The 69,673-nt window shown below is 49.2% G+C and overlaps 3 protein-coding genes across 6 annotated transcripts; 2 read left to right on the top strand and 1 right to left on the bottom strand.

Moving 5' to 3' along the window:
* Positions 1 to 9,802: 9,802 nt before the first annotated feature.
* WNT2B (Wnt family member 2B) lies at positions 9,803 to 26,891 on the top strand. The gene is made up of 5 exons (XM_027746257.2): positions 9,803 to 10,001; positions 22,609 to 22,829; positions 24,268 to 24,545; positions 24,935 to 25,199; positions 26,246 to 26,891. Exons 1-5 carry the CDS (start codon positions 9,838 to 9,840, stop codon positions 26,473 to 26,475), a joined length of 1,158 nt encoding a protein of 385 aa, XP_027602058.1. The 5' UTR covers positions 9,803 to 9,837; the 3' UTR covers positions 26,476 to 26,891.
* An 8,196-nt stretch (positions 26,892 to 35,087) lies between these two features.
* On the bottom strand, positions 35,088 to 58,479 carry ST7L (suppression of tumorigenicity 7 like). Of its 4 annotated transcripts, none has more exons than XM_039381924.1 (16): positions 58,354 to 58,479; positions 56,521 to 56,603; positions 55,323 to 55,482; positions 54,684 to 54,738; positions 54,144 to 54,259; positions 52,197 to 52,275; positions 51,236 to 51,420; positions 51,047 to 51,144; positions 50,533 to 50,647; positions 48,744 to 48,816; positions 47,910 to 48,012; positions 44,449 to 44,599; positions 44,225 to 44,317; positions 41,130 to 41,269; positions 35,860 to 35,929; positions 35,088 to 35,623 (listed from the first exon to the last, which is right to left on the bottom strand). In XM_039381924.1, exons 1-15 carry the CDS (start codon positions 58,373 to 58,375, stop codon positions 35,876 to 35,878), a joined length of 1,527 nt encoding a protein of 508 aa, XP_039237858.1. In that variant the 5' UTR covers positions 58,376 to 58,479; the 3' UTR covers positions 35,088 to 35,623; positions 35,860 to 35,875. The 4 variants fall into 4 exon arrangements, with proteins under 4 accessions (XP_039237858.1, XP_027602053.1, XP_027602054.1 ...); XM_027746252.2 differs by lacking the exon at positions 58,354 to 58,479 and adding an exon at positions 57,835 to 58,239; XM_027746253.2 differs by lacking the exon at positions 58,354 to 58,479 and adding an exon at positions 57,835 to 58,234 and having other exon boundaries at positions 51,266 to 51,420.
* Positions 58,480 to 58,587: 108 nt separating this feature from the next.
* On the top strand, positions 58,588 to 69,408 carry CAPZA1 (capping actin protein of muscle Z-line subunit alpha 1). Its single transcript, XM_027746262.2, has 10 exons — positions 58,588 to 58,668; positions 63,224 to 63,287; positions 63,549 to 63,600; positions 64,423 to 64,486; positions 65,750 to 65,956; positions 66,349 to 66,428; positions 66,850 to 66,928; positions 67,420 to 67,491; positions 68,039 to 68,101; positions 68,615 to 69,408. Exons 1-10 carry the CDS (start codon positions 58,630 to 58,632, stop codon positions 68,753 to 68,755), a joined length of 861 nt encoding a protein of 286 aa, XP_027602063.1. The 5' UTR covers positions 58,588 to 58,629; the 3' UTR covers positions 68,756 to 69,408.
* The last annotated feature ends 265 nt before the right edge of the window (positions 69,409 to 69,673 follow it).

Here is a 69,673-nt window from a genome sequence, read left to right as displayed (position 1 = left end):
CCACAGCAGGAGGGTGGTGTTCCCCAAAAGAAGGGGAAATCACAGGAGTGAAGGGAGGATGTGGGCAAAAATAGCATTTCAAGCCAGGCAAATGTGTAGGTAACGAGTAAATTAACTCCCTGGCTGTGAAACCATTGAACAGCACAGCCCCGAAAGCGGACAATGGGATCAAAGCCGGGATTTCCCCGGTCTCAATGGAGCGCCCACCGGGAGCTGGGCTCCGTGCCCACCATAGCGCCCGGGGCACTAAGCTGCTCAGCGAAGTTCAAAGGAGCCCACACAGCCTCGCACAGCTCCCGGGGTGGCACACAATTCCCAGGTTTTCTGGGGGCTTGCTTCCCAAAGGGAGGGGAGCGGGGCTGGCAGCGGGGGCCAGAGACACCCCCGGTGACCCCGGTGCCTGGAGGGGCCGCGGGGCCGCCCCCGCAGCGGGATAATGCTCGCTCCCGCTGGCAGGATTAGCCATATAGCAGGACAGCTGAATCAGACTCTCAGCCCTTAACAGGATTACGCTCCCGGGAGCTCCAATGAAAATACAGACACCCTGCCCATGGAGTGGCCGGGCAGCCCCCCCTGCAGCCCCCCCTCACAGCGGCCCCGGGGTGTGAGAGACACTCGGGGAGGGGGGTTTTAATGTCATAATAAAGCGTGGGGCCGAGCTCCTCATGGAATCACAGGGAATGGGCTCGACTTTCCGCCAGCCACCGGGAATTTTACACGGGCAGACAGTGACAGGACAAGGGGGAATAGTTCTAAACTAAAAGAGATTTAGGTTTGATGTTAGGAATAAATTATTTATTATTATTATTTATAGAGTGCTGAGGCCCTGGCACAGGTTGCCCAGAGAAGTTGTGGCTGCCCCATCCCTGGAAGTGTTCAAGGCCAGGTTGGACGGGGCTTGGAGCAACCTGGGATCGTGGAAGGTGTCCCTGCCCATGGCAAGGGGTGGAATGAGATGATATTAGAGGTTGCTTCCAACCCAAAGCATTTGAGGATTTCTAAGATGCTATAATTTGGGCTCCCCAGGGTCCCCGACAATCCCAGCTTTCCAGCTGCCCCCAGAGCATCTCACCAGGCAGGAGCAGGAGGCTGTGGCACTCTGGCTGTTGGAATGTCTGGATCTGATCCAGAACCCTGTGCCTCCCAGCAGCACACACTGCTGTCACCTTCCCCACAACACCCAGACTCCTGCTGGAACCTCACTGAGACACAGCCAGTGGGTTGCAGCAGGGACAGCACATGGCAGTGCCAGAGGAGCTGGATCCCATCCCAGCAGTGCCAGTGGAGCTGGATCCCATCCCAGCAGTGCCACTGGATCTGGATCCCATCCCAGCAGTGCCAATGGATCTGGATCCCATCCCAGCAGTGCCAGTGGAGCTGGGATCTCATCCTGGCAGTGCCAGTGGAGCTGGGATCCCATCCCAGCAGTGCCAGTGGAGCTGGATCCCATCCCAGCAGTGCCAGTGGAGCTGGATCCCATCCCAGCAGTGCCAGTGGAGCTGGGATCCCATCCCAGCAGTGCCAGTGGAGCTGGGATCCCATCCCAGCAGTGCCAGTGGAGCTGGGATCCCATCCCAGCATCACCAGGAGTGGGTCGGAGCCCACTGGGAGCACAGGGGCTGATCCTCGGGGCACACACACTGCAGGGTACTGGGCAGGGGAGGGGTGTCCCATCACCAGGTACCACAGCCAGAGAGGGCAGGAGAGGAGCTGGCAAGTCTTCTCCACTGCCAGGGCTGATACCCCTGCTACCAAGGCGGGGGTCTTCCAACATTCTCTAGTAACTCTGGATCAAACCCTCCATTTCCATGGAAACACAGACCTTCAGGTGTCCGTCCTCAGGGTTGTCACATTCCTCCAGAGAGGCTGGATGCTTCCTGAGCCACACTCCTCACCCACCAGGATTAACTGGATAACCAGGTCAAAAGCAAAGCCCGAATTCAGCTCAGCGAGAGGCCGCTCTCATTACATCTCTATTTCCTTGAACAGCAGATTTCCACCAGGCCAGACATTTTTGGGGAAGCACCAGGCCAAACAGAGCTGTACATTTTCCAGGTTAACAATGATTTTCACCTGCTCCAGCCCGGAATCTCCACAATAGCTCTCGACAGCAGCACACAGGTTATCAGAGCAAAGGCTGAAAGCACAGCTTGCTGCCCTGACTCCTTGTTGGGTTTCAGAGAGGCTGGCAACTGAAAAGCTGATCCAATTTATCCCCAGTTCATTATCCGACATAGCATGACATTGGGACACTTGCAGACATAATCCAGCTTCCTCCTGCCTTGCAAGATGTATTGACCAAAGGCAAGAAAACAGAGCATTAATAGCTCTCTGCTGTGCAGCTGAATCTGGGCAGCAGCAATGAGATTCTTTGGGCTATTTCTATCCAGTCTCACACAAGAGTAAATCAGAAGCTTCTACAGACTTCCATTAAATTTCTCCCCATTAATACCAATGTAGCAGAGATCACAATTTGTCCTCTTTTTTTTTTCTGCTTTTCTGATATTTTAAAAAATGCTAAAACTCTTCTGCTCCTAGCTGAGCTTAAGATAAAAGTTAACCTCTGAACCACAGCAGCATCTTTCATGTAAGGCACAATACAGAGAGAGCTTTTTACAGCAGGTTTAGCTCAGTAACATGTGTTTCAGACGGTATTTGCCCCCATCCTCACCTGGCTCCAGGAGCCAGGCTACAGCATGGTTGAAACTGCCTAGAGAAGCAGCAGCTGCCCCATCCCTGGAAGTGTCCAAGGCCAGCTTGGATGGGGCTTGGAGCAACCTGGGATAGTGGAAAGTGTCCCTGCCCATGGTAGAGGGTGGAACAAGATGATGTTTAAAGTTCCTTCCAACCCAAATCGCTCCACAATTCTATGACAAACAAGAGGAGAAAGAGGCCCTGTCCTCTACCCCCAGCCCACCTGAATCACACTTGAGAGACCATCTATCGTCCCTCCTCGTGGCCACAGAGTGGCTGCCCTGGGAGATGCCCCGCGGCAGAGTGAGGGCTTTGTAATAACCTGTTATCTGATCTGAGCTCTCTGGCCTTTCCTCCCCGGCAGACAGTCCTTCAAACCCATTCAGGGACGATGAGTCACTGAAGAAGCACTTAAAATTCATCCTGGATGATAAGGTTAGAGCTGTGTGCCGTGCATTTCCTGCCCTAGTTTGGAGTTATGCTTGGGCTCTCCGCACTTCCTCGCTTATTCCACCTACTTTCTCCTTCCAAATTCCCGGCCACACCAAGCTGCAAAACCTCAAGCAGTTCAGTGGAGATTCATCGGGACTCAGTGACCACGCTGGGGCTGCAACAGGGAGCAGGCAGCTGGGGTGGATCCGGTCTGAGGAGTCACAGCATCACCTGCTGCAAAGGGCAGAAGGAAAAAACGTGGGAACTTTGACCAGGAAAGCTGCTGCGAGGATGCCACCAGCCCAGGAGCAGCTCCTCACTCACCCTGGGGCCTGGCAGATGGCTCGGGGGTGGCTCAGTCCCTCAGGGCTGCAGAATGGACTCTCAGCAGAAAAGGAAAGGCAACTCAGAGCTGCTGAGCCAGCTCTGGTCACAGCAAGGGAAGTGGATAGAATAGACTCAGAGAGTCAAAGAGTATCCACAAGGATCGTCCAGTCCAACCCCTGGCCCTGCACAGGACACCCCAAAATCCCACCCTGCCCCTGAGAGCATTGTCCAAACACTCTTCGAGCTCTGGCAGCCTTGGGGCTGTGCCCACTGCCCTGGGGAGCCTGTTCAGTGCCAGCCACCCTCTGGGGGAAGAACCTTTTCCTGAGATCCAACCTAACTGCTCTGGCACAGCTCCAGACTTTCCCTCAGGGTCTGTCACTGATCACCAGAGCAGAGATTGGTGCTGCCCCTCCTGAGGAAGCTGCAGACCCCGATGATGTCTGACCTCAGTCTCCTCTCCTCCAGCTGAACACACCAACTGAGCTCAGCCACCTCTTGTGAGGCTTCTCCTTCACACCCTTCACCGTCTTCACATCCCTCCTTTGGATGCTCCCTAACAGCTTTACAGTTGTCTTATATTGTGGTGTCCAAAACTGCACGCAGGACTCGGGGTGAGGCTGCACAAGCACAGTGGGTCACCCTTGCCCAGGTGGGTCACCTCCACCCAGGAGAAGGTGACCCCGGTGTCCGGGAGCTGAGTGTGGGTTCACGACAACAGCAGTAAATCCTCATCACTGTCAGGCACTTGTCTGACTCACATCTCTGGCTCAGCAGCATCCCCCTCACTATCAGTGGTGTAGGATAAGAAATTTGCCTTACATTAGTGAGGTGATTACTCTGAATGCTCAGACACCCGATCCTATTCCTGAGGAAAAGGAAACATAAATCCTTCCTTGCACTGACAGCGACAACCCGCATCCCTAGATAGGAGAGGGCTAATTAAACCTGGTCATTCCAGCCAAAGCCCAACCAGCGTGTTTGTACAAGCCTTGTGGTCAAAGCATGTGCAGGATTTGGCCCTATTTCCCCATTTTCATTAATCACAGGAAAAATTCTCCACTTAGAAACAATGCAAGAGATATACCTGATAGGGGTTTTTTTTTTCCCCCTTGGCCACTTCCCACTTGGCAGCAGAGATGAAGTTCTGCCTTTGCAAAACATTTTGAAACCTGTTTCTGTTCCAATTCAGAATCACCCACCCCAGAGCTTTCCAGGTTATCTGTAAAAGAAAACGCAGAGAAATGGATGGTTTGAAATGTTTCAACTGATAAACTCGAAATATATTATTTTAACTGTAATTTTGGGTTGCGCCATAAAGGAGAAAGAAAATGTTAAAAAACACAGAACAGAAAGTCATTGGAAATGGGAAAGGTTGTTTTGAAACTGAAGAAACAGAACATTTTTGTGGCCCTCTGGACCACCTTCCCTCTCTCCCAAAGCTTGACAGAGTTTCACAAAACATTTCAAGTTTGATGTGCTGTGTTTTGGAGGGGGGGGGGAGCCGAGCTGTTCTTGCTGGGGAGAGTGAGGAGAAACTCCAGGAGCAAAGAAAACAGCTGGAATCTAGACAAAGGTGCAGTGGGACTGGTCCCTCCAGCCGGGCTTTAGTACCCTGGCACTGGTTTAGGCTTGATTTCGGTGCTCCTGAGCCCCGTTCCAGCTGCTCCAGCGGCGTCCAGCGGAGGCAGAGGTGTCCCCAAAGGCGGCTGCTCCGGGGACGCGGGACATGCCGCTCCACCCCTGTCAAAACCCACCTCAAACCCCTTCCCCAGGTTATAAATAAAGCAGCCGCTGACCTCGCGGAGATTAATCAGTGGGATGGTGTCTCTGCGTGATGTCACCCCGTGTTTTTCCACAGGCCTGTCGAATTTCAGCGCCGTCTGATCCGCCGATGACAGCCGGGAATCGCGCCTGCCAGACAGCCCCGGGACGGCCGCCGTCGGTGGGAGGGAGAGGGAGCAGCCGAGAGAGGAGCCCGGCAGGATTTATGGCCGGTTTCTCCCCGTCCTGCTCTCCCCGCACACACAATACACAGATGCCTCTGGAGGATGACGGAAACCGGGGCTGCTCGGGTATTTTTAGGTGTTATTGCACCACCTCTGGCCTCCGGGGACTTTTCTGACTAGCGCGGCCGAACCTGGGTGATCGGGAACATCGGGGCTGCTCTGGGAGGAGCCCGTCGGGCAGGGAAGGGAGGGATGGAGCCAGGTCCAAGCTGATGCCACGGTGCAGGGTAGGAAACCAGCTCTTTCCAGAGTACTTTCCTCCGGGAAGGCACAAAAACTGCTGGGTGGAAAGCCGGGACTGACATCACAGTTTTAATTTCACTATTTGACCTTTATTTCTGCTCACAGTCAAACCTGCAACATGAACACCTTTCCAAGTTCCTCAGGCAGGAGCTGCTCAACTCCAGCTGGGCACACGAGGAAGGGAAGGATGTCCCCATGCTGTGTGTGCCCACGTATCCACAGAGGTCAAAGGGTTACACACACCACGTGGCTGCAAGGCCAGGCATTGCATGTCCACACAGCAATTCATCAATTAATCTGAGAAGGAACAAAGCAATTAACAGGGGAAGCAGGGGATAGACTAACAAAGCACATGCCTTTGCTCTGCTAACAGGGCTGGCTCGTGCCTGTTTGTTTGGCTCCTGTTTCTATGGTGGTGGGGCCGTAAGGAAGGGTCAATTCATCCTCCTGGTTATTTGTAGCTCTCCAAAATGTATTCTTAGCATCTCAGACCTTGGGGGTATAGCCAGGGGCTAACTGGGGACTGCTTGGCCGTTGGGAGTTGTGTTTTTTGGGGGGATAAAAGGCCTTCCTTTCACAGGCAAGTGCTGGAGTTGCCAGGGCTCACCACTCACCACACCTTTGCTGGACAAGGTGCAGCTTGCAGAGGGCACTGGGCTCCTGTGGCTGTGATGTCTCAGTGCTGTCCCTCAGCAAGGAACCCCTTACCTGCCCCAGAAAGGGTTCCTTTGCCTGTCTCCAGCCAGCTGGAGCTGCTTCTCCTGAGCATCCTTCTTGGCACAGTGGGGAATGTGGGGGTCCAGGGCCAGCTCTGCCGGCAGCTGAGCCCCCAGCACGGAGCAGGACACCCTGCCTCGAGCACAGCTCTCTCCTGGGGCTCTGCTGTGTCACTGTGCTGGGTAGTGACAATGTCCAGCACCGTGTCCCCTGCTGTGCTGTGGCTGGAGAGGAAACAAGCCTGACAGAGGTTGTGCCCCCAAAGGCACACAGCCCCTCTCAGGTCCCTTTTTCACAAGTTCAGGAGCTTGACCAAGCTGCACTACCCATCCCAAAATAAGTTCCCAATCAATATGTTTTAATAGGTCTTTGTTGCCCCAGAAAATGGGTTTCCCGTGAGGTCAGCCAGCCTGGCACTGAGGGTTATCCCAGGACACTGATTTTTCCCCTTGGGGTTCCAGGCAGCTGTGATCATCCAAAGGCTCCAAGTTATTCCTGGGGCTGCCACGTGAAAGGTGAGCTTCCTAGCAGTGCCCAGCACGGGCATTTTGGAGGCATGGCAGCAATCCCTCTGCCACCTCCGCTCGCTCCACGCGCCTGGCACAGCCCCAGCACCTGTGCCTGCACAATCAAAGCAGGAATCCAACGGGAGGGACAGCTGGAGAGGGAGAGTGACCTCCTGCTCACACTGCCAGAGCGAGCTGGGCTCATGGGGCAGAGCACCCTCACCTACAGGGACATGGCAGGGGCAGGTGAGACCACGCTGCCTCCGTGGAAAGATGGGGAGGCTTGTGCAGAGCAGGGGTGGATCTGGTACCCATCCTTGGCTTGCAAACCCTGCCTGGCAGTGCCCTGGGCACGCTGCAGGCTGGATGCCACTTGTGGAGCAGCTTTTTGGGGCAGGGAATGCCATAGATCATCCTCACCTGTGCATTTCCTTACCCTGCTCATCTCCCAAGGGGTAACACCTTGCCACAGCTCTGTGTGTGACACTGACCCTGCAGAGGCTGCCCCAACTTCCCAGCATGACCAGCCACCACCTTCAGCACCCAGAGCGAGTCTGTGGAGCCACCGACCTGCTAAGAAAATAGAGAGCCCGTTCCTTTGAAGTTAATGAGTCGTGAAAGCCTTTGAAAGCAGAGCCTTGTTTATTTACTCACCACAGCTCATGTGGACCAGGCACCCAGACACCCTGAGTGCTGCTAATTTGAATGGAAGATCAAACACCACCAGGCTCTGCCTGGCTGAACCACAGTCAGAGAGGAGCAAGGGCTGCCCTGGCCTCCTCACTGCCCAGCACAGGGAGAGCCTGACACAAACCCAGGGGACACTCCATGAGCTGTCAATTGGGTTTTATGGAGAAGAGCATCAAGATAAGCCACCAGGTTGACAGGGAAATTCAGCACGGTGGGTGCAGAGCTCTGAAACCCGGCCTGAGCACTTCACTTCGACACCAAAACTGAGCTGTGATCCCCCCTGCAGACACCCATCAACCCTGCCTCCTCTCCCAGGGCTGGCACTGCTGCCTCTTGCCCTCATCCTGAGTTTCACCCTGAGCCAGAGGTCTCCTGCCCAGCACCACGTCACAGCCAAGACCTGCACACCCACATGAATGTGGTGCTTGTCAACTCCCCCCTTCCCTCCCCATCAGAGCAAGAAACAGAGAACTCAGGCTCCTCTCTTTGTGTGAAACAACCCATTAACAGAGCAGAGCCCATGAAATGGCCTCAGCAGAGCCCCCAGCACGCTGCCTGCTAGGTTGGGTCTTCTAAACAAATTCACAGCTTTTCACAGTCTATAAATATCAGTCTTTTCAGTGCCACCACTTCAGGGATAAGCTGTAATGCAATATTCCATGTGGGCTCTCGGACAAAAGGACAGCACCCCACCAGCACCAGCTTTCTGTCACTGCAGTTTTCTGAAGTATAATTGGATTATAACCGAGTGTGAGCTTCTAGTCCCCATTTCTCTGAGGCTGGGGAAGTCTCTCTCTGATCTGAAGAACAGGAACGGGAAGGAAAGAGCAGAATGAGGGGAGGGGGCAGCTGAGGGCTCTGGTAATGTGGAAAGGACTCCGGTGGATAATGAGTTTTACAATCCCAGTAAATAATTAGGCATATTGGGAAAGTGCTGGCAATGAGAGGTTACCCAAATGCCTGCTCACCTCCATGGTGTGGAAGGACCAGCTCCACGGGAGCTGGGGAAGAGGCAGCTCCCAGGTAGGGCTGGTCTTCAACAGCTGCCAGCCAACATTTTTAGGGTGATAAAGGAAGGAAAGCTGAGTGTCCAGGGCAGCTCATCCACCTTTTGAAGTCACAGGTGACAGGGGCAGATGGAGGTGGGGAGCACTCGCCAAACTGTCACAAAGGGCTGTGCCTGGGCTTGGACACTGATGCCGGGTGGTGACCCTCACTGGGGCCATCACCGTCCCAGGGAGAGCATGTCCATCGTGTCCCACCCCCCAACCGCTGCCTGCGGGTCCCCGGGCACCTGTGGGGTCTGCACCACCTCCACCCCCTTGCTGAGACCCTCACGGTCACCCCGCACCGGAGCCACCAGCTCTCGGCAAACCGACCCCCGTGCGCTGCCCACTCCCGCCCGCACCAGAGCCGCGGGCACCGCGACGGGCGGGCACAGCCCCCGACGGGGCGCGGAGCCCCGCGGAGCCCCGCAGAGCGCGGCCCACCCTGCGGTTTCCCACCCTGCAGTGACACCTGGCGGGGGGCGAGCGCGGGCGGAGCCGGCCCCGTGCCCCCGCATCCCCGCATCCCGCATCCCTCATCCCGCATCCCGCCGCGCCGCTGCGCCCCTTCCCCCCGGGCGGGGCCCGACGGGGCGGCCGCGACCCGCGGCTCCGCTGCGCGTCCCCCGCGGGTGCGGGCGCGGCGGTGGGAGCGGCCCCCGGTGCGGGGCGGCGGCGGGGGCAGGAGCCCGGAGGGGGCTGTCCGACGTGCCCTCGGGGAGGCGGGGGTCGGTCCGGCCGGAGCGGCGGCTCCGCGCCTCTGACTCTGCCCAATGAGAGCCCGCAGCACGGCGGGCGCCGGCAATATTTGGCCGCGGCCCCCGCGCTCCCATCCCCAGAGCGCCCTCGCCCTCCGCGCAAGGACCTCCATGGCCCGGCCCGGCCCCGCCGCCGCCCGCCCCGCGCCGCTCGGGGGGCTCCGACCCCGCTGAGCGCCCCGCAGCCCCGCGGGGAGCCCCCCCCGCCGCCCCCCCCGGCCCGGCCCGGCCCGGCCCGGCCCCGCCGCCCCCCGCAGCAGCATGAGCCTGGGCGCGGGGGCCCAGCCGGGGCTCGCTCAGCAGCGCGGAGCCGGCGGACGCGCCGCGGGGCCGTGACGGGCAGTGCCCCGAGGGAAGTGCGGGCAGGACCCCCCTCCCCGGTCATTTCTCCGTCTGGACCCCGCCCCGGAGAGATATGCTCAGCCCAAACCGCCTGGAAGCGTCTCCTGGGATTGCCGTGGCCCCCGGGCGTGCGGAGTGCGGAGCCTTCCCTCGGACGGCGGGCGCGGCCCCCCGGCTTTGCCTCCCCCTCGTCCTCCTCCTGCTCGCCCTGACGCCCCGCGCCGACTCCTCGTGGTGGTGAGTGAATCCCCGCGACGGCGCCGCCGCCCCGACGGTCCCGGGGCCGCCGCCCGCGGGAGCTGCGCTGGGCGCGGTCGAGGGACGGGAATGGGGACGGGGATGGAGATGGGGATGGAGATAGGGATAGGGATGAGGAACGGGAACGGGGACAGGATAGGGACGTGGATGGCGATGGAGACGTGGATGGCGATGGGGACGGAGAAGACCGAGCGGCGGTCGGGGCAGCGCCGGCGGGAGCGCAGCGAGCCCCGCCGTGCCGGGGCCGGCGCCCGACGTGCGGCTGTGGGAGCCGGCGGGGACCGGCCGGGGCTGTGCGGGTTCCCCGTCTGTCCCCGCGGCTCCACCTGCGCGGCTCCGGCGGCGTCCCGGGGTGCCGGTGTCCCGGGGTGCCGGTGTCCCGGTGTCCGGTGTCCCGGGGTGCCGGTGTCCCGGTGTCCGAGGTGCCGGTGTCCCGGTGTCCCGGGGTCCGGGGTCCCGGGGCAGCGCGGCGGGGGGAGCGGAGCGGCGGGAGCGGCACCGCGCCGGGGTCGGTGCCGGGTCTTTCCCCGCGGCGCAGCCACCGCAGCGCTTCAGGCACCCCGCACCCCGAAAGCGCCGCCGCCCCTCTCCCGGGGCCGAGACTTGCGGCGGGCACCCTCCGTTCTGTCGGGCGCCGTGACCTCCCTAAAAGCCATCCCTCCCCGGGCACGGCGGGGAGCAGGGTGAGCCCCTCGGTGCGGTTTAGATCGGGGAAGCGGCAGCAGCTCCCAGCTGATCCACCCCGATCCCGCCGGCGTTCCCCCATCCCTACGGGCTGCGGTGTTGCCCCGCACGCTCGTATTACAGCTCTCGGGAAGTGAAGAAGCTGCTGTTCCCCCTCCTTTGGATAAAGTGGGGCTCTGTAACAGATAGAAATGATGCCACAGAAAATACGAGCCTTCTAGAAATTAAACCTCCTCCTGCCCCGGTTCCTGTAACAATGAAAATTCATGTATGCGGAATGAGAGTAATTAGGAAAACAAGGATGGCAAAGTTTTCCAAGAGAGACCTCGCGCTGCTTCAGTAGTTCAGCAACACTGGAGGAAAAAAAATAGTTGGCTGCAGAAAAGTTCTCAGTGTCCCCCACCCTATAAAAGTCCTCTCTAATCTTGTGGAAAACACTGTTTTCCACGCCAATCTCATCATCATTAGCAGATCGCGGTGGATGAGGCAGAACTTAATCAAATTCAACCCATCTGCCACTGCAAGGGAACGGTGGTTTCTGGAATTCCTCAGCTACCGTGGAGCACTCTGTGAGGGCCCGGGAGCACTTCACAGTCACGCCGATAGCACAAGTATTCCCGGTGTTTGAGAGCACGTCTGGGCGTGTGGCAATCGTGGCCGGGCTGGCATCCCCTGGGAGAGCCATTCCAGGGTGAGGAAGGCAGATGGAAAAGCTGTGGGGCTGGGAGGGAGCGGGTTGCTCAGGGGACGTGCCGCTCAGGCAGCCGGTGGCAACCAGGCACAAAAGGTGGATGGCGTGAGGAGCAGCTTCTTCCAGAGAGCAGGACAGGCTTTGGGGGGCACATACTGAGCAAAGGAGCAAGAGCCGTGCCATTCCCAACCATGCCCAGAGGAGATCTCCTGCAGCCAGATCAGCCGCGGGGCACTGGAACCACCGGGAGAGAAAATGAGTCACTGTTGGGGAGTCTCAGGTTGATACAAGCACTGGCCTGGCTTCCAGAGCCAGCTCTGGCCCCCCCCAGCAGGGCAGGTGAAGGCAGGACGGTTTCTGCGGGCAAGGTGAGGTTGCTAAAATCCTAAAAGCTGAGGAAGGAAGGAAGGGACAGTGGAGAAGTTGGATTATTACCATTCTCGAGGAGGCAGGAGAAGGGGAGGCTCATTAGAGCTGAGGAGTGGGTACCTGGGGTAATGTGGCCGGAAAAAGAGGAGGTATGGAGTAGTCACAGCATCATCCGAGCTGGGCAGTTCTGGTAACACACGTGGACGCTGCCTGAGGGGTGAGGATTCTTTCTTTAGGAGGAGTGTAAATACCACCCATTTCCCTTGCTGTCGAACCCCACTTCGCCGCGGTCTGCCCTCATTCCGAGCACATGTTGCTTCCCAGCAAGCGGGAGGAAAACCAGCCACGTTTTAAGCCTCGGTAGCTGTGGCTTGTTTGGAGGAAGCTACATTTAGCTCCCACAGCAGTTTGTGTTCTCAGCTTGCAGACAATCCCTGCCTGGCAGCTCGAGGGGAGAGGAGAGCAGGGCAGCCCTGGGGTGCTGGGGCAGGGGGGTGCCTGGGGCTGGGCAGCCCCCCATGCAGCCCCACAGCCGTGGTGCAGCCAGGCACGGTGCCTTTGGATATTTTCAGCAGGGCCTTAAATACGTTACTTTTAAGCCCCAAAAAAATCAACCCCAAAATATATTAAACTCTAAAATTCACACTTTCAATCGAACTTTCTCTTCTGTAAAGCAGAACATTCCTAAGAAAAGCCTAAATTGAACTGAGCGCTGTTGTGCTGGACGTGTCAGTTCTGACAAAATAGTGTGTTTAGATGAAATTGGGTTTTACTGAAAGTGGTTTCAACCAGCTGTGGTTTGGGAAAAAGTTATTCAGTGATTTGCATAGGTTTCCAAACACATCTTTAGCACCGCTGATATTACAGTAAATACATTCGGTGGTGCATCATCGTTCCTTATTTTAATTATTATTGCCAAATTCTTCTAGGGATTCACACACAATAAACTTGTGGAACTGGCGGAAATGCTTCTCATTTTCAGAGTCAACTTTTTAAGTAGTTTAATAGGAAAAAACCGGGTCCCTTCTGATCGCAGTACACGGAAAGGAAACATCAACCGAACGTCTCTTCTAAACAACTGCAAATTATTAATTTTCGGTGACGTCAGGCACGGCTCAACCGCCCCGCAGAAACGCCAGGAATTGGTGAACTCTGGCGTCCAAAAAAGCGGCCGTGGGTGCCTGTGTGTGGCTGTGCACGTGCTGGGGGCATGGCATGGTGAGCCCGGTGTCACAGGGGCAGGAGGGACGGGCTGGGGACACCGTGGTGGTGGCCAGTGCAGTCGTGGCCGCGCTCCCAGGCCGCCGTGACTAAGGGTGAGAGCGGGATGGCCGTGGCCGCGGGGAGCAGCACCCTCGTGGAAACGCTTCCAAACCCTGAAGTGTTACTTAGCAACAAAATACCAGCTGAAACACAGACAGAAATTAAGAAGGAATGCAACGGGGAAAATCCCTAAATCCCGTTTACACTTGCGGTGCGCCGGGGGTGGGGAGAACAGCGTGGTCCAGGCTGGCAGGGCTGTGCCCCCGGCGCCCTGAGAGAGGCCAACGGGCCCCAAAAGCGGCCTCCGAAATTCCTTCGGAAAGATTTGGGAGAGATTAGACAAATGTTGCTTATAAACATAAACTGTGCAATAAACAAACTTGGTGTAAATAACTAAGTAGAGCTTTACTCGCTGCGGAGAGCCCCGGCGAGCTGCTCTGGTGTGGAAAAGCATCCTAAAACTGAAGGTTTGGTTAAAGAAAAATGTACACAGAGAAAAGCCCCTGCACCCCACCCTCACACACACGGACCCCCCAGCCCCCGGCGCACCAAGTCCTCGTTAGCTAACTTGTTTATTGCTAACCACAGCCCTTGGAAACTACAAATATTTAATTTCATCTGGCATTGGAACAGATGGGAGGCATCAGGCTCCCAAAGAGATAAAACAAATCTGTGGAGGGAAGACGAGCGCGAGTTTGGGTGCGGGTTGGGGAGCACGTGGGACCACGCAGGGCTGCCCATGGAGTCAGCAGGGTATGGGGGCTCCAAGGGAGCTGCTGAGCTCCAGGGCATGATGCCCAGATGGGAATTTTGAGGGATGCTCCAGTTCAGAGTCAGGCAGCCACCGTGGTCCAGCTGCCTTCCTTGGCCAGGGAAGGAGGAGCGTGTTCGTGGGCATGGAAAACACACAAAGGGCAAATCATGGAGCAGGGGTGACTGTTGTTCCCACTGTGCCACAGCACCCCCTGGACATGGTGTCAGTCTCTGGCCAAGGGTTTGGCAAGGACACCCCACTGCCAGTGGAGAAGGGGACATTCCCACCACAGTGGGATGGCAGGAGTGGTGATCCTACTGCCCTTCTTCTCTGGGGTTTGCCATGTTTCCATCATGACACCAGTGCTGGTTCCTGGCCCAGGCATGGTGGATGGGCACAAGGAGGGATGGAGAAATGGAGCCACACATACATGTGGACAGAGGATATCGGAGAGAGGGGCTCATTTAAACAGGCATCACGCTGAGGTGTGTGGGAGGGGAAATAGCATCAATAGGAATGTTTGAAAGTAAGCCAAGGGAAAGACAGCTGCATGGAGGAGCTCCACAGCCCGCCCTGTAACCCTCTGGGGGTGCTGCTGCCTCCCCCTCGTGCCAGTCTCAGCAGGGCAGACACGCAGCAGCCCCAGAGGGCTTCACTAGCAGAGGGTCTCTGAGCCAACGTGGGGGCTCTGAGGGCTGTGTGTCCGTAGCTCTGATGCCATCCCATGCCATGGATAAACCATTCCCTCTGTGCCAGTGCCCCCACTCATTATCCACTCAGTCTGCAGGCAAGATAAGAATCACAGAATCCCAGAGTGGTTTGGGTAGGAAGGGACCTCAAAGATTATCCAGTTCCAACCCCCTGCCATGGGCAGGGACAGGGGACAAGGTCCCACCTCAAAGGGGAGAGGACGTGCAGCACTCAGGGCCCGGGGGATCTCCAGGGGTTCGCCCCAGCTGTCAGTCTGTTGTTGCAGAGCACTTTGCATGGCAATAAAAGCAGGAGGTCAGTGACCAGGAAGTCTTTATCCCGAGGCGCTCCGCAGCTCCGGCTGTCCGGGCAGCCCTGCTGTGAAAAATAAGTTTTAAAGTAACGTCAGACTGATGGGGAATGAACCCTGTGGCCTTTGCAGCAGCCCTGGTGTTCTCGGTCGGGGTGGATGGAACAGATGGGTTCTCTCAGTCGCTCCGCGCCGTTACAACAATCCCAACCGTGCTGCTCAGTCCATTTGTCACTGGGGTCATTTTCACCTATAGCAGATCTTTCTTAGGAAGAAATGCAGAAGGAGGGAAAAATCCTTCTGTTCTTCCAAACTCATTAGCTCTGGCTGTTACCAACACGGAATTCAGCAGTGCCGTGAGGAGATCTGTGCTGGGCCAGATCCCGTGGAAACACAGCCCCTGCTCGGAGCAGCATCCCAACACACAGGATGTGCCCTGCACAAGAGAACTGGACATCCAGCTTAACCACCAGAGACCCCCCACCTATTAGCAAAGGGCTTTGGGATAAAAAAATTGATACTTAAGGATAAAGCATATTTTTGATGAGCAGCTATTGTGTATTCATGCATTGCCAATGATGCCCCGAGGACCAGCTTTCACCCAGCACTGAGTGAAGTTTTGAGACCTCAGTTTCCAGGTCGCTCTCACGCAAGATGCCAACAGCAAACGCTCCCACATCCACCCAGGGGACAGCAGAGCATGGCACCCATCTGCTGCATCTCCCCTGGACCACAGTGTTTCAGTCCTTCCCACAGAAACCACATCCCCCTGACTGCATGGGGGTGCAGGGAAACCACAGAGAGGGGGCTCCAGCCAGGATCCAAAGGCAGACAACTGGGAAAAGGGAATGCACAAGAAACAGAAAGATAATGGTGCCCAAAATGAAAAATATGTCCCTTGAATGGCACTGGTAGTGGCTCAGCAGGACAATGTTAAAAATTATTCAAGTGAGACTAACGCTCTCAACATGCAGAGTAGTGGCTCTAAGTGAGGAAATTAGGACTATTAATCATTCCAAGGCGTTAACAATTCCAGCAGGCCAGGATGGCCCTGTTCCCAGTGGGGCTTAATAAAATACTCAGGGTTTGTAATACTAAAATAATATCTCAGATGTCTATAGCACCTTGCAACCCGAAGTACTTGGCAGGTGGCTGTAAATTGTCTGCCACAGCCAGGGAGAGCAGAGGAAGGAAGGTGCAGCATCCTTGGGAAGTATGCAAAGAACTCGAGGAGGTGAAATGCTGCCAGGTATGTTGGAATTTGCTCTTTATCAGGCAAAGAGGCAGGGATGTTGGATTTGATCCTATCTGCACCTCCAAGAGCTGCCCGGAGCTTTCCAGCCTCCCACCAAAACACGGATTTTGTGTGGACTCAATGGGATGGGAAGAGGACAGAAGCCAAGATAGTTTGGCTTCCAAGTGGATCCTTCAGGACTGTCAAAGCTGTTACAGAGCAATTGGGAGGTGAATCACTTTTCCCAGGGGATGGACTCCAACAGCCTCTGATGCCACCAAGAAGCCAGAGCACGCTCTCATCTCAGCCTCAGAGTATTGGAGCAGAAGTTGGCAGCAATGAGGCTCTGAGCAAAACCAGCTGAGCCTGAGGAGAGGTGGACTGGAACTCCCAACAGCAGAGCCATCCTCCAGCACTTCTCCAGGAGAGGAGGCTGGAGATGTCCTCAGTGGACACAGGCCAGGTTGAAGAGGCACAGCCAGACCAACAGAGCCAGACCCACTCACAGACAAGGGGAACTCCGGGGGTTTTGCAGCACTCGGTTTTCAGAAAGACCTAGAGAAATCCCCAAAGCTGAAAACGCTGGAGCCTAAACCAGCCCCAGGCTGCCCCTCCCAGGGATGCTTTTGGGAGCAGGCATCATTCACAATTGACTGTGTCATGGTACACGTGGGGACAAAAGCAGAAGCAGCACCGAGGGGAATGTCCTGGGCCAGTTCTGAGGCCCTGTTACAGCTCAGCTGATGGCATCAATGGGAGATGTGGAAGAGCTCCAATCTCAGCATTTCTTCCACGTGGTGCTCAGATTATTTACCTGACTCATATTAGGTGGGAGAGTGACACGTGACAGGCAGTTGGTGGCCCTCGGAGGACACCAGGTCGGGACTCACACTGAGCATGGCAGGGACACCACCCAAGTGCTTCACTTACTCTTTTGTTTTGCTTTTTTTTTGCTGTTTTAAACCTGGCTTGGTCAGGTTCAGAGCCCCCAAGTGCTGCTCTGCCTCTCTGTACTGCTGTAAGAGAAGAGAGTGTTCAGAACCCCCCAGGAGGAGCCAACATGCGTGGGGATCCAGGGATTTCAGGTGTCCAGGCTGCCTTACCTGAGCTGAGCACATCCTGTACTTGGTGGGGAGCGGCAGTGCCAGGAAAGGCAAATTCTCCAGCTGAAAAGCCATTCCCTGGGATGTCAGAGCCAAGCCTGCTGCCTGTGCTGAGACCCTCTGGGTTGGAGGAGCATCCCTTGATGCTGCCGTGCTGACCGGGCTCACGGTGCTGCGTCCGGCCAGAGCCCCTCCTGCCCCTGGGTGCTGCATCTCCCCACTCTCCCATTCCCTCCCAGCTCCAACACCAAACAGGGAGCTCTGGCAAAGCTGGCAAAGTTTTGGGATCCTCAGGTTTTCACCCACAAACTCTGAATTAACAAGTGACAGCAGAGAAGCCTTCCGTGTGCTGGGGAGCAGCTCCCCGAGCTTCCCTGCACCCGGATCCTGGCTCACTGCACCACCACAGCTGCTTGCATGGACATCCTTCTCCCATGTAAAGCTGTGACAGCGATTTTAGTTAAGCTCAGCTTCTATTAATCTAATTTAAAACTGTATCTTTAATGGTGTTGGTGCAACCCCGATTTCCCCAAAGTGGGAACTTCCGATGTTTCAGCAGCTGTTTTAATTCAGAGCTCAGAGATGTTGAGATGTGCCTGAGAATGGCGATTCCAAACATTTCCCTTTTGAAATCAAGTCGTGCTCAAATAGGCACTGGAATGCCATATGAAATGGTGAAAAATGAAATGTTAGGCACAGCAGCATCTACAATAAATTTCATTAGGAACTACATTAGGGCACTCACTTATTTCTCAGGAACACCTTGGCATTATGGAGAGCAACAAGAGCAAGCTCTGATTCCATGTAATTTTACCAATTCTTCAAAACCTCATTTTCTAAGAGACATTTCCTACCTGATATCTCCCAGTGAGTGCAGAACAGGGGCATTGCCCCAGCTCAGCCTGTCCTGGAGGTATCCCAGGTCTATATTGCAGGGCTTTGTTTATATCTAAGAAAAGGGAAACTAAATTCCCTTTGGCAGCGTCCTCCTGCTCTGATATGTGGAGTTATAGTTCCCTCAGCACCTACCCAGTGGATTTGCTCACTTGGCCGAGACATTTGGGGCTGGCTGGCCTGGGCTGCCACAGGGGTGGCCTTTCTCCAGCAGCAGAAACTCCCATCTGCCTGTTGCTGAGGTGCCTTAGGCTCTGGCCGTGCTCTCCATCTCCCACTGCTGCACTTACAGAGCTTTTCCTGAGCCTTTTTGGTTTTTCCCATTAACGAGCAAAGCAACGAGGAAGCTGCATACTCCATGTCATGGCCAAAAGCACAGTTTAGGGATCCAAAAAGGCTCCAGCCTAGTGAAGGTGGAGAAGGAACGAGGTGTACTGGGAGATGATTGCTGGGACAAGATGCAGCAGATCCCAGGAACTGACAGCCCACATGGAACTGCAGGAATCTCCTCCTAACCCTCAGGGAGCTGTACAAGGAAAGCTCTGGAACTGTTCCGAGCTCTGTCTGAGCTCAGCCTGGCAGCAGAGCAGAGGGCAGAGACACGACACTGGGGCAGAGCACCCCGCGGAGCCTGCGAGTCCTTCGGGAAGCCGGGCAGGCTCTTGTGGGAAGCACGGGAGCAGCACACATCCAGCACGGAGGCGAGCCGCGGAAGGGGGTTTAGCACAGCCCGCACGCTGCCAAGTAAATAGATGCGTCTGCCTCTGATTTGCATGTTTATCTTAGAAGCAATTTAGGTTTCTCCTTGTTTACAAGAGCCGAAGTCAGCAGACTCTCCGCAAGAACAACAACGGGGAGCCAGCACGTGACGCTCGTCTCCTGTTCCCTCGAGCATCGGGCGCTCCGCGGGATGTTGGGAAGAGCTCGCTGCAGCTGGATGTGCATCCGTGCAACTTGCGGGGAGGAGGAAGGCTGGCAGGGAGAGAGAGAGGAGGGCTTGACCCCGCAGGCTCCGAAGGCACCTGCCTTGGGAACACAAAATCTCCATCCTCCGTTGTTGCTGCCTTGCGGGAAGGGAGGAAGGCAGGGCGGGAGATCCCAGCGCTGTGTGTGCAGCACAGCGTGTCCCGCGGCACGGGCGGCTCACACCCGGCTCCTGGCAGCGGAATCCTGGGCGAAAGTGGGAAATACACCCAGCCTGGGATTGCACACCGATCGGCGAGAGGGAATGCTGCAGCATCAGCCAGGCAAAGGCGGTCAGAGGGGTTGTGCCAGCCCCTCACCCGAGCTGGGCAAGCAACTCTGCACTTGGCAAGGGCAATGCCAAGGCTTTATGGACCTGCACGAGGAGCTCCCAAGAGGCAGCAGCCCGAGGAACCCCGCTGAACAGGGTGGAGGATCATTATCCCCACATGTACTTAATTATCCACTCCTTCCCTCCCTCCCAGCTCCTCCTCACTGCAGCCTGCCCGGGTCTGCCTCTCTCCTCCCAGCCATGAGCTCCAGGCCTGAGCTGCCACCAGCAGCAGGAGCAGCTCCTTCTCACAATCTTTTCTGAACTCATGCCTTGGGTTTTGGTGTTGTTTTTTTTTTTCGGCTGGAAAAATAGAGATTCCCCCAGAGTACAGCATTGCATAGAAATGTGCCACTTCCAGCACAGCTTCATTCTTTTAAAAACGAGGTTCTGATAAGGCAGCTGGGGACTTCTCAGAATATCCATTGTCTTTCCTGTTGCAGTGTTTTTAAAATGTCACAGGCTTTGAGAAATAAAATCGGAAGGGATGCTTTCATCCATCCAAAACAAATGTTTGGGTTTTTTCCCCTCCCAAAACTCTGCTTGGCAGAATTTTCTGATGTTCCCTGTCTCTCTGCATTTTAGAGTAACTGAGCCCAACTGGAGCTTTTCTCAGCAAGCCTTGCCGAGATAACCACAGCCTTCCCGGGACATGGGAGGAATTTTCCCCTTTCTGATGGAATCCTGTAGGTACTGCTCTAATACACTGCTTGTTCTCAGCCACAGGCAAAGAGAGATTCAGCCACCAACCCTGATGGGTCTGGGACCCACACGGCGGTCGGTGACCTTCGCCCTGCTCTCCTTCCACTTTCTCCTGCTGATAATGTTTGCTCTGATCTGGGTGTTTGGCAGGAGAATTAAGGAGAAGTAATTAGCTCCCAGTGTGAAAAAGGGAGTGCCTGGTGTTTATCTTGTCTGGAGGGTTTCCCTTGATCTCGGTCTCCCAGGGGATGGTGTTAGTCGGTGCTTTATCCGTCACTCTCCCATCCGGGAGGCAGCTCCTCTACCAGCCCAGAGACCAGTGCCCCAGCTCAGGAGCACAGGGTCCCTGCAAGGTCTCTGGTGAGGTGGCCCATCACAGAACATTTTACCTTCTACAGCTTCCCCAGCAAAGGGGAGCTTTGGCTCTGCTGAACTTCCATCCTGCAACCCGCTGACTCCCAGCACCTCATCCCTGCCCTTGGCAGCACAGGCAGGGACATGCCAGCCATCCCCATCCTTGCTGGGCAGAAGGAATTTTGGGCCAGGTGCCTGGCCACACTTCCCCACAGGACCTCTGCTGCCCTGCTCAAGACCACCGTGCCGTTATCCAGCTGGTGGGATGCTCGTCCTCCCTGTCCCACTCACCAGCTGCTCTCACAGCCTGGCACGAGCAAGGCAACAAAATACCCTCAGTTCGCATTGCCTGATGAGCTCCTGCTGGATTTTCTTTCCTAAAAGTCTTCTGCCATGTCCCTGTCCCTCTGCTGCAGGATGAAAGGCTGATGAGCATGCCTGGGACAATAGTGCTCGCTGCCCCTCTGAGTCTGGGCTCACAAAGCCGTGGGGAGCCGGGTTTATTATCCTCAGCTCCAGCCCGAGATGACCTTGTGCTTCTGCCAGCATTTAAACAAAATATTTTAAAAAGGGGAACAGATCCCATTGCTTTCTGTGCTCGCAGGGCTTTCCTGAGCTTGGGAGCTCTCTCTGGGGCGGACAGAAGCGATAGAACGTGGCCAGAGAGAGACAATGAAATATTGTCCGAGCTTATTGCTTTTTAGTATTATTATTAAAGGAAGGTTTTTACTTCCAGTCCGGGGGCTAGAAAAAATCTGAATCCCACCCAAACCTCATCCCTTCCAGCCAGAATCCCAGCTCCGTGCTCTGCAGCAAACATCATCCTCCAGCACAAGCAGCCAGAGGGGCAAGAGGGTGGCGCAGGCGGGAGCTGACCGGGATGGAAAATTCCACGTTGCTGCCATTGCCCAGGATGGTGCGAGAGTGCGGGGCAGAGCTCGGGGTCCCTCCCCCGTGGCCACGGAAAACTGCCCACGGGGCTCAGCCGGGCTCTGCCAGACTGTTGTTTGTGCGTTGTCTTCCTGCTCCGAGCTCCCGCTCTCTCCTGCTGCTGCAGGGGGGGGAGACAGGGATGCAGGTGGGACACAGCCAGGATGGGGGACACGGTTCTCCCAGTTGTGCAGCTTCAGGGCGTGATCACAAGTGTTCACCAGTGCAGGAGGTGCACAGCGAGGAATCGACAGCTGGGGGATAACAGTGTGAGTGAGGACTGTAGCAACAACAGGTGAAGCCTGGTCCTCTTCCTCCTCCTTCTCTACCTAAGCATGGCACAGGTGCCTGTGCCATGGACACTGTTCCCACGGAGTGCAAGCAGGAGACAGGGCAGAGCCTGCACCAGCCATCCTGCTGTGCTCAGCAGGGCCAGGCAGGGCTGGGATGTAGGGAAGAGGGTGGGAGGGAGGTTTTGCACATCAGCAAGTTCCTCTGCTGCCACCCCAGGAGCTGACAGAGCCCAGGCTCATGGGGCTCATCCCAGGACTTGCAGCACCCAGAGCTGGCTGTCTCCTTGGGCAGATGTTCTCCATAGACCCCCTGCTCCTTGCCTGCACAGAGCACAGCTTTGTCCACCCCATTATACTGAACACAAGGACCGAAGGCCAGTGGCTGTGATGGCTCAGCAATGCCCTGTCCCTGTGTCCTGCCTGTCTGAACCACAGCCCTGGGCAGGTCTCACATGTGCTTCACAGCTTGCCCACACCAAGAGGATGCTGCAAGAGGGGCACACTGCTGTGGGGGGACACCCTGGGCAGAGCCCAGAGCAGCTGTGACACAGGTAGAAAGGAAAGAGGGGAAGGTGGGCTTCAATATAAGACCCCTGAGCAGGGTGAGGACCTGGCATCACTCTGTTTGTTCAGCCTGGAGGAGACGGAGGTCAGACCTCATCAGGGTCTGCAGCTTCTTCATGAGGGTCAGCTCTGATCTCTGCTCTGTGTGAGCAGTGACAGCACCTGAGGGAATGGCTGGAGCTGTGTCAGGGCAGTTTGGGCTGGATATCAGGAGAAGGTTCTTCTCCCAGAGGGTGGTTGGGCGCTGAACAAGCTCCCCAGGGCAGTGGGCACAGCCCCAAGGCTGCCAGAGCTCCAGGAGTGTTTGGACAACACCCTGAGGGACAGGGTGGGATTTTGGGGTTGTCCTGTGCAGGGCTAGGAGTTGGACTGGATGATCCTTGTGGGTCCCTTCCAGCTCAGGACAGTAAGATTGCCTGCAGGCAGGGCAGTGACGTGGCACCGCTCTCTCCCGCAGGTACATCGGGGCGCTGGGCGCGAGGGTGATCTGCGACAACATCCCCGGGCTGGTGAACAAGCAGCGGCAGCTGTGCCAGAGGTACCCCGACATCATGCAGTCGGTCGGGGAGGGAGCCAAGGAGTGGATCCGGGAGTGCCAGCACCAATTCCGGCACCACCGCTGGAACTGCAGCACCCTGGACCGGGACCACACCGTCTTCGGCCGGGTCATGCTGCGAAGTAGGTTCTGCCTCATCCCCTTCCCACCCTCGCCTTCCTGGGAGTCTCTCCTCTTGCTGGGCTGCCGTGCCCGGTGGCTTGGATTACTCCCTTAGGAGAGCTTTGCTTTTCCCTGTAAATTAATCAAGCAGTAATGGGAGAAGAGCGCTGCGTTTGGAATAGCTGCACCAGATGAGATGGAGCAGGGGGAGCACTGGGGGAGAAGGGGGAAGGAGGAGACACCTCCGGAGAACAGGCTCATATGTAAACAGTAATGGGATATATAAATATTTGGAGAGCAGGGTTGGCCAGGACTCAGCAATTCACGTGGGAACTGGCTGTTCCCTCACATGGCAAGGGAGGCAAGGCAGAGCCACGGCTCCAGTCCTCACTTCAGGCGCCAAGGTGGAGGAGGACCATGGATACGGGGCAGGTGCCAGCCTTGAGCAAAGGGCTGGGCACAGCCCCTGCCCAGGAGGGACCGTCCTGCTCCACGTGAGGGACAGATACAACACAAGCAGGGATGTACCCAAGGAAAGGTGTGATGGGGACAGGGACGGGGCAGTTCCAGAGCAGGAGCAGCATCAGGGGCTCCAGCTGCCCCTGGGAGGGAACGGGCCGCAGGAGCACCGGCACAGGCAGCGGCACTGCGGGACAGATGCTGCTGCATCCCGTGCCGTGCCGGAGCATCCAGCCATGCAGCCTCCAAATCAAAGGCGGCTGGAAGAGCCTTCCCACTCCCAGCTCATATGGAGGACATGTGAGTGTTGTGGAGGGAGTGGAGGGCTTGCTCCCAGCTGGCGGGGGGATGGGGCAGCTGCCCATGGGGCGGGCAAGCAGCAGAGCCACAAGCCAGACTCCTGTCAAGGACCTGGCTGGGAAGAAGGGGACTGGAATGCCAGGGTGTAGCACTCACCCTGCCATGCTGCAGCCTGCCTGCTCTCAGCCTCTCCATCCCCACCAGGGCACCTTTCCTCCTGCTCGCATCCTCTCCTGGCAAAGGATGGGGAATGATGAAAGCTCCTCGCCACAGCCCCATCCTGCGAGGCCCAAAGAGAGCTCTGCTGCCTTTGAAGTTGCTTTCAAAGGCTCCTCGAAATGAAGACGAGCATGGTTTTGATTTGCAGCTTCTTTTACAGCGTTATAAAAACAGCTGCGAACTTGAAGCAGAGACATAAAATAGCAGGCGCAAGCTGTGCCACGCGGGGAGAGCCGGGGCTGGCGCCGGCTCCATGCTCTCCATCGCCCCGGGAGGGAGGGAGGTGGCCTTGCCTGAAGGGTGCTGGCTGGTCCTGCAGGCTCAGCACATGTGGGCATGGCTCCTGATAATTCCCCTTGGTCAGAAGGGCACCGGGGAAGCCAGCAGTGGGGTTGGCTTACCCGTGCACAGGATGGGCCGCAGCCGCCTGGCACAGCCTGGCACGCTCACTCCCCGTCCCTGCTCCTCTCCCCGCTCCAGGCAGCAGGGAGGCCGCCTTTGTCTACGCCATCTCCTCGGCCGGGGTGGTCTATGCCATCACCCGGGCCTGCAGCCAGGGGGACCTCAAGGTGTGCAGCTGTGACCCGCTCAAGAGGGGCCGCTCCAAGGACGAGCGCGGGGAGTTCGACTGGGGCGGCTGCAGCGACAACATCAACTACGGGATCCGCTTCGCCAAAGCCTTCGTGGATGCCAAGGAGAAGAAGGTGAAGGATGCCCGGGCGCTGATGAACCTGCACAACAACCGCTGTGGGAGGATGGTGAGTGGACCCCCAGTGCCAGGCCAGCCATCCCACCTGGACCTTCCGTAGGGAACAGCTTGGGCATAGAAGCAGGACTGTGGTATACGTGGAGGGCAGGTCCTACTGTGGATGAGGGCTGGATGCTGCCCTGCCTTCCCAGTGCTCCCCTGCACGCTCTGCCCTGGGAATGGCCCCATGGAGGTGGCAGGGCCCTGCTTACCTTTTCCCCCAGCATTGTGTCCCTGCTGCTGCTGCACCAGTGACCTCCATACACAGCCCCCCTCTCCCGTTAGGAGCCCATCCCGCACAGCCAAGAGCTGATAAACTGCACCAGGGATGAGCAGGCACCGGTGCAATGTCTGGCACCCAGGGTGACCACCAGTCCTCACACATCCCTCTTCCCACAGGCTGTGAAGCGTTTCCTGAAGCTGGAGTGCAAATGCCACGGGGTCAGCGGCTCCTGCACACTAAGGACTTGTTGGCTGGCAATGTCAGATTTTCGAAAAACAGGGGATTACCTAAGGAAGAAATACAACGGGGCCATCCAGGTGACGATGAACCAGGACGGCACCGGCTTCACAGTGGCCAACAAGAACTTCAGGAAGCCCACGAAAACAGATCTGGTGTATTTTGAGAACTCACCTGATTACTGCGTGATGGACAAGTCAGCAGGTAAAACCCAGAGCTCCAGTCATTGCCCAAAAGCAGCTCTTCCTCCCTTGCAGACAGGCCAGCAGCTCCCAGCCAGCCCAGCTTTGGCATCTCAGTCCCCCAGTGAACCCCAGCCCTCAGAGAACGGGGCATCTGCAGCACCTCACACTTGCACAGGCAGAACTGTGTTTTATCCAAAATCTCCAGGCTTTACACCAAAGCCCCAAGTCCCTCAGGCCTCTTGTAATGACGGTAGCTCAGCGTTTCCTCGGAGCCTGCCCCCCGCGGAGCAGAGCTCCCTTGAAGAGGCAATAAAGAGCCTGTTCCGTGCACAGGCTGCCGGCTGCTCCTCAGAACACAGCCCGGGGCTGGGATGAGAGCGGGGAAGGGGCGTCGGGGCTGCTGGGCTCCTGCAGAGATGATCAATGGTTTCCCAGCCTGGAGCATCCCCGGGTCAGGGGTTGGCAGCAGCCGAGGGGGCTCAGTGGGGAAGGCAGCACGTGCTCCCACCACCCTCAGCCTGAGCAAAGAGGGCATTCCCAGCTTTGCCAGCTGCAAAGCCTGGCTCAGCAGGCATGCATTGCTCTAGGGGTCCCCCGGGCACAGAGGGGCTGTGCAGACCCCCTCCCTGTCCCCCACTGCCCTTACACTCTGGCAGCAGCGGGCACAGGCTCCAGCAGTGGGCACGGGGAGAGGGCTATGCAGAGGATCATAGAATCACAGAATGGTTGAGGTTGGAAGGGACCTTAAAGATCATCTCTTTCCAACCTCCTGCTACGGGCAGGGACACCGACGCTGCATCCCTGGCTGGCATTGCTGCATCCCATGTCCTTAGAGCACAGTGAGTGCAGGCTCCAAAGTGCTGCCTCTGGAGACCCCGCTGTGACAGAGACCACGGGGTTTCACTACTCAGGCACTCAGACCCAAGGTCCCTCTTGCAGATGGAGGTGCCCAGTCTCACCAACACCTGTGGCCGGGGCGGCGGGGGGGCGGGGGGGGAGAAGTGCTGGAACACGATGGAGAAGGAACCCCCTGACCCCGTGTCCCTCCCTTCCTTCCTTCCCCAGGCTCCCTGGGCACGGCGGGCCGCGTGTGCAACAAGCTGTCCCGCGGCACGGACGGCTGCGAGGTGATGTGCTGCGGGCGCGGCTACGACACCACGCGCGTCACCCGCGTCACCAAGTGCGAGTGCAAGTTCCACTGGTGCTGCGCTGTGCGCTGCAAGGAGTGCGAGGACACTGTGGACGTGCACACCTGTAAGGCCCCCAAAAGGGCCGAGTGGCTGGACCAGACCTGAGGAGACGGGCGGGAGCACCCCCGGGGGAAGAAGAGTCCGCTGCCACCCACCCTCGCGATTTTTTGTTTAAACCCCTGTGCCCCGAGGGCCGGGACGTCCTGGGAGCTGTAGTTCGACTGCATGGCTTTTATTTAATGAATTCCGCGAAGCACTAAGGGAAGGACTGCGTTTCCCAGGAGGTACTGTGGGCCCTTCTGTTTGCTCAGCAAAACTAATCCCCGACCAGGGAGGAGGCTGCAATCCTTGCTTAGACTGTGAACCCGCAGAGGTTCTCTTTGCAGAGGGATGGTGCGACCGATAGGGGCTCGGAGGGCCGACCGTCGGGATGCGATGGCTGAGGAATCCTGCGCCTCCCCAGAGAATCTACGTTGCAGTAAAGCTTCACCAGCAAAAAAAAAACACACTAGTTCAGAATAATCCACTCTTGCAAAAGCATTCTTGCTTTTCCTTTTTTTTTTTTTGCAAGGCCAGAGGAAGGGTGTTGAGAATCCATGAGACAGTTCTGTGATCCCCGCGTTTCCCTCGAGCAGACCCGGCACGCCACTGACCCCACTGAGCAAGAGCCACCTCTGCACGAGGCTTGTCCCCTTGTCCCCAGCACAGGGGACAAGTGGAGCTGTAAAATTGGAACTGAACCTTGGAGGACTGCACAGGGACAAGGGCCACCCCTAAATGCTGGCGGGCACAGAGGGCTTGAGAGAGCAAATGAAACCTGTGAACTTACTGGTAGGTTCTGAAGTCAACGATACAACAGCATCTCTGTAAAACTCACGTGTATGTTGTGTATACTGCTTATTATTTTAAGTCAAAAATTCATTATAAACCTATATCAGAAAAAGATGTTCTTTGCTTTTTGAATTCCTACACACCCAGTTGGGCACTTCCCCAGAGCAGTGTTTCTTCCCCCTGCTGCTTGCAGCTCCCACCATCCCAAAGCACAGACCCCCCCCCCCTCCCAGGAGTTATCTGTAGCTTCCCACAAAGCAGAGGATGGCATCCCGCATCCAAAGCCCCAGGGGAATCCTTCCTCAGCAGCAGCACACCCTAGGACATGTGGCTGCCCATCCCTGGCCAGGTTGGACGGGGCTTGGAGCAACCTGGGCTAGTGGAAGGTGTCCCTGCCCATGGCAGGGGGTGGAATGGGATGAGCTTTAAAGACCCTTCCAACCCAAACCATTCCAATGCTCTCTAGTACTGGGTCAAACAGGAGATGCCAGATAAACTTCCAAACCTTTCCCATTAAAAATACCCCAAACCAACCACTCCAAACATAATCAAGTAAAACTGAAGCTGATGAGAAGGGGGGCAGGCAGCTGCAGAGCTGCCAGTAAATACATTACAGGGACTCACCCCTCTGATCTCTAGAAATTCCCTCAATTCTTTTCCCCCAATTTGAGCATTACAAAGATGTCTTGTTTAGTGTACAGGTATTTTATGGTCCGATCAAAAGGTCCCAGTCCACACAAACAGATGTAATGTACAACAGTTGCACCTGCAAATTTAATATCCCCAGGTAAAAGAGAAAAATTACCTTCAGCATTGCAATTCCTGAGGCTGAGGATGCTTCTGGCACTTCCCCCCTGCCTAGAGCTGGGCTGCCCATTGCCCCAGGCAGGCTGTGCCTCCTCCCTGAGCCAGAAAAAAAGGGGTGAGTTTTCCTAATATTGCTCAGCATTGTGTTGGTGGGCAGGTAAGGATATTTTGCACACTCAAAGGAAATTTTCATGGATGTTCCAAGCCAATTGGAAAGGCCAAGTCAAAGGGGACATTCACCTGTAAATACTTTTTTTGCTGGGATCTGCTTTATTGCTGCCAGAGAGGCTGTGGGAGCTCTCCAGGGAGGGTTTTCTCCTGGCAGCAGCGAGATGTGTGGGCAGAGGGAGCTGAGCAGGCCTCAACAGCCAAGTCTGGAGGAAGGTCAAAGGAGCAGGATGGGATTAAGGCAAAGAAGATTATGCTGGTCCTAAGCCACCCATTGGCTGCTGCACCGAGAGCATCTCTGAACGGGGATTTTACTCAATGGCCCTAGGAAATATTAGTTTAAGTGGGGAGAGAAAACCACTTTGAAAACTGCTTTGATGGGAACTGCTCAAAGAATTTAAAGAGCCTGCCATGGGCCAGATTAGAGCACCTTCCTCTGTGCCAGACCACCGAGAGTGCTCGTGCAGAAAAGGGACCTTCAGCAGAGCTGCTGCAGAGCCACAGGCAAGCAAAAAGGTGACATTTTAACAGAACTCTTTTAAAAAAGAGTTACAGGAATCCCACCTCCCCACTACCTAACTGTTTCTTACAGAATTAAACCATCTCCCTTCTGAATCCTGTGCTGACAGCACGAGAGGGCTGGGCAGCACCTTCTCTGCTCTTGCACTCGAGCTGGTGTTTACCTGGGAGCCTCCTGGTCTCCCCCCAGGCCCTTCCAAGCCCTCTGGAAATTCAGAGACCATTTTCCCACCTCGGCTGTGCCGAGGAATGCTGGCAGGTGAGAGGGAGGTCTGAGCCAGGCCAAAGGCATCCCAAGCCTGCCACAGCCATCAGGCTGATCGACCTGGAAGAGCCCCTCATTTATCTTCATTACTGCTCCACCTACCAGCAATTTACAACAGACTTGAAAAAAATGCTGCCCCCTCAGCCATCAATCCAAGCCTCCCTCCCAGAGCAGGACACTGGGAGGGATCCAGTGCCCGGGGACCTGGGGTCAGCTGTCAACAAACACTTCTTCCTCTCCAGAGGACCCCCGGGAAGTGTCTGCAGCAGATCTGTGGGCCCACCTGATGAATGACACCTTAATCAATGGCTGCTGCCAAAATACATCCTCCCTCTGAGTGCAGATGTTCATATTTTAAACCAAAGAGGGAAACTCCTGAGGACAGGTTGCCTTGGGTTTATTGGCTTCCCCCTTTCCCATGTCATCCCAGAGATGCTGAACTGGATGCCTCCAGTGCTCTGTGGAATAACCACAGCTGAGACAGAAACCCTCCATAGTCCTGTGTCCACCAGCGTGGTGGGACCCCCTGCCTGGCTGCCTTCCCCTGTCACAGCAGTGAATCAGGAGTAAAAACACTTGGAAGCAGGTACCAGTGCTCCAGAAGCACCCGGAGAAGCAGCCATGGGCACAGCCTGATGAGCTCGAGTCCACCTGACAGAAGAAGGGCTGTGCAAGGCTACACTCCCTTATTTATTAACAAGCAATTAGCAAAAAAAACCCCAGCAGAATGGCTGGGAATTGAAATCCACTGGTCAGCCCGAGCAGACTCCCAGTGCTTGTGCAAGATGACATCCCGCTGTGGGCTGAAGGAAATCCAGACTGGTCTGTCTTCCCACAGATGAGCCCCACCGAAGCTCCCCCCAGCACACTCATCCTGGGCAGGCAGCTGTTTTCCATCTCTAAACGTTTCTGAAGGCTGCAGTCTCGTCAGGGAACACTCAGTCCCTCTCACAAGCCCCTCTTAAGTAATCTGCCTGAAATGTGCAGGGAGCCTTTTATGCAAGATCATCTTCTAATTATCCTCCAGTCAAAAGCATGTCTGAACTTAAGGACAAGGAGCATAATTAATTGCTTAATGAGCTTCTGAATAAATTACCTTCTCTGAAGAAGCTGGACAGGACACACAGGTAGAAGGCACTGGAAACACAGGATCATGTGCAGGGCCAGGAGCTGGACTTTGATGTTGCTTCTGCGTCCAAGTCAGGAGATTCTACGATTCTGATTTTCAGTAGATCACAGGAGTGACAACAGGCCTTAACCAAGATGACACCACCATTTTTCTGCATGGATGGTAGTGGCAAGACCCTTAAGTTTTTGAGCCCAGCAAAGCAGAGTGACACCAGTGCCCAGCTACACCTCAATCCCAACACCTTCTGTCTTCCTGTGGGCCTTTTCTGTTCTCCAGGGGGTTCACAGAGGTGCAAAAGGTGCCCGTGATCAGTGTGATCATGGGGGTCACCTGCTGTTACAGACTCAGCTGGCAGGGACAGATTTACTGGGGCATTTTGACTAGAATTTGCACAGCCTGTCAAAGATCTGTGTGGGAGCTTTCACATCCCATATTCCCGATGCAGAGTCACGGAGGGCTGCTCCAGCAAGCAGCAGGGGGTCACTGCTCTGGAATCGCAGCCAGTGAGTCAAGGCAGGAGAATGCAACAGTCACATACTGTGTCACTCTGCTTTATAACTGATGAAAGCCCACAGCCAAATTAGAAAAGGAATCAAGAGGTTGTTAAGAGAAGGGTCTGAGCCGACGGGGCCATGCTGTGATTGCACAGTTCAGCGCATCCAGAGTGAAAGGAAAATGTCACTGGCCAGGAATAACCAAAGGAGGAAGATCCCGAAGGAGGAGCACACTCATCGTGGCGGGTGCACCCTCGGTGATGCCGTAAGTGTGGGTGTGTTACCTCGCTCTCCCCAGTGAGCACACTCACCGAGGATCCCACCAAAGAGCACAGCACAGCAACCCAGGCTGGAAACCAGGAAAATTCCAAGCACATGAGCAGCATCCCTGATCACCGGCTGTCCCTCCAGTGGAAGGGCTGGGGCAGGCAGAGCACACCCCGCCGAGGAGGCTCCAGAAGGGAGGAGGGAGCCGGGAGGCAGAGCTGGAAACTGAAGCTGCCTTTACTCTGTCTCCACCTTTGTTGTAACTTGGGTGAATTCAGAGCACAGAACACCGTACACAGAAGCCCCCTGTGAGTGCTACTGTCACCTGGCTGATGTACAGAGATGGCAATAGCCCACATGTCACCTCTGCAGCCACCCTAATTAACTGCAGGAGAGGGACGGGAGGAGTCTGTCTGTCCCCGTTGGCAGCAACACAGGGCAAGCTGGACACTGCTCAGAGGCTGGTAGAGCCCGGAGGGGAGGTTCTTCCCCCAGAGGGTGGTTGGGCACTGAACAGGCTCCCCAGGGCAGTGGGCACAGCCCCAAACCTGCCAGAGCTCCAGGAGTGTTTGGACAATGCTCTCAGGCACAGGGTGGGATTCTGGGGTTGTCCTGTGCAGGGCCAGGGGTTGGACTGGATGATCCTTGTGGATCCCTTCCAGCTCAGGATATTCTGTGATTCCACGAAGCCCCTCTGCCCTTGCTGCCCACAGTGCCCTCTGTGAAGGGCTCAGCCCTCAGCACCAGCTCACATGTGCTCCCAACCTCCCTTCCAACACCTCAGCACAGCTTCACGTGGCTCCCAACCACACACCCCATCCATTAGTGTTTGGGAGGTGCAGCTCCCCTCGGAGTCTCATCCCCGAGCAGGGGGAAGGGCAAAGTTAATTTATGTCTGGCTGAGCCCCGTTCCTTCGTCTCCCTTCCCTAAGGGAGTCTGCTCTCATATTTAACCTCTTCATTCTGCTGGCACTGGAGGTGGATGATGCAGCTTGTGGAGAGGTGCAGGCACTTCACTCTCCCCCTCCCCCTGGAATCTTCCTCTCACTTGTGGTCCTTGGGATTCACCCAATGTTTCTCAGGATAAAAAAAAAAAAAAAAAAAAAAAAAAAAAAAAAAAGAGGACCTCAAGACAAGTATGCATTTAATAAGCAGTGAGACAAATAAGCTCCAGTTATCCCAGCAGAATTACAACACCAGAGAACAATTTTCTGCATTCCTCTGAAGGCCTGAAGGAACCCAATTGCCTGCTCTCAGCCTAAATAGGTACCAGACACCAAGTGCTCCATAAGCAAACAGAGCCCCCAAAGTGCAAAAATGAAATAAGTAAAAAGCTTCACATTACATATAAACCAGCCGTTTGCACCTTGTTATTAATGGTCTTGACTATGACCTTTAAACCCTGCCTTGCTCAGAGTCATGGATCTACGAGCCTTGGCACCCTCACAACAATTCCAGGACGAGGAGTAGGGAATAAACATGCCTGGCCAGTGCTGGAGAGATGCAGGGAAGGAACTGGCCTGCGACAAACCAGGATGGAGAACCACTCCAGGGCCATCTCCATGTGAATCTGTCCCCATAAACTCAGTGACCAGGGTGTGTGACAGCATGAAAAGTCCTTTGGCCACATACATACGTGCATATGAGCTACTAACACATGGATCTATCCCAAATTTCAAGAATGAGGGGCTCACAGCATGTAAATAACTGCCAGGGAGTTCATTCCCCAGAATTCTGATGTGGTTCATAAGCCCACATGACTAGAGCTGCCTTGAGCAGACCCTGTTACCCAGAAATATTTGAGTCTCAACTGCCTCACCTCTTTAAGGTGCTCTAAGAATTTTATCATAATAGCACCAGTGAAAGCTGGTAGCAGCCACTGTACTACCATGAGCCACCAACTGAAATCCTCCTACATCAAATACCCAACAGCACGCTGATACCAACTTCCAAACACCTCAAGTCAGACACCAAAAAGTTGTTCCAGTGATGTGTTAAATCACGTTTGTGTTGTCTCTCCAGATGCATGTGCCATAAAGTCCTGATCCACAAAGATCTTTACACACTTTTTGTTAAAATCAGTGGTAAGAGGGCAAATTCACACAGGAATTCAGTCCCCAATTACCTCACAAACAATAGTTTTACTGTGTGTGGTAACACTTCCCCCCTTCCCTCCCTGTCCTTTTTGGAAATTACTTCTGGAGACACAAGAGGTTGGCAGGAGGAAAGGCAGAATTCCTCTTCCTGATCAAGAACTAACCTGTCATCACATGGTGAGACACTGTGAGCACCAAAAACCACCCACCCAACCAAACCCACCCCAAACTCGAACCCTGCCTAAATTATCAAAGAGATTATAATTACCCTGGTTTACAAATATACATATTGGCCTCAGGTATAGAAATAAATGCTGATCTTCAAGATTTGACTGAATGAACTGAAAATCTGAGAAGTCTATTAATGCCACACAGAGCCTCATGGAAAGGCTTTTTCCATCCCAATGGCTGTAAGGTCACCACAGTGCACGTTTCCAGGAAATTACATCAATGCTTATCTGCCCTGAGTCATAATTGTAATTTTTTTAATATATATATATATACACACACACACACAGCTTAATTGAGATGGTATTACTAAGGTATGGGTCAGGTCTAAGTCCCTGCTCCCATGTGGCAAGGAACACTCCTAAAAAGCAGGGACAATCCTGCTAGGAAATCATACAGAGCACTCCTCCTTCCTCAAGAATTGCTGGCACTTCTAGAGACAGGAAGATTTTCATTACATAGCCTGCTGCCAGCTCTCCTTTCAGCACAAGCCCATCCCCTTTCTGTTACTGTTATGTCAGGGGAGGACAGTGAGAGAAAGCAGCTCTTGGGATGATACATGGGAGGCAGAGCTTCATTTATAACCCCACACAACTGCTGGAAAAGGTTCAACTTTAAAAAGCATTAGGTTGGTTACCTTATGGGCCCCTGCGGACCAAGAAGTGAAATCACATGAACACAACAGGTCTATTAATCACCACAATGATTCCAAAGTGAGAAACAGCCCCACTGACACACATTCAACTGGAAAAAAAGTTGAGAAAATCACCTACTAGTAGTTAGGTAACTCCAAAAGTATGGGTAGTTACCTTTCTGTAGGGCTCCCCTTTTGATTTCTCAATGAATTAAAGTATTTAACTTGGATTAAAGTCAGTCAGTAGACACATAAATGGAGAGCAACAATGGCATTTCTACCTAAACATGTGTGTTTCCCCTCAGCCAGAGGTACAAACTACACTTACATGAGATGCAGAGGTCACTCTCAGCTTCATAGCACTTGGATTGCAAGGTAAAGAAGGATTTGAAAAGAAGAAAAAACTAATTCATTTAATGGTCTTCTTTGTCAAGATGGATTCTAGGTCAACTCAAACTGACCTCGTAAAGTAACTGATTGCTTTAGGAATTGTTTCAGAGAACAGAGTAGGCTACAACAAGACTCCTCCATTCACATTCAGAAACTGGAATAATTTACATGACCTTTGAAAGAAGCCATCAAAGTCACAAACCTTCACAGAGATAGTGGAGATCAAGTGTGTAAGTTATTAGGGGTAAGTGTATGTGTTTATCTGCAAAATATAAGATGATGGGTTTCCACGTGCCCAGAATTAGCATTTCTCCACAAGCCTGTGCTATTTTTATCACTTCCCCTCTTAAGAAGCCTGGGCTAACGTGACTCTGCTCCCTCACTGCAGAGCAGCAGATCTGCATGGGAAAAAGGAGACATTTTCTCTAATGGGAGAGTGGAAATGAGGTCACACCAATTACCCCAAACCACTTGGCTGCCACAGCCATCTTTTCACCTCTGCAGTAAACAAACCCTTGGGGCTGGTCTGTACATGAAGCAACTCCTTGGAGGAGTTCTCCGCATCTCCCTTCTCCTCAAGTCCTGATATCAACAACCACAGTACTTTGGACTAACACTTGAAAGTTCAGGTCTCCCAAAAAAAAAGCCTCCCATGCAGATATCACAACCACTTTGGGCAGATTCAGAAGCCACCCTGCCTTTCAAAATGCTTTGCCTTGAAGAATAGAAGGTGCACAATTAAATCTAAAGGAGTAACAACATGAAACAGAGGAGTTTATACAACCATCTCCTTGAGTTATTCAGTAAAACTACCCTTAAGGATAGAGAAGAAAGAAATGTGTTTGCACACTATAATCTATATTAAACAGACGCTTAAGAAGTCAACAAATTCAATGTGTTAAGAAGCAACTTTTTAATAAAGAAAGCAAAATCATACTTTGCTGTTAACAAATATTTTGAAAAAGGCTTATAAAATTAAATCTAAGCCAAGTATCTGGTGCATCTGCAGCTGAGAAGGAAGTATCAATACTCCAAACACCTGCTCAGTTTGTGTACTCTCCTTTCTTACAGAGGAAGTATGAGCTTCCAGTTGTCCAAGTGATTTAGAGAGCAATAAACTATTGCTCAACAAAAACTATTTTCTTAGATGACTATAGACTAAGGCCAAAGAAGAAATTCATATGTTAAGCACCATCAACATGGAAGCCTGTCAAAGATGTCAGTTTGAAGAGCCCAGATTTCTTCCTTGCCCCCCAGGACCGGGGTCAGCCAACCACCAGGGTGAGGCTCACGAGAACAAACCAAACTATCATGGAAAACACACTCCAGTCACACTGGAGTCGGCTGAAGCCACGGGCTGGGCAGCAGCAGGACCTCATTGTGTTCCACAGTGAAGCTGAAGGGTGGAAGAAGAGTCCCAAAGCACTGGAAGAAAGAGAACACAACAATAAATCAGCTCAGCTTCCAAACCAACTTCCTCCTGCAGGCTCAAAGTATGAACAAAACCCACCCCGTGTCTTCCCCTCAAGGCAACAGAACTACAATCCCTTCACTGCTGATGACATGAAACAGGCTTGGTGTAAACGTTAAGCATTAATGAAGACACACAAAAGAAGAAAAAAAAACCCCTGGAAGCCACAGCTCCAGCCTTGTCCACTCACCCCTGGCAGGGTCCACTCAGCTGGAGGCCAAGACACTGGGAGCACTCACCGGCCACAGCACCCGCAGCACCTGGGCAGAGGCAGGAGGGTTAGGATGGCATTTCTCCATGCCACAACTCTTCCAGCTGCTCAGCACTGTGCCTTCAGGGCTGAACAGACAGGGGAGAAGGGTAGTTATAGAATCACAGAGTGGTTTGGGTTTGGAAGGGACCTTAAAGATCATCTCCTGTCTTGATTTATGGGTCATCGACTCAAACATGTGCAAACTGAACAGCCCATCCACCAAGAGCAGCCCGTGCTTCCAGACAGGATCCATATTCTAGATGCCATCTAAACAGTTCCAGAAATAAAGATTAGGCTAAAACAAATGGTGCAAGCTCCCCTGCACCTTCTCAACCCATCCCCCAAGTATTCCCCTGGGACTCGGGTTATCCTCACACAAACCCTCGTTTCATGAGGCAGCAACGACAGGACTCATTTACTTTGAAGGTTTCACTTTGGCCCTCCTGGCTTCTATCATAACCTCAAATATTACATTAAAAAGGCTTTTAAAACATAACATTCACAGCAGTGCAGGAGCTTTTCCTTGCAGGCAGCTCTTCCCTGCCTGTTTGCGTGTGGCACCTTCCCATTAAGTGCATGAGTTAAGATGTAGATTAGCAAGGCAAGAAACCTTTGCCCTTGGCACCCACACTCAGCTCTGACAGGAAACTTCAGGCTTTTTTTTTTCCTATCAAGTGTAGAACCACTCATTACACATTGGCAGGGAAGTGCACATCTCCAAACTATACACATTTTCTCTTAGATAAGCAAAAGACTCAAGTGTTTATAAATATGAAAAGTTCAGCAGCTGGCTAAAAACTTAATTCTCCAGTCTCACTTAATGAGCTTTGGGGAAAGTGGTAGGGGGATTTGTTCAGAAAGTAAAGCAGTGTCACAGAAAGCAGGACTTGCCAGGCACAGCTCTGCTTTGCCCTATTTTCTGTCCCTAGATGGCTGCTCTGGGCAAAATGGCACAGAAGGTTCTTATGGGGAGCCAGGGAACACTCAGAATGGGAAATGCTTTCTCCTAATCTTGCAATCATAAAAATTAGCCAATTTTTAATTTAAGTCCCATGACTTCTTTCTTTCTTGTGAAAATACCAAACGATCCATATCAAACCATTTTGGAACATGGACTGTCTTAGGATTTTGTCCAATTCCCTGAACAAGGAAGTTGTTTTCAGTAGGATTCAGCAAGAACACTGCTGCATTATTTTTTCAATAATTTAATATTAACTAATACTGGTCTATTCCAGTAGCATAAGGTTTGGATTTAAGAAATTGGATTGATCTGCTTGGAATTGCCCAGAGAAGCTGTGGTTGCCCCATCCCTGGAAGTGTTCAAGGCCACTTGGTCTTGTGGAAAGTGTTCCTGCCCATGGCAGGGAGTAGAACGGGATGAGCTTTAAGGTCCCTTTCAAGCCAAACCATTCCATGATTCCATGAAGGTGCGTTGGGTGCTTTCAGGAATTTCTGGGAAGATTGTTTACAGTGCCTGCTGTCACTCTGCACCACTGTGTCCTTGAAAGCAGACTTCTGAGTGTCTTTGTGTTCCACAAGGAATTGTGCAACCCCACTTTTGCAAGATGATATTCAGCCACCCAATTCTCCACCCATGTAATTAACTAAGAAATAAAAATTCATACTGAATGAAAAAGTAATCAGACCCTTTTGTCTGCAGTTACAACAGAAGTTGTTTTATGTAGCAGTGCTTTTCAGCTTGTTCAGTGAGCTGTACATATAACTGTCATCCCTTTTGTGTACCTCCTCCCTTCTGTCACTTACTGGGATGAATTTAAGCAGCAACTGCTTGAGAAACAGAGCTGTCTGATGATCAAGAACAGTGTGATTCTCCAAGAGATCAAAATCTAGATGAAAGAAACAGCAAGGCTGAGCTGTCACCCTCTGGGAGCACTTGCACTGGTACTGCAGCTCATTGTGGATCCTCCCCCACCGCCTGTCCCACTGTCCTCACCAGCACCGGCTCACACGGTGCATCTGCACTTATCAAACCACAGAATGGGCTGGAAGGGACCTTAAACATCATCTAATTCCAACCCCCTGCCGTGGGCAGGACCCTCTCCCACTAGACCAGCTTGCTCAGAACTCCATCCAACCTGGCCTTGGACACTTCCAGGGACGAAGAGTCCACAACCTCTGCGGGCATCTCCTCTAACTGGATCAGTAAATGCCAAACACTCCAGCACCAGTCCCCTACAGCTGCAAACCATCCCACCTGTGCCAGATACACTGAAAAGCCCCGTGGTGCCAGCCCACAGTGCTGGGAGTGTGGGGGCAGGATCCCTTCCCGCTCCAGAGCCGGTGCCAGCGCTCGGGGCCCTGCTGGTGCTGGATCCCTCTGTGTACATTGGAACCGGCCAACGCTTCCTTGTGATTTTTGGCCACTCGGAATATTTTTAGCAATTTGCCAAGGTTTACCCCGTGATTTATTGTGGAGGAAACAAACTCAAGCACTAACAAATGAAAGTATGTAAACTGCAGACTTTTCAAGTCAATAGGAAGGTATTCGGCTCCTGAAAGCCCTTCCGAGGCTTGGGGGATTCAACTGCTGGAAAAACAGTTGGATTAAGAAGCAACTGAAATGGAATCTAAGGAGCCACAGCTTGGAGATCTACAGTGAAAAATTCCACAGACACAATAATTTCCAACTGCCTTCCCTAAAATTCTGGAATTTCCAAGAAATCTAGCACAGAATTTGTCGGAAATAAATGCATTTTGTATTGCTTTTTCCTAAGGCCAAAGCACTGCAGATAAACCATTCATTATCTCAAATTACTATATTTAATAAGTTAAAACACAGTAAGGTGAAAAATAACGAAATACACGGGAAAATTACCATTTAAAATGCTTAAAGCACTGGAATTACTTGAAGATGTAACACTAGATACAGCAAATAAGAACTGTTTTATTACAATGAAGGCTGGTGTCATTAAACAGGAGATAATATTCCACTTTTTTGTATGAAAATTCAACCAGGTGCTACTGCTACAGAGCTCCAGAACACAAGAGATAATGTATAAAGTGTTAGGAGCCATCACAGTATTATCTATGGTTAAAATATTGAAGCAATCTATTAACTGAATCGTGGAATCACAGAATTGTTTGGGTTGGAAGGGACCTTAAAGATCACCTTGTCCCAGCTCCATTTTGTATTTTATTGCCCTGTGGACATTAAAAAAATAAAATGAAAAGAACTGCCCTGTGGGCAGTGTGTTAGTTTGAAGTGTTAGTTTGATGGTGAAGATCATTGTTTCTTGCAAGTTTTCTGAATGCTCTTGAAAACATCAGGAATGGGATCAAAAGTACAATCATGCAATAATCAGAATAAGGAAGAATTTTAGTCATTAGAGTATGATTGGGAGTTAACATTAAAATCAGCTAAAATAGCCAAATACTTCAATTTTCTTCTCAGCTGTCAATCTTAAGAAATTAATACAGAATTCACCTCTTGCCTGATGATCTCAGTACAAGATTTCCACTTTTGCCAGTATTAAACTAGCACAGAGTGGCAAGAACCCCTGTGTCTGTGCCTCCCACCACTGTGACTCGACTGGGGAAGGATGTGACAATGTGCCTCTTGATCATTTCAGCTGAACAGACACTATCCATCCCTTCCTATAGAAAATAAACCAAAGAAACACGCTGCCAAATGACCAGACTCTGGGAGTTTTTCCCCCCCACACACACTTGGACATGTCACTTGACATCCAAACTGCCATTCTGCAAAGCCAACTCACTCACACAAAGTCTTTTTCTTTTTCCTTTTTTTTTTTTTTTTTTTGGTTCAAGAAACCCAGCAGAGAGAACTTCACCAAGCAATTCTTTGTTAGCATAACATTTGACCTTGTATCTCTTTGGAAATCATACAACTTTGCTAATGCAGCCCTTCCAGAATTAATCAAGCAGATAGTTAGCCCCTAGTTACCATGAACCCAGCCAATTATGAGCAGCACTGAAATTTGTCACTGGCATGTCCAACTACATTTTCCAACATAAAGATCAACAGAAGTGGGTGGAAATGAGGCCCCACTCTCAGACCTGCATGACTTGGACACTAGACTGGGCTCCCTAGCAAAGCCAAGGCTTTTAGGAGCAAAGTATTCTTAAAATAAAGGGCTTTCCTCCTGGGTCTCCATTACCTGCTGCATTAAACCAGCCAGGAAGCAAATGCCTTTCACCCTCTATTTTGACTAGCAAAGCTACAATAAATGATTCACTGAGAGTTCACAGCTCTTTATTTGCCACTCTGCTCTACTGCATGAGATCTGCAGTTCAATCAAGGCCAAACCTACTGCGTGGATTACTTTGGGAAGCTGCCTGTGCAGTTTGTCCCTCAGCTCCCAGAGTCCAGGGAGAGATGACAAGGTTACAACCAGCAGATGTTAACAGAAGTAAGGAAGAGAAACCCTAAAAAGAGCAGGGCAGAGAGAGGGAGAAAGAGATGGGCACAGAAGACACCCGTAGGAACAGACATATTTAAGATATGGCTCATTTAAGATACATATTTAAGATATGACATATTTAAGATACAAGCTCAACAACTGACACATTTAAAGCATCACAGATTATTGCCATCATCAAGTCCAATTTCTATCCCTGAACAGGTACTTAAATGACAGAACTGTGGTCACTGAGCACATTCTCCATCTAGTAACTGGAAACAGATGAGATATAAAAATCCTGAAAGGTAAGTGACAGCCCAACTCACTTGTGACCCTGCTCTGAAGTTAGCAGTTACTTTACCTGTTCTCATCTGTTCCACTCACATCATGCTATGGCTTTCCAATGCTCACAAGAGACCTGTTTTTCCTGCAGCCCAGCCTGCCTTTCACTCCCTTCTCAAAATCTCCAGTCAACACGTTTATTTTTGAGCCTCTCCCACTGCAGTCTTCCACTTCTTTGAGGATAAAATCCATCCTCAACACAGTGCTCTGTGGCAAAACTTCTCTGGTGCTGAAATGCTGCTCTCTCACCCTAACAGTGCAAATTAAAGCCAGGGGATGTTGTAGTAAACAGTTCATCTTGTTGTCAAAACAGACATTTTGCCCAAATCTCAACACGTGTCACTACCAAGGTTCTTAAAAAAGCAGATAAAATAATTCATGCCCCACAAACACGAGGCTGACAAGAGGCTGCTCCACCCTAGACATCAAAATTCCCAGAAATCCCCCAGGATAGCTAAGCAAGCCCCACGTGGCAGTACTTACAGCTTTAGCCAAAATGACCATCAGCTCAGGGAACTGGTGGGTGAGCAGGGCCAGCATGGCTGAAAAGGAGCACAGGCCTGCTGTGAAATGGATGAAAAAGGGAAGTTCCTTCTGGGGGTAAACGGAGACCTCGTGAAATGCTGAAAGGAAAAAATGGAGGATGTTGACACTGGACAGTCAAGGACTGTGTTCTGAATTATTTACAGTCTTGTAACCCAGTTCTGGACCTTCAGAAGGAAGAAGTGTGGACTCAAGACTTGTGCAGCACATTTTAGGTCCCAGTACTTAAACTCTTACCCGTCTCAAAATTTTTCCCCTATTTATCTTCACTGCTAATAGTTATTACACCTTTGTCTTCATTATTAACAATTATTACACCTTAATCTTCATTTTTAAGTTATTGCACCTTTGCCTTCATTATTAAGTTATTGCACCTTTGTCTTCATTATTAAGTTATTGCACCTTTGTCTTCATTATTAAGTTATTGCACCTTTGTCTTCATTATTAAGTTATTGCACCTTTATCTTCATTTTTAAGTTATTGCACCTTTGCCTTCATTATTAAGTTATTGCACCTTTGTCTTCATTATTAACAGTTATTACACCTTTATCTTCATTATTAACAGTTATTGCACCTTTGCCTTCATTATTAATAGCTACTACACCTTTGTCTTCATTATTAATAATTATTACACCTTTGCCTTTTAGAGAATATTATTAATATTCTCTTTCCAGTTTTCTTTTTCACTTGGGCCTTTATTTTCGAAGCATTTCTTCAGGCTCAGTTTTTGGTGCATAGTCTTTTAACAGGACAGAGGGAAGTAAAAACTCACAAGCTGTCAAAATTACCCAGAGCAATGAAAACAATTCTGGAGCAGTAATCCTGTCACCTGAAGGGAACAGCACATCTCCCCACCCTGGGAGAGCTGAGCAAGTACAAAACCATTGGTATGTTGGACATACAAGGGAGCTGCTTAATACTTCTCCAAGATTTCTGGTTGCAGACTACAGTAAATTTGCTCAGAGCAGCTGACAGAGCAGACCCCAAAGAAAACAGCCCCAGGACTGGGTTATAAATTCTGCACATAGCAGCTCCTTGCAGTTTCCAATCTGTGGTAACCAAATCCAAAGCAGGTGATTAGCCCAGGCTAAGGGTGGCATGTGGAGCTTTCAGCACTCACAACACTACTACTGGTCACCAGCTGAGGACCTGCTGGGTGAATTTGCAATTACTGGCTTTAAATACCTGCAGCTCTGACTTCCATCCACTGATTTGAGAGGGTTTTTAAATGAAAAAAAAAACAAAACAAAACAAAGTTTCTCTAACAATATGTAATCATGAAAGGGCTGCACTTCTTGACAGGCTGTTTTTAAAATCTAACAAACCCCTCAGATTTTAAAGCCAGAAGAAAGTCCAGTTGTATTCTTTTTAAACTGAAGGTTGAAGGGGAAGAAGGCACTTTACCCTCCCAGTTTCTGGTTTTGAATGCTGGTACATGAAAGCATCATTAGAAAACAAGCCCAGCAAAAGTGCCTTTGTGCTACTGCAAATGGCAAAGTGCTTGGGGTTTCTTTTGCTTTTAATGATATGATTTTGGAGCACAATGAAGTAGAACGTTTGGAGATCCATGTCTAACACCCATCAGAGATGTTAATGTTACTCAGAGATTCGTACTACCTAAAAACTCACCTCATTTTTAAAGCATGGAGCAATATAATTTAGGAAAGGTCCCAACATAACTTAGGAAAGTGTTAAAAAGAAAAAAAAGGAATAATTTTTTTTTTTGCACTGGCTTTTCCTACACTGGGAAATTTAAACCAAATCCAAAATGGGTAAGGACAACCAAAGATAACTCTACACATTCACAGCCATTTGAGAGTTGTTACTCACAGACCAATCCAGGATTTCTGAATCCTTGATTTGGACAACATTATTTTAAATAGATAAATTTAAAAAAATTAAGTGTCAAGACTTCTCGAGGAAGTACCGCAATAAAAGTGTTAAGATGATTTTATTTATGGGTAGTTTTATATTTAAAACATAACAGGAATGCGTGAGTGATCGTGTTGAAATATCTGCATGTGTTGGTGTTTAATTATGCTGGGAAGTCTACAATTTAGGGTTAGTTGCTAACCAAGGAATTCCTTGTGCAATATCCTGCATAAGTGAGAAATGAGTAATTTAAAGCAGTCTGGGGGCAAATTTAAATTACACATTTTAAATATAACTTCAGGCTTTTAAATAGAAACACGTATGTGCACTTTTCCTTTCCACAGCTGTGGGCTCTGTGGGTCTGCTGGGGCTTTTGCAGTAGCTCTTTCCAGTCCCAGGGGAATTGTGTAGAAGTTCAGCCCCAAAGGAATTCTATTAAGATGTACAATTAAGAGTCCAATTCTACTCTAAATTAATGGTATTTTCCTAAATATGAGGAGCACAGGGTGTAGTGATTTAGATTACTTGCCTCACTCAAAGGAAAAAAAACAACCATGTAGGGTCATAATTGCACAAAATAACCTTGAAGCAATGAGCAGCTGGACAAGACCTACTTTTCAGCATCAAATATTAGTGCAAACCCACAGATATACATGGATAAAAAGTTCCAGGAGGCATCCAGCAGACAAATATGGACCAATGACTTAATGACAGAAATACAGACTATAGAAATAATGACTACAGATTAACCAAGGATTCTCTTTAAGGTCACAGACAGGTTCTGATGGATACCCAAAAGCAGGACTGGAACCATGCACTGATTCTTTGCTACAACAGGAGTCAAATCCCTGACTTCTTTCCAAAGCATGTAGAAAAAAATGGTCCATTTTGTTGTTCTCAAAGCTGGCCAGCCTCAGTCTGGATGTCCCACACACAGATTTGATCTCTGAAGGATTTAGGCTATTACAGCATCAAGCTGACATTTACCACACACACACGTCAAGTGCTTCAGGATCTTTTGGGAGGGACATCAACAAATAGCTGAATCCCCTTCACAGGAAGCTCCAACTAAAAAAATCACAGTAAGGTAAATACAGAATACCACAAACTGAACATGTCCTTAGCTTGTGTTTTATTATCATTACTGCTTAGAAACCACTTACTTGGCAACAGTTCTCTGTCTGCAGTTTCGGTGCAGCTCGGGTAGGGATAGAAAAGATGTCCTTTCTCTAGTGGGTATGGGATCATCCTAAATGCTGCAAAAGGAGTGGGACATCAGATCTGTATTTAACCAGCTTCTCACAAAGAGAAGCAGTTGTGTTTGAGGGGAATAAAAGCACACAGATTAGTCTACTGTACAGCAAAAAATGAAAGGAGAGATACTTACTGCCCTCCCACGTGCAGTGCAGCAGATTTAGAGCCCCTTCTATCCTCTTCCAGTGCTGGAGGTGAAAAAAAGCATAGGCTACTGCCTCACTGTCCCCTCGCTTCAGAATGTGCTCTGGAGGCAGCACTAAGCTCTTCATTTCTAGTAAATACTGAAAGGACAAATGCAAAGCACGTTTGGTTCCGTGGAACACACCAAACCCTTTAATTGTGAAATGTAAGTGACTGATGGAGGCACGAACTGAGCAAATCCCAGGGGCCACCTGTGGAGGAAACAGCCCAACCCTGACCCGGAGCAGCCAGTCTGTGGGAAGGGAAAAGCAGCAAAACACACTCCTGTCTTCAACAATCTTAAATTGGGACTTTCACATATTAAAAAAAAAAAAAAAAATCAAGAAAAAAATACAGCTTCAGTAAGGCAAAATAAAAATACCTTCTTGTGGAACAGACATAAGTATAATGCTGCAGGTGCAATACCAATGAGGGACAAATTTAGGCTGATAAAAAACCCCAAACCAACAGTATTTTTGCTCATTATTTCATCACTGAACGTTTCAGTGCAGGAGGCTGAAGATTTGTTAGCCCTCAAGTATGAGCAGCAAACCCAAAGTGTCAGTGTGCTAAACCAAAGGAAGAATAATAAACCAAAACCAGTGAAAAAAATCTTCTTTTAATGTGGTTTTACTGGGCTACCACAAAGCATCTCTGATTTCAGATTTTTTCAATTTCAGCCTTCTCCCTCCATCAGCAGAATATCTGATGCTCAGAAGGGTCAAAGAACACAAGGATTAATCATTTCCCATTTCCTTTGCAACACAGGACATGCAACTTTTTTTTCAATGCACCACGTTTTTATTGTGGCACATTAAAAAAAAAAAAGCCAGGTATTCATTTGAACTCAGGTTTTAAAAACAGATGAGCAATTTTTACAAGAATGAAAAGACAGTTTCAGCTCTAGTATTTACCTGTGGGTTGTCCTCTCCTACCACACAGTGTCTCATTCAATAACAGCCAAAGTTAATCCACACCTTTGATCAACGTGGCAATTCCTTGGGGTGTCCCCCAAAGTGTAAGAATGCAGCAAACTCACCGATTTATTTCAGCAGATGCCACAAACTATGAGATTATTTACTAATCCAGTTTGAGGACTTAACTTTTCCCATTCAGATTCTTCAAGGAATGTAGGAGGGGTTGTGCCCCAGCCAAATAAAGCACATTTACTGCCTGGCTAGGTTCTTCTCTCAGTGCCTTGGGCCTGCACTCTGGAGGGTAATATTCTTGCTAATCCCCTCTAATCCTCTTCAATTTTTTTTCCTTTTTTAATTTTTTTTTTTTTAACACAGTAAAGGATCACTGGCACACAGGGCTGCTGTGGGAAAATGGTCTCAAATATCTGACCCCTGACCTGACTCCTCCTGCTCTCCACAGTGCCCACTTTTCCATTGTGCTGACTGGGAATATAAACCCAGCAGTGGTGGGGAAGCCCCACTGCAAGTATTGCCACAACACACCAATGCTCAGCTCCAGGCTTTGGCTCTCTCTGAGCCCATGTTACCACACAAACAGAGAAATTCCACAGTCTGGCAGGTTTTCATGGCCATGTTTAAGCATAAAACAGGCAAGGTGTCTCAGGGCTGAAAGTATCTTGGGGTTTTGAAGTCTTTATACACTATAAAAATCTCTGAGATATTCAAAATACGATTGGAAAAAGCTGTTTCCTCCAGCACCAAAATGCAGTTTCAGATCTCTAACTGGAAATGGCTTAAGAGGACCAGTTTTCCAGCTGGTTCTAACTTTCCAAACAAAACCCAGCCTTGTAAAAGCAGAGCTGGGAACAAAGAGAAACAAACCTTATTTTATTTTCCTTATGCAAAATGATGTTATGTGCAAAGACAACCATCAGCTCCAAGAACAAAGGGATTTCTACTTTACACACTCATTTATTTTTAGTCCACGGGACAGGACAGGGTGCAAATTCAAAAATCAGATTTTCTTCCCCACTGTGACCCACTGGGGAGTTACTTCATTTGTCTGTGCCCTTGTTCACTTGTTTGCTTTGACTATGAGCATTTCAGAGCTCTAGGCAGCCTGGATCAATAAAATTCTGCTCTGTCATCCAGTAAATTGGTTTTTCAAGGTAATATTGCAATTAAAAAAAAAAAAAAAGGCTGGATATATCCACAATTAGAAGAGAAGATGAAATTACTGAAACCTGGAATCAGCTTCCACGCTGGTCTGCAGAACTACAGACCATATTTTGCTAAGAGCCTGTTTGAAATCATCCCTAACTTCTTTAAAAAGGTACATGAGGCTCCTGAAACAACGGGAGGACACCCCAACTAAAAGAACTTCTCGATAATGATAATGCTTCATAATCTTCTGCCCCTCAAGGCAGGGGCTAAAGAAAAAAAAAAAAAAAACCTGTCTGAGACTGTCTGAAATGAACTTGCCCTGCTCTTGATCAGTCATGCAAAGAAGCAGCAATTTCTCCCAGCAATTAGCTCTCCCTGTGCACATTCTATTGGATTGGACAGGCAGACAGAAGGGAGCAGTCACATCATTCCAGCCTTCACAGCTCCAGCCACTGGGGCTCCAGCATCATTTGCAGAGGATTAGGCCCAGCACTGAGCCAACCTCCTGCATTCAAGGGTTCACACTGAACCCAGCACCAGCCCTGGGACAGTAAAAAAAAAAAGCACTGCAAGGTTTTATTTTCACCCCTGGAATCCGTGCTTTGGCTGCTTCAGGTGATGCCAGATATAAAACCCAGCTGGGGTGGTACAGACTCTGCATCTTGGTTACACACTGAACTGACTGTAGAGCTCTCAGGAACTGTGGAGCCCATGCTTGGAAGCAGAGCAGAATAAAGGTTTTTTGGAATACTACAGTGGTTATTGTCTGGAGAACTTAATTTGGCTTCAGGGACTTGGAATGAGATGATCTCTAAGGTCCCTTCCAAGCCAAACCATTCTGTGATTCTGTGACTTTAAATATCTACATTTATTAATGCCTACAAAATTAATTACTGCCTAAAGCTCTGAAATGCTCATAGTCAAAGCAAACAAGTGAACAAGGGCACAGACAAATGAAGTAACTCACCCAGTGGGTCACAGTGGGGAAGAAAATAATACCCTTACAGAATAAAGGGCCTTCAGTAATACCTCACTGGTATGTAACTCATTTTCCAATGAGTTAGGGAATTCCAAGTTAAATTTTTTGTGCAAACCCCCTGTTTTAACATCATCTATTGCAAAAAAAACCCCCAAAACCCTAATTCTGGCCACCAAACATTTATGATGTAAATAACAATGCATTTAACAACTCCATGGCTGGAGTTATAACCAGTTTCAAGAAAACCTGGGGCTGGAGTTATAACCAGTTCCAATAACAAAATGATATTATAACATGGTATTCTTTCAGAATACAATCAAAGCGGTCCAATAGAAAATAAAATACTCTTACCTTTGGAACATGAGGGTTAAATTCCACAGCTCTGTGAATTGCTTCCACAGCATTAATTTCTGCTGTACTGAGCCCTCTTTTGGAGGCAGTTTCTGGGGAGAACCTGAAGGGAAAAAACCCACATTGAACAAAAGTAATAAATAATAAACCCTAAGCAGGTGTTTATTTGCATTTGTGAGCCTGGAGATCGTTAAGAAATCGGCTGATTTATCAAGAAGGATGAACAAATCCTTCTAGGAGAAAAATGTGCATGTTAATTCAGGTACCTTGACTGTCCCTCCATGCCCATATGACACAGGTATGTTTGAAATTTGATGTCACTCATGTCAGGTGAGTGCCTAAATTTTCCCCTCACTGTTACAGCATCACCTGCTGGACCCAGCTTTCCACAGACCAGAACCACAGTGAAATAACAGCACCAACTACCACAAATATCCTGCACCCACCCCAAAAAATGGTGAAAATCCCAAGCAAGGCACTGAAAACAGAACCTTCATAAAAGCACTTGGGCAACACGTGGGCTCTTGAAAAACAGCCTCACCTGTATTAACTTTGTGGATGCTTGAAAGGAGCTTTAAATCACATTTAATTCCACACACATATATGTGTATATATAAACACACTGAACCTGCTCTTAAAAATGTAACTGCTACATATTTAGGTATGAGCAGGGGTGTAGAACAGATTAAAAAAACTAAAATAATCTTGAATGGAAGCAAAGATTTCTTTGCAGATTAGAAGTAACTTTAAAACATAAAAGATTTAGACCTTTTTGCTTCATATTTTACAGAAGATCAGCAACAAAGAGCTGTTTTCACACACATGGTTGCTTACCTTTCTGAAACAGCTCTGGCTTTTAGCAGGGCTGCTGTGTAACATATTGCTGCTGATTTGGGAAGACTGATATCTATGATAAAATAAAATAATTAAGCTGTAAGATTCTAAGGCAAGACAAACATTTTAAACCCAAATCCTCTGAGCTTAAAGATTTTTACTCAGGCACATGAGACAACGAATGTAACACCTGGAACATTTCAGGTGTGATTAGAAACTCTGAATTTCTTTGCACAGTCTCAGATTGAAAATGCAGTATTTTGGTGGTAAAGCATCATCTTTTTTCTTCTAAATGTACCAAGACACTAAAACTGAATTAAGAGAGAAATACATACCTCAAACCAGAGTATATTTCCTGTACTAACCCACAAAGGTTTAAAACAAGCTTCTAATCTTTTACCTAATTTTGCAACTGTACATTAGCACAGAGTTTTACACAACACTGAGAGGCTGACTAGAAGTTGACCCAAAAAAAAAAAAAATGACACTACAGACAGGTAGACAAATTTTAACAAAAAAAACGCAATTTCCGCTCTTTTCCAGTTCCATGGGGAAAAATTCTATTAGTTGGAGCTTTGTAGGATATCTGAAGCCAAGTTTGAGCTGACAATTACAGATTAGAAGGTTAGCACTCCACAGCACAAGTTTACTTTAAAAGCAGACAAAGTCTGGGGTCTAATTCCCAAGTACCATGTTGTGTATAGTCAGATGGCTCTTGCTTTTTTTGTAAATCCCATCCTGGGCTTGTCCATCACTTACTACAAGTCTGGCTGTCGTGTCAAGCAAAACACAGGGGTGCTTGCAGAGAGTTTGAAGCTCATATCCACTTTTCCAGATGCTTAGGGAAAAAAAAAAACCATCAGCAACTCTTTCTTAAGAAAGTGTCCCAGTTCCTGATGTTCGCAGAGAGAAGCACAAATGGTTGTGATAAATGAAGAAGGATCCACCCCGAGGAATGTGGAGGATCAGGAACAGGAGCAGGGTGTCATGCTGGCTACACACAACAGGCACAGGGATTGGGGAAAAAGTATCAGACTTTTGATTCCCTGAGGCAATAAAGAACAGACACAGGAGAGAGCAAAACACAACAGCTTCTGAGAATGGCTGGCATAAAATGTTGCTTTTATGTCCCTCCACTCTGAAGGTGATTTAAGGGCCAGCTCTGACAGCAGCACTTTGTACCCTCACCATGTGGGCACTGTGTAGGTGGCAAAACCTCGAGGACAATAAAAAAATAAGTATATGTTTTACTAACCTTTATCTAGACTTGCACAACCCCTGAAATATATTAGCTGAGGTGGAAAGGGAAAGCAAACTACACTGTTTAATGCCCACCACTAATCTCTGGCAAGCAGCATGTCTGCACACTGCTGATCTCTGAGGAGCAACTTCAGGGTTACAGGAGCCAAGCCTGGAAGATGACAAAGGAAAACTCCCTTTTCCAGCTTATTTACATCAGTTACTTACAGGGCTATGTGCTGGCTGAAAAAATTTAGGCATAACCAGGGATGTAAAAGAGATTAATTAAATTAATCCTTGAATCAAAGCAAAGATTGCTTTACAGATTAGAAGTAACTTAAAAGCATAAAAAGTAACTTGGATGCAATTTAGCTTGCCTAAATTTGACCTCAGCAGTCAAAAGAAACACTTGACCTGCACTCAGGAAGCATCTATTTGTTACTGGTGAAGGGAATCTGGTCACCCAGCTGAGATCATGAGCAAACAACTTGCCCACCTCATTTTTACTCTTATCCAAAAACACCCACATTTCCCAACAGCCACCACTTACCATCATACTTGGCTAAAACTGCCTGGACATCTGCATAAGCCTGTAACTCCAGCAGTGCCTCCAGGAGGTTTTCATGAATATTCAGCATGCTGAGAAGTGGAAACTCTTTCATCAGCTGCAAATCAGGAAAGAGAAATGAATTACACACAGAACTGCAGTTGAATCCCTGAGATAGTTAACAGAAATCGGTACAATAATTCAGGATTTTTCTATGTTCTGTTCTTTCAGAGTGCTAGAAGCTGAAAGGGAAGCAGCATGAAAAAAACTGCATAATTCCATAGAATCATGGAATGGTCAGGTTTGGAAGGGACCTTAAGACTCATCTGGTTCCAACCCCTGCCATGGGACACCTTCCACTAGACCAGGCTGCATCCAGTCATAATGTGCAAGTCTCATTGGAAAATAATTCAGTTAGATTAATTATGATGCCTAGAAAGGAACTTGAAACCACCAATTTGGACAGTGTGACTGAAAACAATAGTTGCTCACTTTTTTTTTTTTTATTTTTACTTACATCTCTCATCATTTTTACTGCTTCCCTTATTCTCCCAAGCTTCCTGGCACACATTGCTAATCTCCTCTTCACATAGACCAATACATTGGTGTCTCTTCCTGATGACAAAGACAAAAAATATTAGTCTATCAGTCCCAATCCTTACCTCTCCTAATTCTACCTCAGTTTTACATTTCTGCTCACACAAACCCAAGAGTTTATGGGATTCCAAGTCCTTACTCAGCTGTGCTTCGTGCTGGGGGCTCTGGGAATGGCAGTTCTGAGACTTTCTGTAAATCATTTCTCCTGCTTTCAGAGCCTGCTTGAAATACTTCTCAGCATCCACAATTGTTGTTGCTTCTTCCTCAGCCAGGAGGACATATGCAGTGGCACAACTGAAATAAGAGAAAAACCTACTAGTTATTCTGAGGGATGAAGTTTAGTATCTTTACTAAGTGCTAGAAGCATTAAAAATGGGCAGGTTTCACTTATGTTTAAGGTCTAAGCACTAACAATAATAAAGTACCAAAATATTGACTTCAGTTCAAAGGATAAGTGTGGGAAAAACAGAAACCTTTTTCATCTTACAGAAAAAAACCCACACGTTTGGAGAAAAGCAGCGAGTTAAATTATTTTCCTTGAAGTTGTAAAAATGGTCTGTAACTGTCTGGAAAGGGGTTTTTTTGTGTTTGGTTTGCTTTTTCAAACCCAGGTTTTAAAGTTTTTTACAAGACAACATAACAAAATGGATCACAATAGTGGGTGAAACTGGTTTGTGCTACAGGAGTATTTTTAACTCCCTTGCAGCAATGGCATCTGTGAACTCCAAATACAGTCCTACCACCTTGCCACCTCTGAGACAACAGGATCTCATGTTCAATTTAGACTGTTCCACATCTGAACAGAATTTCTCATTTGCTATTGTTGTTGATACAAAGATTTAAAAATATATTTCCCAAGAAAAGGGAAGCACAGAAGCCATTTTTAATAGAACAGCTCAATACTTCAGTGCAACTGCCCCATGTGCAACTCTCAGTCACAGGAATTGCTCTTAAGCTACTCAGAACTTCACTAAAAGTGAATTATGAGATGAAGAAACTGGTAATGTGCTCAGTATTCCTCCATTTGGTCTTTACAACAAGAAATACTGCAGCTGAATTTATAAACTTACTCATTGTTCAACTCCAGAGCTTGATATGCTGCTTTAATCCGGGCCTGAGGGTTCCTCTCTCGCCAGGCCTTCTGCATAACTGTTGGAGAAACATGGAAAGGCTGGTGAGGGACAGAGACCCCTGGGAAACACCTGGGAGCCAGTGGAGGCCACACTGCTCGATAATTAACATCCATTTCCATGCTGGAAATTCCCATTTACTGTATGACTGTTAGGAGGAAGAGCAAACAAGTGTTTTAATTCCAGCCTGTTTCTCCCACAAGCATCAAACTCTTGCAACAGCTCATTACACCCCAAATTTAGTCTGAGAAAGCAACACCACCAGGAAGATTCTTCACTGACCATTTCAGAACTCCTACACAGAGCACAAAGACAGCTTACATAACCAGGCAGATGTACAATTTCTAAACTGCTACAGATTTTTGGAAACATTTCCCAAGACTTGTTGAAAGCTTGGCAGGAGCAATTGTTAAACACAGGTTCTTGCACGGACCTGCACAGAATTTTAATTTAAGCTTTCAAACAGAACTTCAAAGAAAACAAGTGATGGAGTAAGGGGTGTCTTGCACAGGTAGAGATTCATACTTGAATGTTAAGTTGTGCAGAGAAGCTGTGGCTGCCCCATCCCTGGAAGTGTCCAAGGCCAGCTTGGATGGAGCTTGGAGCAACCTGGGCTAGTGGAAGGTGTTCCTGCCCATGGCAGGGGGTGGAACAAGATGATCTGTAAGGTCCCTTCCAACCCAAACCATTCTGGAGTTCTATTCAGAAATCTGTCAGATCATAAAGGGTTAAACAATTCCTTTTTAAATTTACAAACCATATTTGAGTGGCATCACACAGCAAAGCCAATTCAAGTTATAATTGTAATAATTTATCACCTAATTAGAAAGTATTCTAGGAAACAATGGAAAAGGCTGAAATTTATTCAAAAGTGTCGTTTGATTTACAGCTTGAATTCAAAATTATTTCAATGCAATGACTCTAAACCCCTCCCCACTATGTTTCCAATTGGGAAAAATGAAAAACACAAACTGAAAACCAACTTCTAGCAGAAGAAAAACAACACTCTCAGAGCTACCATTTTCCATGCAAAACTAAGTAACTTTCACACTGAAAAACCTCCAAAACCTTACATTCATGGAGTTCCATATCTGGCCTATCTCAAGGACGATAAGAAAACTGAAGAATCTATACATGTTTCTTTTGGAACAAACCCTTCTGCTGTCCAGCAAGAATAACGTGGAAAAATGTTTGAGTTTTTCATTTGGAAACAAAATATTAGTCTTGGCTTAGCAAGCGAGACAATACACTCCCTTTTGTGAAATAAAAACACATCGTTCATATCAAGCTTGTCACAGGCAGCTGACAAGGAACACTTCCAGAACGTGACAAATTGACAATAATTCACACCCACACTGACAATAACCAGGTAAAGAACATTTGCTGCACTAAACATGTGGAACACAAGGAAAAAAAAAAATAATTCTGGAGACTGCAGTGTTCATTGCTAAGGTTTAAATGAGAGTGTATTTTGGCTGTTGGGAATACAATCCAGGTTTGTGGTATTGTGTTGATTATTTGAAATGGGTGAGATGTTAAAATACAGGATCCTGACAGGCTTAAAGTTGTAGAGAATGCACAGGGTGAAGAAACATCTTGTCACTAAATTTCACTGAATTCACTAAGTTTCAAGGCCAGGTTGGACAGGGCTTGGGATCCCCCTGGTCTAGAGGAAGGTTTCCCTGCCCCTGGCAGGGGGTGAACCTTGATCACCTTTTAATTTCCCTTCCAACCCAAACCATTCCATGATTCTGTACGTCTATTAAACCTCTTCAGCAGCTGAGAAAGGCTGCAATCCCACAAAATATTTGACATGAAAGCTTGATCTACGTTCAAGTTCATTAAAAACACCCACTTTGCACTCTCCCCCACAGACAACATCGGTACCTGTGTCCGAAGGCCGGAGGGCATCTGTGTCACAGGTGAAAAAGTTCTGATGGTCTTGAGCTGACAAATTCATGTCATAGTAAGTAAGAGGCTCCTTCCCAGTCACCCACATGTACCTTTAATAGGAGAAATGTCAGTAAGAGGCAGGTTATAAAGGTTTAAAGGTTGTAAAGTTCTGAGCAACTTGGGAACTGGCTTCCTAGGAAGCAGCTTTTCCAATGAAAGAACACAAGGAGACTTGCAATACAGCCATAATAATAAAAGAGAATTTAGATTCAGAATCTCAACCTCTGAATAAAGTTTTTCTCCTACTTTACTCTCACAAAAAATAACGTTACAGTAATATTTGCATTCTTACCATTGAAACTGCCAAAGCTTGGCTTGGTGCCTTTTAAACACAGGATTGGCATCAATCACCCCTATAATCTTGTAGGTCTCCAGCTGTCTCCTGACATTACCAGTGCAAGTTCTGTGAACAAGTCATGTGCATGGCCCCAATTAATTTTAAAGAGATGCAATGGAAAGTAAGATAATTAATACCTGCTATACTCTGCCCCTCGGAAAAGATTGAGTGGATTTCGCCACACTTTGCACTCTGGGGAGTGAAAAATAAAAGTACTTTTTAAATGAAGAGCACAGGAAATATTACCTTGACTTTGAAATGCAGTAATGAAATACAGTTTTGCTTTCAAAAGCTGCTTTCCTGTTGTTGTTATACAACTTAAGTACGATCGTATAATATTCTTTGTAAACTTCTGCTATATAAATATATATTTATATAAAAGCTTATACATGTACATATATTTTTTTATATATAATATTTATATGGAGAGATTTTTTTTTTGCTCCCCAGCATTGCTGGGGTACAAAAGCACATGGTGGGAAGATTAAACACTGCCACGTACACTCATGCAATGTTTATCTTGCACATATTTAGAATAGCAAATAACTATGTCACTGAAACAATTTTAGCTGAATGTGTAAGATATTCCCTAAATATTTTAATAAAGAATGGTTTAGGGGTTTTTACCATTATTAATAAAACACTTTATAAGATGTAGGTTCTCTCTGTTCTTCACAAAGACTAATGCAGAGCCAAAGCCACTAAAAGCCAGTTCAGGTGAACCAGCCACCTTGAAGCTTAAGGAAAGCTGCTGGGATACATCAGGAATCAATCACCTGGCATGTTCTGCCTGCTGGTGTCATTGTCCCCTGCTGAGAAGGCTGCTGGGGGTGGGGGGCTGTTCTCTGCACCCCCAATGAGGGGCCTGAGATGGCTCACAGAAACCTGCTCAATGAAAGACGTGCCGTATTTTCGGAAGTGCCACCACTCAAACACCTGTCACAGGAGAAAAAAAGCACCAGAAACTCCCTTAGGTGACACCCTTGCAGCAAACAGGAGGGATAAGAGTGTCCACAGTGAGTAAATCCCTCTGCAAATTGACTAGAGATGGAACTTTTATCTCCACACAAAGTAGCACTAATGATCTGGCTCGGCCTGTCCTGTCACGCAGGATCAGCCACAGAACATGAAAGAGACTGAAAGAAACTTGTAAAATTTTAGTCAAACATCTGTTCCTCCCCTTCAGGTCATTGGGGTAACTCATAAACCCCTTCAGTAGTGCCTGTGTAGGGAAACTGGGAACAGAGGCAAAAAACCCCCTTATATTCTCTTTATCTGGTGAGGATTTATCAGCCCTACCTGCAGTACCAAATTTGTACTGGGTGTAGTTTTTTTTTCATTTCACAAAAATAACCTAAAAGAATAAATCATAGAATCGTAGAATGGTTGTGTTGGAAGGGACCTTAAAGCCCAAATCATAGAATCACAGAATGGTTGTGTTGGAAGGGACCTTAAAGCCCACCTCATTCCAGCTCCTTCCACTAGACCAGGTTGCTCAGAAATCTATTAAAACAGACTTTGCACATCCTGGTAATTAGGTTTAATTGATGAGAAGAGACATTTTCTTTAGCTTTTAATACTGAAAATAAAGATTAACCCGAAAGATTTATATGTAGTGCCATGGTCTGCATGAGGGTCAGATGATTGTGGTGTGCCTGCCCATGGCAGGGGGTGGATCAAGATGAGCTTTAAGGTTCCTTCCAACCCAAACCAGCCTGGGATTCTATATTTATTTTTATATAGAATATATATATATTCTAAGTTATTCCAATATATATATTTTAAGTTATTTCCTCAGACTCACCCCAACACACAAAGCAAAAGAGTAGTTACAATACATCAGAGAAGATACTAAACAAGTTCCTTCCCAGCCCAAAGGCACCCTCTAGAGTCAGATACTCATTCCCTTTACCCCTCATGAAATAATCTGAGAGGTGCTAAAGTTGTTTAGGAAAAAAAAAACCAACTACTTACAAATATCAGCCCAGATATAAAGGACGAAGTCACTGTAAGGGCAAAGTAGAATTTTGGAGTCAAAGTGCTTAAGAACATGGTCACTGTTAAGAGAAACAAAAACAAAGACTTAGCAAGCAGAACTGAAAAATAGCTTTTTATTAAATATATAATATACTACAACCCTAATAGCTTCATAACACTACTTTGTTAGAGAATCCCTGCCATATATTATTCTCTGTTTATAACCATCTCTGACAGTCAATTAGGTTTTATACTCAATCCAAAAAAAAAAGCATTGCACATTTTTAGGCAAAGCAGCTTATGGTCTCACCCGTAACGTGGCTGGTGGACCAGAACAAGCTAATTTAATGTACTATTTCACTTTAATCTAAGAGAAAAACAGGCTGTTTTGATGCCAGTTTATATTCAGTGCTAAGAATATACGTTTTCCACAGACCTCTCCCTCCTGCTATCGACAGCACAGGGCAGGAATGCAATTATTTAGTGGTTCAGACCCAAACTGCACATCAGCTTTGTCACCGGCCACCACCCCAGGCTGGTGGGAGGAGGGAGGGACAGAGGTGACCAGGGCAGGGCTCCAGCCTGACAGACCCCCCCTGGCTGGTTCCAGTGGCCCGAGGCTGCCCATCCCAGAGCCTACTGTGTCCCAGCCCCAGGGCTGGGTGATGTGCTCTGTGTGTCACTGCAGGAGGCCGGGATGTGCCACCAGCCCGTGGGCACTGCTGGGACAGAACCCAAAACCACCGAGTCCAACCTGTGCCCCATTCCCACCTTGTCCCCCAGCCCAGAGCACTGAGGGCCACGGCCAGTCCTTCTGTGGACACCTCCAGGGATGGGGACTCCAAACCTCACTGGGCAGCCCCTGCCAAGGCCTGACCACCCTTTCCATGCAGAAATTCCTCCTGATGTCCAACCTGAGCCTCCCCTGGCACAGCTGGAGGCTGTTCCCTCTCCTCCTGTCCCTTGTTCCCTGGGAGCAGAGCCCGACCCCCCCGGCTCCCCCCTCCTGTCAGGGGGTTGCAGAGAGTGAGAAGGTCCCCCCTGAGCCTCCTTTTCTCCAGGCTGAGCCCCCTCAGCTCCCTCAGCCGCTCCTGGTGCTCCAGCCCCTTCTCCAGCTCCATCCCTTTCCCTGGACACGCTCTAGCCCCTCCGTGTCCTGAGGGTCCCAGAACAGGACGCAGCGCTCGCGGTGCGGCCCCACCAGCGCCCAGCACAGGGTGACAATCACCGCCCTACTGCTGACACATCCCGGGACAACCTGCCCGCACCCCCGGCCCCACAACGGGGTCCCGCCTCCCCCCAGCCCCTCACCGGCGGCTAGGCCGTCCCGCAGCCGCAGCGGCACCCGCAGCACCGCGTACAGGAGCCCGAGCCCCGCGGCCACGGCCAGGAGCCCGCGGGCCCAGGGAGTCGCCGCCCGCCGCCTCAGCTGCTCCCAGCGCCTCAGCGCCGCGGCCGCCCCAAGGCACGGTGGGCCCCGGCCGCTCCCGCCGCTCTCCGCCATCGCCAACGACCGGGCACGCCGGGACAGGGGCGGAGCGGCCGCCGGGGCGGGGCTCCGGCGTGGGGAGGCTGCTGACGGAGCCCGTCAGTGCTCAGAGCGGGCTCGGGGCGCGCACCGAGCGGTGCCCACACAGCAGCGGGAGCCCCCCGGGGACTCTAGGGCGCGGCGGCTCCGCCACGGCCGCGCTACCAGTCACGGGCCGCCGCGCCCGTTCTTGTGATGGCGGCCGCGCGGCGTCTGCCCGCAGATAAGATGGCGCTGCCCGCGCTTCCGGCCCGCCGCCCTCAGCCATCGCCGCCAACGGGATGACCGGGGCGGAAGCCCACCAGTGCTACTGCGCCTTCGCATCCCCCACGTGACCAGCGGGAGCCTCAGAGACTCCGGGATGCGGCGGCTCCGCCACTGCCACGCTCCCGGTACGGCGTGAACCTGCCCTTTTCCATGATGGCGGCCGCGCGGCGTCTGCCCGCAGCTAAGATGACGCTGCGCGGGTCAGCACTCCCTGAACCCGCCAGCTCTAAAGATGGCGGCAGGCGCGCTCCCGGCTCGCCGGGCGGCGCTCCCGGCATGCACCGCGCGGGGCCGGGCCCGGAGCTGCCAAGATGGCGGACCTGGAGGAGCGGGTGTCGGATGAGGAGAAGGTAAAGGCGGGGGGCGGCGGCCGCTCCGCTCTGGGCCGGCAGCGCGGCCCGCGGGAAAGCAACGCGTGGGGAACGGCGGGGAGGCTTCCCCGGAGCCGCCGGGCTGGGCTGTGGCTGCCTCAAGGCGGGCCCCCGAGACCGCCGGGCCGCCGCTGCCGGGGAACCGGCCGCGGGTCGGCTGTTTGTTACCAGAGCAGCGCTTTGCGTTTTATTTTCCTCTTTGCGTTTCCATTTCCTCGTTGCTCGGGTGCAGCTGAGGCGCCTCGGCGCGGCTTTGCGAGTGAAAACGAACACAGCCTCGAGCTGTGCCGGGGGAGGGTCAGGTTGGACATCAGGAGGAATTTCTTCCTGGAAGGGGTGCTCGGGCACTGGAAGGGGCTGCCCAGGGAGGTGGTGGAGTCCCCAGCCCTGGAGGTGTCCAAGGAGGGACTGGCCGTGGCACTCCGTGCTCTGGGCTGGGATCGGGCACAGGGTGGACTCGATGATCCTGGAGGTCTTTTCCAACCTAATCGATTCTTTGAAATTGTGTTTTCTGAGCTTCGTTTCCCAAATCAGCGAAGTTCCCGGCGTGTCCGAGGTGCTGTGCGACCCCTTTGCTTCCTAAACACCCTCGGAGCGTGTCTGGGCGTTTTCTGCTCCCTCAGCTGCCAGCGGGAGCTTTGATGTAGATCCTGCAAATTGCACGGGATGGAAAGGACTGAGCAGAACCAAAGAGAGCCATAATTATATTAGGAAAGGGGGAAATGAGCAGATTGTTCCTCTTGTGGAGGAATGCGGGGAAATTACTGTCTGTGAGCAGCGCTGGGCTTTGTGTAACAAACCAGGAGGTCACGTTTTCTGCCAGGTAACACCAGTTACCTGCAAACAGTAGTTAAAAAATCCACTGTTACACTTTTTTTACATCATAAAAGTGTTATATTTAGTTTCTTAACGTTCAGGAGGAGCTGTTCAGGCTGCTGGAGCTTCCAGGATCCTCTGAGTCTGGAGCCTTGCTTTCATTTTTCCCTTGAACTGCCAATTTTGGCTTTACTACAGTGACATTCATTGTGAAACAAGCAGGGCTTTAAAGGTCCAATTCATCCTTCAGTCAGGATTTCTGATGATATTGTTTGAAATAAGTATTCCAGAGCAGAATTGACGTGGTCTTTAGAGCACGTAACTGAGACATTGATTCAATTCCAAGTGTCTCCACGCCTTGCAAGGGTAGAAAAGGACAGTCTTAAGGGAGGATCTGAAAGAGAAACAAGCAGCAAAGATTGACTGTAGTGTCCATTTTGTGATTATTCAGATGAGTCTAGAAGTTTCATTTTCTAAGGGTGAGTTTGCCAGTGCTTTAAAGCAAAGCAAAAAAACCCAAACAAACAAACAAAAAATCAATAGAGCAACAAAATTAACTCGTTCAATCCTCCAAACCTCACTTCCTTATTGTCTGTGGGCCTATTTTAGGTAAGAGATTCATTTCTCAGGCAGGCTGGAAGAGCTGGGGGTGCTCACCTGGAGAAGAGAAGCTCCAAGGAGACCTGAGAGCCCCTTCCAGAGCCTAAAGGGGCTCCAGGAGAGCTGGAGAGGGACTGGGGACAAGGGATGGAGGGACAGGACAAAGGGGAATGGCTTCCCACTGCCAGAGGGCAGGGTTAGATGGGATATTGGGAAGAAATTCTTCCTTGTGAGGGTGGTGAGGGGCTGGGATGGAATTCCCAGAGAAGCTGTGGCTGCCCCTGGATCCCTGGAAGTGTCCAAGGCCAGGTTGGATAGGGCTTGGAGCAACCTGGGCTAGTGGGAGGTGCCCCTGCCAATGGTAGGGGGCAGGATGAGATGATCCTTAAAATCCCTTCCAACCCAAACCATTCCAGGATCCCACGATTTTAGTTGCAATCAACCCCGTTGCTGTTTTGACAGTTTGAACTGATGGCTGAGCAACTTCCCTCCCCCTCAGCCTTTTCCCCATTTTAGAAGCAGGAAGTTCCTGTTTCAGGCTGAAATGGCACCTGAAACAGCCCCGAGGGCAGGAAATGGGGCAGGTTGCAAAAAGTCTTATTTTGGTGCTTCTGCAGAGGAACATCCTGACACCTCCCTGCTGCAAACCAGCTCTGAAACCCAACAGCCCTGCAAGGGCCTGACATTTCAAACTGATCACTCCCCACCCCGCCTGTTTCCTGCACCCCACTCCTGATTTCAAGAGTTGCACTGAAATGGTTTGTGTTTTATTGCTCCATGAGAGAGGCAGGGCGAGGGATAATTATCCAAGTGAACACTTGCAACCTTTGCTTTGTTCAGAACTGGGTTTGTAACAGCATCTGATTGAAGTGCAGAGGCCTTTCTGTGTTGATTTGATTTTTTCTCTCACTTCCAAGTGAGAGAACTTGTGGAAGACTAAAAATCTCTCCTGTAACACTTGCCTTTTCTTCTTCCTGTTTCTTGCTTCTTTTTCCCCACAGGGATTTTCTTACTGAATCCACTGATCTAAAACTCAACCTGTTAAAACACTGACCCCTTTTACAAGGGTTTCATGTTCTGCAGCCACAGTGTTATTGCATAAATTTGTAAGATACGAAATGTTATGCCTTTTAGGGGCCTTATAAAGGAATATATGGAGAAATAAAAGGGAATCTGTTCATCCAGTGCATGGCATGAGTGGTAGATATTTGTGAGAGCTCCAGCACAGTGATACCCTGTGCTGTGCTTACACTTGCACTGCCTCAGAAAAGCACAGGGTGTCATTTCAGAAATCTTTTTTAGGGCTGGCTCTGAGCAAAGCCCACAGAGGATACAGAGCAGCAGGGTCCCTCTTAATTACTGCCAGGCTGTCTTCATCACCACCCAAATTCCTGACTAAAAATTGACAATATTATGGCAGCAGTGTGTCCTCATTACAGCTCTTTAAATAGTGGAAGCTTTCAAACAGTAAGAGCTCCATTTTTAGAATTGCTGTACATTTACCAACCGGAAACCAGAAAATTAAGAGGAAAAAAATTGGTTTGACATTCTGTACCGTATCAATTACACAAGTTACTGTCTTTCTAATCTTTTCTTTGTATTGCTTAATTACCTCAGGCACAAAAGAATGTATCTATTTTTTGAAATAGATGCTAATTTGGAAGATGATCTATTTTTATCTGAAGCTCAATCCAGTTAGGGCAGAGTTGTCACTTGATCCTACTGGAATAAGGCAATTACCCTTTGTTTGGAAAGGTGTTTATTTCCCTCCACGTCTTGCTTTAAATCATTATGTGACAAACAATACAAACAGCAATTTCTAATTGAAACAGGGGGGGACTGTTGAGAGAAGTGAGTTATTTCCAGCTCTGGCAATAACTCAGCTGAAGCAATTGGATGCACAGGGAGAATCCTTTGTTTTGCTGCTCAAAATGAAAAGTAGAAAGTAATCAGAGTGGTAATGAGCAGCTCTGCAGTCCCTTTCAATAAATGTCTCGTTGGGTGGGAGAGGCTCATTGCTCAGCTTTGTTACTGGGCTTATCAGAGGAAATGTGACGTTTTTATTATTCTAAGGGAGAGGTTTAATTTTGTGACATTTCCTGTTTCATTTCTTCCAAGATGTTTCTATTCCCTTCGGTCCTGTAAAAGCCATAAAAGATTTGATAATGAAAACCATAAACTCTTACTAATTCCAATGGAATCAATACATGGACCATCTAAATTCTAACAGTGCAAGACATGTATATTGGATTTCCAAGCACAGTGGGGGTTTGTTACCTCTTTTAGAAGAGAATGGGTTTTTCCTTCCCAGCCTCAAAGTTTCTGGACATTCAGAGCTGGCCTTTTCAGTTATTTGTTGTGTCACTCCCAGTTCCACATGCCTGAATTCTTCACTGCCCTGGCAGTTCATGGCTGGACTGCAGCAAAGATGAGAGGATGCTCCATTTCCAGAGGGATCAGCTTCTCCTTCACACACTGTTTCCTGTGGAGCAGTGACTTCTTCAGCCAGGGCTCAGCAAAACCAAGTTGCCTCAATGACCTGCAACATGTGTCAGACACTCCTCTGTTGTGCTGGAGTTACAGTTTCACTTTTACTACCCTGGTTCCTGATTCTTTTTAAGCCCTGGTATTCAGGTGTCCGGTTACTGGCAAGGATCAGGAAAAAACATCCACACACAAAGAGTGGCTGGCCAGCATTCATAGTCCTTAAACAGGTCAGGACTGTGCAGGTTGAACAATTCACACTTCTACAGGTGCCCCTGTGAAGTTTGCAACTTGCTGAGCACATTTGGAATTATTATTACACTAAAAAAAATTCTGATCTTCACAGAAACACAGAATAGTTTGGGTTGGAAGGGACCTCAAAGCTCATCCAGTTCCACCCCCTGCCATGGGCAGGGACACCTTCCCCTCTCCAGGTTGCTCCAAGCCCCGTCCTTGAACAGTCTTATGAGACTGTTTTTGTTTTGGCAACACATGCCCAGATTTCTCCCTACATTTGGCACCTTCTATCACTGTCAGAGCTGGTTTTGTTGGTGAATTGCTTCAGCCTGTATGAACTCAGTGAGTGAACTCAGTACATTATCTTGTCTTTAATTGCTTTTCTGCTCCACTCTAGGTGCGTATAGCTGCAAAATTCATCACTCATGCACCCCCTGGGGAGTTCAATGAAGTATTCAATGGTAAGTAAACAAGGAAAAAATGATCTGTGGTGTTTTTTCATGTCTTATCTATTACAAAAATCTAAGGCTGTGTCACACTACGCTGCTTTTAAGGTTAAGAGGTGGCTAGGAAAAGCATGCTGTCATCCTGGACTACATCTCCTTAATGAAGTGATTTAATCATTTCAATGTTTGCCTTTGTACAGTTGAAAATGAAATGCATAAAGAGAAACATTTGATCAAAAGAAATCCAATAACCCACCTGAACCCTCTCTTCCTCAGATGTCCGGTTATTGCTCAACAATGACAATCTTCTCAGGGAAGGAGCAGCACAGTAAGTCCTAAAATTTCAAACATAAGTCAAATTACCATGAAATATTCTTATGTTTTCTTGCACCCATCATTCTGTGACAAAGAAGGCCATTTGCTGTACTGAGAGCAATCTTCTGTAATTCCTTACCACACCTCCAACAAAATACATAATGAAAGGTGTGGATGATTCTTTTTAAAAGCCCTAAATTGGGATTTGTGCTGTATAAAACTGACAGGAAGGCACCCTGCCAAAAAGTTTAACTCTGCTGCAGCAGCAGTGTCTGCTCATGATTTGTAAAGCAAGTGGAGCCTGAAATACTGAGTAATCCGTAGCCTAAATTTAGAGAAAGAACTGCCCTCAATAAAAAGCTTTCAGAAGACCTTGTTTACTTCCACAGCCTCATCAGGAGATGCTTAAAGATTACACATACAAGCTTTTTGATGCTAAGATTTGACTTCAAGCTAGGTGACATGTCAGTCAACAGGTCTTTACATAAGAAAATTGTTGTAAATATTAGTCTGCTGGTTTGTTTACCTTGCTGCTGTCTGAATTGTAGCTGGGGTGTTCCTGTTTTGGCTTGGCTTGCTCACATTCCCCCAGGCTTCCTGCTGTTCTACTTTTGAACTCTGTACTTTCCTGGTCATCACTAAACAAACTTGCCTTTAGACCTGAGCTTTATAGCTATCAACAATAAAAGGTGTTGAAAATCCTCTGAGGGTGCTTGTGTGTGCATTATTTGCCCAATTAGGCTGAAATTTCACCTCCTGTAATCACAGAATGTACTTAATTCTCGAATCAGAATAAATGTACAGCTAAAGTTCCTGTTCTTTTAACCCTCCACAGTGCATTTGCACAGTACAACATGGATCAGTTCACTCCAGTGAAGATAGAAGGGTACGAGGATCAGGTAAGGGAAGCTTTGTACACCTGAGGTTTCTGTTACTGCACTCTGCAAAAGCAATAAAAATGTTGTTTCATCAAGAGGTTGACTCACAGCTCCACATCAGCACCAGCTGACTCACTCATTCTGCTCACAAGGTACCACCTCTCCCCCATCCCACACACATCATTATATTGCCAACCTTTCTTCTCTAAGGACAAAGCATAAGTGAAATGTTCTATTAAAGTCCTGCCTTAGTAACTCCAATTCATTGTTCCTTAGAGCTCCATGCTGAAGTCCCTGGAATTCTACTTAGAGTATGAATGATTAAAGATTACTGTCTATTTAAAGCTAACTTCCAAATCCTTATGTTGCTACTTGCTTACAGTTCCTACTGACAGTCGATAGTAGATTCTTAAGAGTTTGATTAATTTTCTGCATTTTAATCCATTCCCAGCTACCCTAAAAAACAAGCTGTGTCTTTGATGATACCAAAGCATTGATTTGGTAAAATGATTATACCTAATACCATCCAATCTGTACCAGCAAAACAATTTTCCTTTATTATCCTTTTTTTTTGGGAACAAGCAGCAAGGCACAGAGAAGCCAGAAAGCTGCCTGACCATCTGTTCTGTTCTCTGAGCCAAGCTCTGACCCAGCTTTCCTGGTGTCCCAGATATTCATGGGAGGCAGATATTTTTAAGAGGGCTGTTCATAGAAATAGCTCTGACAAGAGAAAGTTACTGTAGAACCTGCAAAGAAACCCAGCAAACCCCAATCAAATCAATATTTGGGAAGTCAGAGAATTGTGGTGAATAAGAGAGAGGAGAGGGAAGATACAGTGCCTTGTGCTTTTTCAGAAGTAGCCACATCTATGTACCCTTCTTGATCAAAAGGAGAACTATTGCAACATGGAGCATGGCAATAAATGGTAAATTCCAGATTAAAATTCTTCGTTTCCTTTAGAAATTGAGAAGGAGAACAGCAAAAATTTTAAAAGCAAAACCACCTGCTTATAATTGTAAGGATGTCCAACTTTAAGCTAAATATATTCATTATTATAATACTGCACTTAGTCTTCTGACACAGAACTGGCTGTATTAGTGTGGAAAGCAGAGAGTTACCTTCAGCCTCACTACAATTACTGCTAGTTGAAATTATCACTGAAAAATCTCTTTCTTTATACAGTATTACAGAGTCTATGGAAACATTGATACCCAAATAGGGAAAAACGCAAAATAACACATTTATAGGGGCCTAAATGTATCTTCATTTCACTTCCTTTTACAGGTCTTAATCACAGAACATGGTGATCTGGGCAATGGCAGATTTTTAGACCCAAGAAACAAACTTTCTTTTAAGTTTGATCATTTAAGGAAAGAAGCAAGTGACCCCCAGCCTGAGGACACGGAGTCGGGTTTAAAGCAGTGGAGAGATGCCTGTGACAGTGCCCTGAGAGCCTACGTGAAAGATCATTATCCCAACGGCTTCTGTACTGTTGAGTATCCATCTTGTTCCCCTGAAAATTCATTTCTCTGGGTCAGTCAGTCCTGGAGTGGGCTCTGGGCCGGGCAGAGCTGTTGGAATTCTCCATCCTCACTGGTGTTCTGGCTGACTTTGGAATAACAAGTTCCAAAGAGGGTGCAAATACCTTGGCATGCACAGGGTGTTAAAGATGCATTAGACCTTCTTTTTCATGCTCACCAGTGCCAAGCACCTTCACACCTGCAGGGAATGAAATACCTGCCAGTGGAGGTGTTGGACAGTGTAATTAGTGATACGTGTTCCCGTGAGGTACCACAACAGCCGCCTCCACCACGCTGCAGAACAGAGAATAAGACTGGCTTTCCTCAGCTCTTGGGCCTTTTTAACTCTTTTTCTAAATGCAGGTTTATGGTAAATCTATAGATGGGCAGCAGACAATTATTGCCTGTATTGAGAGCCACCAGTTCCAGCCCAAAAACTTCTGGTAAGACAATTTCAACACTGCGTGTTTTCTTCCTTTGCTAGTCCCCAAACCAACCCATCCCCTAGGTCTGACAGAGTCTGAAGGGCAGGTGTTCTTGGGCTTCCCAAGAAGTTCTTCTCCTTCTGTAGTCTTGTTTTCCTTGCAGCCCCCTTGGCACTTGCCAAAACCCTTCATTGTGACCTATGCAGAGGGAGAGCAGAGCTGGATAGATACCCCTTTCCATGTTCCAGAGCACAAGCACACTGGAGCTGCTCTGTACTGAAGCTGCTTTGTGCTCAGCTGCCCTTCACAAATATAACTCAGTGCCACGTAGAGCACTGTACTATTGGTCCTAAGACAACACCAGAAACAACTTGTTGGTTTGGTTCTTTTTGCTGTTAGAGGTTTTGGGGAATAGTTTTCATGCTTTGATTGTTTTTAGGAACGGGCGCTGGAGATCGGAATGGAAGTTCACCATCACACCACCGACAGCTCAAGTGGCTGCAGTGCTCAAAATCCAGGTGAGCTGCTTTTCCTGGCAATAACAGGAGAAGCTGCATTGTGCTTCTCTTACACAAATGCATTCAGCTCAGAATGAGATGCTGAAATGCAGCAGAGATGTCCTTCTCAAATCAGGAGCTATTAAAATATTCAAGAAATTAATTCTTAAATCTAATGTTTCAGACATAGTCTGCAATCTGGCCTGTGGTTTATTCTGTAGCATTACCCCACAGGCCTCCAAGTCTCCTTCAGTTTATAGGGCTGAAACCTCTACCTTGAATCTTTCATGATTGCTCTTATCTCAACTCTAGGCGTTTACTGCATTAACATAATCTTGAACAAAGTCTTGACAAAGAATGAAACCTTTTAGAAAATCCATCCTGCTTTTAGTCTCCACGTAAGCAGAGAAGTCTGGCACAACGCTCTGTTGTGCCATTCTGGTAGCATTTTGGGGGCTCAGGGATTGTGGAGTGAGGGGTCATGATAACCTGCCTTCTGTCTCCTGGTCCAGGTCCATTACTATGAAGATGGCAACGTCCAGCTGGTTAGTCATAAAGACATCCAGGACTCTGTACAGGTGTCAGTAAGTGTGCTAAAAGGTTTTTTTTTTCTTATGCTAAGCAGATATTTTATTCCTTAAACAGCTCACAAAGCATACACTGCTGTGACTGCATTCTCTTGGCTTTGAAGTAATTTTAGGGTGCATAGTCAGTGCAGTGTTTAGAATCACATGGGAATCCCAGTTTGACCTTATTAGAAAGGTTAGAAGTTTGGGTTAAAGAGAACAGAATATGCTTTTCTATCACCATGCAAGGGAAAGGAACAGTGAGAGACATACACTAAGGGAAATTAAGAAAGTTCTGTAGTACAGTAGAGGGAGCAACAACTGCAAAATCCCTTTTGTACCACAAAGATCCACTTCCCTTTTGCTCACTAGGGTGCAGCCCTGTTCCAGTTTGGAGCACAGGCCCTACCCAGTATGTAGCAAGTGAAAGGAGCCCAGCTACAAACACAAGCTGCTGGTGTTACCCACTTCATCTGCACTCAGCCTGTCACTTGAGAAGAAATCTACTGTGTAGCTTTTGTGGATTGCTCTTGAACACAGGAAAATGTATTGTTCTCCGTTGCAGAGTGATGTCCAGACTGCTAAGGAGTTTATTAAGATAATAGAAAACGCAGAAAATGAGTACCAGGTAAGATCACTGGTGGTTAAATAAACCATGGAATCATATCAGTCTCCCTTTACCTTTAGTGGAAAACCAACCTCTAATTCTGCTTCTGGCTGAATCTGGTGTGGACTAAGAAGTACTCAGAAAAGGGCCAGTAGTATTTGTTGAAAGAATCAGGTTTGCTCTGTAGTTATTTTGAAGGGTTACAAGCAATGCCTGGAACAAGCGTGGGAGTGGAGTGGGTGAGTCAGTATTTTCCTTTGTAACAGTTAAAAATACCGAAGAGGAAATTTATGCAACAGCTTTTTACATTGTCCCAGCCTGTGTGCAAGGTGACTCGAGAGAGATAAGGCAGTGAAACACCTAAGGAGGTGCTGTTCAGTCACCCTTTTGCTTTTACACACACTGGTGACTGCATTATTAATTTAGTTAATAGCGTGCCTTCACCTTCTAGGAAGGGGTTTGTGGCTTTACCACTGAGCTGTGCTTTCTCAGAGTATCTTATGACTGCCCTGACCCAAGTGCTTGCCCTTGCAGACAGCAATCAGTGAGAACTACCAGACCATGTCAGACACCACTTTCAAAGCCTTACGCCGGCAGCTGCCCGTCACCCGCACCAAGATCGACTGGAACAAAATCCTCAGCTACAAGATTGGCAAGGAAATGCAGAATGCCTAAGGCAGGGGCAGGGAGGTTCTGTGAAATGGTGGTGTGTGCAAAAAAAAAAAAACAAAAACCAAACGAAACAAAAAACAAAACAAACGTGGTCCTATGCCAAGTAGGTGGTTCCTAAACCAGAGCAGCATTTTTTTAGGGCTTTCAAAGTTAACAGGTTTTCTAGCCTCAGAGGGAACTGTGGAACAAATAGCGTTGTCTTTGTGTTTTGTGTTTCCTGCCACGTAAACTTCCTGTTGTAATGCATTTAATAGGTCATTTTAATTCAGCCGGTCGTGGCTCCGAGGTATAGCTGTTTTCAATCACTGGTTGGAAAACTTCCTAGCTGGAAAAGCCCTATTGTAACCCCCAGAGGAGGGTGCAGAGCATTCCCTTCACCTGTATTACACCACTCCAGGTACTCCAGTGAGTCTGTCAAACCTGCCAACAGCTCACAAACGCTGCAAGACACAGTAAATGCAAGACAGTGAGTCCTTGTGTATCCTTATTCCCAACCTCCACGAAGCAGAAGGCCTGCAGGCTTAGATTTTACTGTATAAAATAAGTTTACAGGATCCTTTACAGAACTCCCTACTCACCCAGCTCTTCCAGGGATGTATTTTTTTTTGTTTGTTTTTTACTCTGAAAATCCATGTTCCCTAAAAGTGAACATCTCTGCTTACGGTTACCAAACATCTGCATTTTTACAGAACAAGTTCCTGTGTTCACTCACTGCTGGTCCAAAAGGGCTGGGTAGTGATTAAAAATGCAAATGTCTACAGAATAATAGGTATGTTGTGCTTTAATGCTTTGTGGCAGGTTCATAGATTTGTATCACAGGTGTATGGATGGATAGTGTACAAAATAAATAAACTTGCACCAAAGTGAGAGAAAAAAAGTCCTTTCCCTTTTGTCTCAGTTGTGGCCAGTTTCTTGTCATAC

The sequence above is a fragment of the Pipra filicauda genome, unplaced genomic scaffold (genome assembly GCF_003945595.2).
Source record: "Pipra filicauda isolate LSUMZ 115617 unplaced genomic scaffold, ASM394559v2 scaffold249_size1133689_pilon, whole genome shotgun sequence".
Classification (NCBI taxonomy): Eukaryota; Metazoa; Chordata; class Aves; order Passeriformes; family Pipridae; genus Pipra; species Pipra filicauda.
This window is presented reverse-complemented; position numbering and strand designations above follow the sequence as displayed.

Bases quoted from the DNA above. Each gene is read 5' to 3' on its own strand.
- WNT2B (XM_027746257.2), top strand. From the start codon at position 9,838: ATGCTCAGCCCAAACCGCCTGGAAGCGTCTCCTGGGATTGCCGTGGCC. The intron at 10,002-22,608 runs GTGAGTGAATCC...TCTCTCCCGCAG, and splicing joins CGCGCCGACTCCTCGTGGTG to GTACATCGGGGCGCTGGGCG. The intron at 22,830-24,267 runs GTAGGTTCTGCC...TCCCCGCTCCAG, and splicing joins CGGCCGGGTCATGCTGCGAA to GCAGCAGGGAGGCCGCCTTT.
- ST7L (XM_027746252.2), bottom strand. From the start codon at position 58,027: ATGGCGGAGAGCGGCGGGAGCGGCCGGGGCCCACCGTGCCTTGGGGCG. The intron at 52,276-54,143 runs GTACCGATGTTG...TTTCTCCAACAG, and splicing joins CCTCCGGCCTTCGGACACAG to TTATGCAGAAGGCCTGGCGA. The intron at 41,270-44,224 runs GTAAGTGGTTTC...TTTTCCTTTCAG, and splicing joins AGACAGAGAACTGTTGCCAA to CATTTCACGAGGTCTCCGTT.
- CAPZA1 (XM_027746262.2), top strand. From the start codon at position 58,630: ATGGCGGACCTGGAGGAGCGGGTGTCGGATGAGGAGAAG. The intron at 63,288-63,548 runs GTAAGTAAACAA...TCTCTTCCTCAG, and splicing joins GTTCAATGAAGTATTCAATG to ATGTCCGGTTATTGCTCAAC. The intron at 67,492-68,038 runs GTAAGTGTGCTA...TCTCCGTTGCAG, and splicing joins AGGACTCTGTACAGGTGTCA to AGTGATGTCCAGACTGCTAA.